Below are 72089 nucleotides of genomic sequence, written 5' to 3'. Positions count from 1 at the left end.
AAGGTATGGACTTTTAGCGACAATTATTTTGAATTTAGCGGCTATAAAAGCGGACGCTAAAAGCGCGTTATTAGCCGTTTTAGAGTGGGTTTAATAGCCATCATAATTGTCGCAAATATTTGCCGTTAAAGCAAATGAGTTTTAGCGGCAATACATCATACCTTTTACCAGCTTTTGTGCAAAACGCCGCTAAAAGCTTTACCGACCCCGGCATAAGCGGCTAAAGACTAATTGCCGGTAAATGATATAGCGGCTATTGGTACTGCCGCCAATGCTGTTTTTTTATTGCCCCTAAAGTCTCTTTTTGTTGTAGTGACATGTGATACAAGTTGCAAATAGGAGATAAGACAAGTAGACATGTGAAATTAGGTTAAACATGATGACTATAACGTGCTAAAGTAACTCAATTACGGCATGAAAAGGAAACTACGTAGCAAAAATCGAAATTTCAACATTTAGCCCGTGTACGCACTCGTCACCTTGCGTACACGGCCTTCACATATCACATATTATCACCAAAATATCAAATTCTAAAGGGAATTTCCCCTACACAAGGTTAAACAAGTCACTTACCTCAACCATGAATGCAACATCGCGAACCTTCCGATCCGCATAACTCTTCTGTCTGGATTGGGCTGTACGAAGTCGATCCTGAATCAATTTAACCTTTTCCAAAGCATCCTGAACCAAGTCTATATATACCTAATAGCCTAGCCTCATTCGGCTCAAACCAACCCACCGGAGACCGGCACCGCCTACCATACAAGCCTCATACGGGGCCATCTGAATGCTCGACTGATAACTGTTGTTGCAGGCAAACTCCGCAAGCGGCAAGAACTGATCCCAAGAACCGCCAAAATCCATCACACACGCACGAAACATATCCTCCAATATCTGAATAGTGCGCTCAGACTGTCCATCCGTCTGAAGGTGAAATGTTGTACTCAACTCCACCCGAGTACCTAACTCATGTTGTACGGCTCTCCAGAACCGCGATGTAAACTGCGTACCTCGGTCAGAGATGATAGATACCGGTATGCCATGAAGCCTAACAATCTCGCGAATGTAAATCTGAGCTAGCTGCTCCGAAGAGTAAGTAGTCACCACTAGGATTAAATGAGCTAACTTGGTCAACCGATCCACAATCACCCAAACTGCATCGAACTTCCTCTGAGTCCGTGGGAGCCCAACAACAAAATCCATAATAATCCGCTCGTATTTCCACTCCGGAATATCTAGCTTCTGAAGTAATCTACCTGGCCGATGATGCTCATACTTCACCTGCTGGCAATTTAGGCACTGAGATACATACTCCACTATGTCCTTCTTCATTCTCCTCCACCAATAATGCTGCCTCAGGTCCTGATACATTTTCGCGACACCTGGATGAATGGAGTACCGCGAATTGTGAGCCTCCTGGAGAATCAACTCACGCAAGCCATCTACATTGGGCACACATAGCCTGCCCTACATCCATAATACACTGTCATCTCCAGTAGTGACCTCATTGGCATCGCCGTGCTGAACTGTGTCCTTGAGGACAAGCAGATGGGGGTTGTCATACTGATGCTCTCTGATACGATCATAAAGAGAAGACCGAGAAACCACATAAGTTAAAACTCGACTCGACTCAGTAACATCCAATCTAACAAACTGGTTGGCCAAGGCCTGAACATCCAAGGCTGATGGCCTCTGCTACCGGTAGATATGCTAAGTTGCCCAAACGCTCTGCCTTGCGACTCAAGACATCGGCCACCACATTGGCCTTCCCGGGATGATATAGAAGGGTGATATCATAGTCCTTAAGCAACTATAACCACCTCCGTTGTCGCAAAATAAGATCCTTCTGTTTGAACAGATGTTATAGACTCCAGTGATCGGTGTAGACCTCACAAGGGACACCGTACAAATAGTGCCGGAAGATCTTCAAGGCATGAATAGTAGCTGCTAACTCGAGGTCATGGACATGATAGCTCTTCTCATGCACCTTCAGTTGTCTAGACGCGTAGGCAATCACCCTACCATCCTGCATCAACATCGCATCGAGACCAATGCGTGATGCATCATAATATACAGTATAAGACCCCGAACTTGTAGGCAATACCAACACTGGGCTGTAGTTAAAACATTCTTGAGCTTTTAAAAGCTCTCCTCACACTCATTGGTCCACCTGAACGGAGCACCCTTTTGGGTTAATCTGGTCATAGGTGCTGCAATAGATGAGAAACCCTCCACGAATCGACGGTAATACCCCGCCAAACCAAGAAAACTCCGAATCTTCGTAGCTGAGGACGGTCTGGGCCAACTCTGCACTGCTTCAATCTTCTTTGGATCTACCTTGATCCTCTCACTCGACACTACATGACCCAAAAATGCCACTGAATCTAGGTAGAATTCACACTTCGAAAATTTTGCATATAACTTCTTTTCTCTTAAGGTCTGAAGCACAGTCCTCAGGTGCTGCTCATGATCCTCCCGACACCGAGAGTACACCAGAATGTCATCAATAAACACAATGACGAATGAGTCAAGATAGGGTTGAAATACACTGTTCATCAAGTGCATGAATGTTGTTAGGGAGTTGTTAGGGAGTTGGTCAGCCCAAAAGACATCAAAAGGAACTCGTAATGTCCATACCGAGTCCTGAAGGCAGTCTTCAGGATATATGGCTCCCGAATCTTCAACTGATGATAGCCTGAATACAAGTCGATCTTAGAGAATAACCTGGCACCCTGTAGCTGATCAAATAGGTCATCAATACGTGGCAATGGATACTTGTTCTTCACTGTAACCTTGTTCAACTGGTGATAATCAATACAAATACGCATAGAATCATCTTTCTTCTTTACAAATAAGTCTGGAGCACCCCAAGGCGACACACTGGGCCAAATGAAGCCCTTATCAAGAAACTCTTGCAACTGTTCCTTTAACTCTTTCAACTATGTCGGGGCCATACGATAGGATGGAATAGAAATGGGCTGAGTGCCCGGTAAAATCAATACCAAAGTCGATATCTCTGTCGGGCGGCATGCCCAGAAGGTCCGTCGAGAATACATTTGGATAATCCCTCACTACCGGAACTGACCCGACGGTAGGAGTATCAACACTGACATCTCTCACATATGCCAGATATGCATCACACCCCTTTTCAACCATCCGTTAGCCTTTAGAAATGAAATAACCCTGCTAGGAACAGAATCTAAAGTACCTCTCCACTCTAACCGTGGTAGACCTAGCATGGCCAACGTCACCGTCTTGGCGTGACAATCAAGGATAGCATGATAGGGTGACAACCAATCCATGTCCAAAATAATATCAAAGTCTACCATACTGATCAATAATAAATCAGCTCTGGTCTCAAAACCACTGAGAACAACTAAACACGACCGATACACACGGTCAACAATAATAGAATCTCCCACAAGTGTAGACACATAGACAAGCTAACTCAAAGAATCACGGGATACGCCCAAATACAGAGCAAAATAAGATGACACATATGAATAAGTGGAGCCTGGATCAAATAAGACTGATGCATCTCTATGACAGACCGGAACAATACATGTGATGACAGAGTCAGATGCAACTGCCTTCGTCCTAGCAGGAAGAGCATAATATCTGGCCTCGCCTCCCCCTCTAGGGTGACCTCTACCTGCCCGACCTCCACCTCTAGCTGGTTGTGCAGGTAGGGTGGCAGCTGGTACAGTGACCATGGACTGAGAAACCTGAGGTCCCGGTGGAATATGCGGAGCCTGAGTAGTCTGTGGAGGTGCACCCCTCCTGAGTCTGGGGTAATCCCTTACCATATGACGAGTGTCACCACACTCAAAATAAGCTCTCGGAGGATGTGGCTACTAAGGCTGGCTTGGGCCTGATCGGCTAGACTGACCGCTAAAAGCACCTCGTGCAAGAGGTGCACTAGATAATGGCGGTGCATAATAGGGAGCCTGAGGCCTAGGAGTGACCAGAATACCGCTGGAAGCTGGAAGTGCGGAATGAACAGGGCGACTCACATAGCCCCTACCATGATGAGCTGCAACTGGGGCACGGGTACCACTATATGTGCCAGACTCTCGAGACCTCCGGGCCTCCCTCTCCTCTCTCCCCCGAGTCAACATACCCTCCAATCTCCTAGCTATCCCCACTACCTACTGGTATGCGATGTCCATCTCTAACTCTCGGGCCATACTAAATCTGATACTGGGGTTGAGCCCCTCAATAAATCGGCAGACCCGCTCTCTAACAGTAGCAACCAAGGTTGGCGTATGCCTAGCCAAATCAGTTAACCAGACCGCATACTCCGACACGATCATAGAACCCTGGCGCAACTACTCAAACTCTACGTGCCATGTATCTCTGAGACTCTAGGGAAGATACTCCCTCAAGAACATATCCGAGAACTGAGTCCAAGTGAGTGAAGTTGCCTCGGACGGACTACCCAACTCATATGCTCGCCTCCACTGATAAGCTGCTCCCCTAAGCTGGAACATAGTGAAAGTAACCCCACTAGACTCCGCAATACCCATAGTACGAAGGATATGGGGGGCACTCCTTAAGAAAACTCTGGGCGTCCTCTGACGCCAAGCCACTGAAAGTAGGAGAGTGGTGCTTTTTGTACCTCTCGAGTCTGAGCTCCTCCTCCTCAGAAGCTGCTACCCTAACCTTGGGATGAACTGGGCTACCAGCTGCGCTGGTATATCCTCTGGGACCTGGTCAACCTGGACCCACTGCTCTGGGGTATGGGCGGCAGGAGTTTGTGCTCCTCCCCCGGCCTGAGATGTAGCAGGAGCAAGTGGGATCAACCATGCCTGAGCTAAAGTGTCGAACATGCTCAAAAACTGGGCGAGAGTCTCCTTGAGAGTTGGTGCAGCAACAGGCGTCTCAGGTGCTTGGCCTCCAACTAAAGCTACCAGTGGCTCCTCTGTAGCAGCTCGTGCGGGTGCTTTGGATGCACCACATGGATGTTCTCGGCCTCTACCCCGGCCCCGACCCTGGCATCTCACGGCTCTAGCAAGGGGCATGGGTGCCTGGTCATCTGATCCAGTTGTACGTGTCCTCACCATCTGTGAGAGAATAGAAAGACAGAAATTTAGAATCTGAAGTCAAAGGTTTCGCACGATAAGGGAATAAAAGAAGTGAAGCTTTTCCTAACAGTTCCATAGCCTCCCGAAGATAAGTATAGACATTTTCATATCGATTCGCGAGACTCTACTAAACCTGCTTGTGACTCAAGAACCAAACAATACAGCAAATAAAGAATATCAATAGGGGCACTCTCGAGGTACCGCCTCGTAGTCCCAAATCGTAAAAACAAATCACAGCCTTTCTTTACATCACCGCATGAGCCTTTATATTTGGTTTTTGAAAATCAATTAGCATCTAGCCCACCTTATCACACCGCATGGTTTCTAGTAGTTCCCCTACTAGACACGCATATCAAGCCCACCTTATCTCACCGCATGCGTTTTAACACCCAGACCTTATACCATTGCATGCGTATCAATAATCACAATGGCACGACAGAAACCTCGTGCAACAATAACAACTGCACGGTAGAAACCTCGTGCAAACAATAACAACCGCACAGCAGAAATCTCATGCAACAATAACAACAGCACGACAGAAACCTCGTGCGAACAACCAAACATTCACCTCAACAATAACACGAAAGCCAAAACACAACAACTGAATAAATGATATTCTAATGATAGCAATTTCAAGTAAAGAATTCCCACAGTTAAGTAATGAATACGGAAATCAAGAAAAGCAAGTAATTCAACTAAACATATGATACAAGTTGCATATAGGAGATAAGACAAGTAGGCATGTGAAATTAGGCTAAATATGATGACTATAACTTGCTAAAATAACTCAATTAAGGCAGGAAAAGGAAACTACGCAGCAAAAACCGAAGATTTTAACATTTATCACGTGTACGCACTCGTCACCTTGCGTACACGGCCTTCACATATCACAAATTATTACCAAAATACCAAATCCTAAGGGGAATTTCCCACACACAAGGTTAGACAAGTCACTTACCTCAAACCACGCTCAATCAATCAATAAGAAGGCCTTTCCCTCGATTTTTCAACTCCGAACGGCTCGAATCTAGCCAAAACAATTTCATACTATAAATATAACTATAGGAAGCTAGTTTAAATAATGAAATAATGATTTTTGCACGAATTGAAAAAAAAATCGCTCCAAAAAGTCGACCCGGGCCCACGTCTCGGAACCAGACCAAAATTATAAAATCCGAACATCCATTCGATATCGAGTCCAACCATACAAGAATTATACAAATCTGATACCAAAATCTCACTCAAATTCCCAATATTCGGCCTAAGAAATTTCTTCCAATTTCCCCAATGTTTTAACTCAAATCCCTAATTAAATGATAAAATCAATGATAGATTAAGAGAATTTAATCAAAAACGAGTTAAGAACTCTTAGCCCAACAATCCCTCTGAAAATCCCTCAAACATTCGCCTTAAACTGAGCTCTCTAAGTCCAATTTGTGAAATATGAAGAAAACCCTCGATTTGGAATTTAAGTTCTGCTGCGAGTGATTTCTCCAAATTTTTAACTGAAATCCCTAATTAAATGATAAAATCAATGATAGATTAAGAGAATTTAATCAAAATGAGTTAAGAACTCTTACCCCAACAATCCCTCGAAAATTCGCCTTAAACCGAACTCTCTAAGTCCAAATTGTGAAATATGAAGAAAACCCTCGATTTGGAATTTAAGTTCTGTTGCCCAGTGATTTACACATCGCGATCGCGTAACACAAATTCTGCCCATCTCCAATTTATTTTTCGTGATCGCGTGAAACCAATCACGAACGCGATAAACAGACTGCCTCAACTTTGCGACCACATCCTAGGCCACGCGATTGCATAGCACAAACTGCCTCAGTCCCCAGCCTCGCCATTTCTTCAACGCGAACGCGATTTCCTTCATGCGCTCGCGATTCACTGAAAGCCAACCTTCCGCGATCGCATAGAGCAAATTTCCCCCAGTGCCAAACTACCCTTCGTGATTGCGTTAATCCACTCACGATCGCGTATAAGGAAACCAGAAGCACCAGATTCAGCAATCTTAAATGTTCTGAAATGCGCCGAACATGGTCCGAATCACCCCCGAGGCCCCTGGACCTCAACCAAATATATCAACAAGTCCTAAAAAATGATACGAACTTAGCCGAGGCCTCAAATCACATCAAACAATATTAAAAACATGAATCGCATCCCAGTTCAAGCCTAATGAACTTATATATTTTTAACTTCTACATCTGATGCCGAATCCTATCAAATCAAGTCCGATTGACCTCAAATTTTGCACGCAAGTCGTATATGACATTATGGACCTACTCCAACTTCCGAAATTGGAATTCGACCCCGATATCAAAAAGTCCAATCCCGGTCAAACTTTTCAACTTTTGCCAATTAATGCCGAAATGACCTACGGACCTCCAAATCAACATCTAGATACGCTCCTAAGACTCAAATCACCATACAGATCTATTGGTACCAACAAAACTCTAGTTCAGAGTCATCTTCACACAAGTCAAACTATGGTCAACTCTTACTACTTAAACTTCCAATTTAGGGACTATGCGTCTTATTCCACTCCGAAACTCTCCCGAACCAGACACCAAGTGCACCAAAAAGTCACATAACCACAAAATGAAATAGAGGTAAACTTAAATAGGGGATCGAGGATAATATTCTCAAAACAGCAGGCCGGATCGTTACAGGAACATAGCGAAGAACATGTGCTACTCTTTTACTTGAAGATGCGATATCCATTTGAGGTACCTTATTGGTTTTGGTGATCATTTGATCTTCCTTAATGACACCCTTCCCAAGTCCCACTTTGGCTCTCTTGGTAATGGGCTTAGCATTCTTGATCGTGGCAATGTCATCACTTTTGCCCTTCGTGACGTTGTCAACTTTGACTTCACTAAAGACATAGTTATTTAAGTAGAACTTTGCATCCACAAAGTATGACTCAGTTTTAGTGAATGGCTTGTTGTCGGCAACTATCTTTTTTTCTAATCCATCTTCATGATACTTCAAACTTTTATAGTAGGTGGATGGGACAACTTTGTTCCCATGTATCCACGGCCTACCAAGTAACATGTTGTATGAAGTTTTTGAGTCAATCACATGCATCCATGCACTTGAATCCATATCTCCGATGGTGACCTCTAATTTATACAACCTATGGCCCTTTTCCCCTTGATTAAATCCTTGAATCATTAATTGGCTTTCAGAAAGTTCTTCAGTTGAAATTCCAAGTTCCTTTATTGTGCGGATGGGAAGAATATTGACTCCGGATCCGTCATATATTAAGATTCAGTTTATCCTCTGCTCAAGCACATATCCCATCATGAACAAAGGACGATTGTACAGTGTTTCACTAAGTAGAAAATCGTCATCGATAAAAGTAATTTTAGCAATGCAAGCATATATGACTTCACGAGAGGACGTTGGAGGGTCCTCTAGTGGTGGCGGACATGATAAGGTTGCATTTCTTACTTCTTTCTCATCAATGTTACAACACAAAGCTTTGATGTTGTTATGAATCAACTTGGTGCGAAACCAACTTGGTAAAAATTCTTCCAACGTGGCAGGTCGACGTGCCTTCTGATAGTGGTGCCCCTCCATTTTCTCCTTCTTTGAGCATTTAATTGGATTTTTCATTTTGGATTTCCTCACCATTTTTTAACTAGTTTGTCGTTTGGACAACTCCTTTTGTGAACTTGCTTTACAATGTTTACGGAGTCATGAGAGTCCAACCCTCGTCATCAAGTTGATATACTTGGTCTTCATCTCTGTTTGTGGATCCTTCATCTACTAGCACTAAATCACTTGGCATGGGATGAGATAGTAATTCGTTTACATTTACAGGTTCAAAGTCCCCAAACCTGATCATTCTTGGCAGGAATTCATTCTTGATATGTCTTTCTCGTCATGCCCCTCAGCAACATTGCAGGTAATGCATGGATTGAGTGAGCCAAAACTGATACAAACTTGGTTTGTATTTGCTTTCTCATCTTCAAATGTGACTTTTCCTTCACGGGCTAGCTCCATAACTTTATCCTTGAAGACAAAGCACTTCTCAATAGTGTGGCCGACTAATCGATGGTACTTGCAATAATTTGGTTCATTGGTTCTCCCTGCTTCATTTGGTTCTTTCATCTCTGGCAACTCCAGAAGTTTTAGCTCAAGGAGTTCATTGAAGATTACAGGAACATCAGAATCAATGAATGGGTACTCTTTATCTTACATTTCCTTCAGGGCCAGTTTTCGGTTTGCCTTATCCTCCAGAGAAGTCGTCTTCACACTCTACTTCTTGCTTACCTTAGCTGTAAACTTCACAAGTGAAGCATTGACATTCATGGATTCTTTACTTTCATACTTGTGTACAAATTTTCCCACTTTCTTGACTTCTTGTTTGTCTCTGCCTTTGCGAGGTTCCTGGATAGGCGGCCCTTCATTCTCAAATACGGACATGCTTAACTCCATATCATGAGCGCAAGTGGCCAGTTACTCAAAATTCTTTGGCTTTATGCCTTGCAAGATACAACGAAGACCCCAATGCATACCTTGAATGCACATCTCTATTCCAGGCGGCTTCACTAAGCCTATCTTTACAATTGAGACTTGTATGCCTCCATTGATTAATGAAGTCAATAAACGACTCTCCCTTTTGTTGGCGCCTGTTTATAAGTTCCACCATGCTTATGGTACGCCTTGTGCTATAGAAGCGATGGAGAAACTCTTGCTCCAATTGCTCCTAGCTACTAATGGAACAAGATTCAAGGTTTGTGTACCAGTCAAAGCATTCCCTTTAAGGGAACGAACAAACTAATTGACGAGGTAATCATCATATGTTCCAGCATTGTTGCATGTTTCGACAAAGTGCACCACATATTGCTTCGGATTTCCTTTTCCGTCAAACTGCTAAAGTTTTGGGGGTTGATAACCAGCAAGAATCTTCAAGCTATCAATCCTTGCGGTGTATGGTTTTGCATATGTGAGAGAGGATTTAGAAGCCACCTCATATTTATCCTTGAGAGTCCCCATGATGAAATCCTTCATTTGATCAATTGGGATCATCCCTTTCGGAAGAGACTGGGATTTCCTCAGCAGATACCACTTGTGTTGCCGGAAAATCAATTCTCTCTTGTGCTTCTGGATTCTTCCCAAGTGTATGACTAGAATCTCCTTCCATTAGGCCATCCACCCTATCTGTCAACTTATCAATTCGAGCTTCTTGACCCTGCATACATTTGGTTAAGCCTTTGATCGCTTTTGTCAAGTTTGCAAGTTGGTCCTCTGTGGACGAAGCTGTCACGACCTGAAATTCCACTTTAAGGATCGTGATGGCACCGTATCTCTAAAATTAGGTAAGCCGATAACTTACAACAGTTAAACCAATAAAACATGATATTATGAAATAGAGTTTAATATAAATATGGAAATAAAGGTGATACATGTTACACCCCATATTTTCGTACGTGAGAGTATGTCGTAAGTCAAATGATGTAAGCTCAAAAATGAGATCATCTTTGAAAGTACATAAAGTAAGTTAATCATGTTACCTTGGAGGTTTCAAAAATTTAATATCATGAATAACAAGTTCCAATAGGTTTGGAAAGCTAAAGCTAAATGACAGTCGTGTGTTATGCTTTGAAGTCAAGCGAGTTGTGGAACAAAAGTTGGCAAAGGTCATCACAAGTTACATTCATAATATGCTGAAAATTTAGGTCAATTTTAGCTGATATTTTCTCCATATATAGTTTGAATTACGGGATTATCCACACAGAAAATTGAATATCTACGAGTCTAGTTTCCAACGCATTAAACCATTCATCGATACGATATCGGAGTAGAGAGATATTCGCGTTTTCGTGAGATTGCGCAAGCAGCTCCCTATGGGACCCACTTAGGCGGTTGAGAATATCTTGATATATGTGTGACACCTAAATCCCATTTTAACTCATTAGTTTTGACTCTCTTCAGACCCTAGACACCTAAAAACTTTTTCTCAAAGTTCTCTCATGATTGTGCAAACAACACAAATCAAGTGTCGGGAATCCCGTGGCGCTAGTAAGTTTCTTGTTCTTCTTGTGGTTGCAGATTTTGGTGTGGTTCCAGCTCGTGTGGGGGGGGGGGTGTTTAAAGTGATTTAAGTTATGTAAAATACTCTCCCAAGGTTTTCATATCAACCCTAGGTGATTTCAAGTCTTCCAAAGTGATTCTAGTGTCGAGAAACCCGAATTGATTGCTAGTTTTGCTTCCTTATTCTTGTGGCTGCATTGGAAGGATAGTTCGTGGTAAAGTAATCTCAAATTGGAGTTGTTATATCTGTTTAAAGGTAATGAACCTCTTACTCTACATGTATTTGAGTTTATCCAAGTTACGTCTAAGTCGTTGAAGCTAGAACTTGTGAGATATCGATCGAAAGGCTTGTTAGTAATGTTGTTGATTATTGGACTGTTTGGGAGGTGTTCTTGCAACATTTTATGGCTGGAAAATTTATGAAATAACCTGAGTATATTTTGTTGTTATTATCAACATTTTTCTGAATAAAAATAAGAGGGAAAGGGTTCAAAATATAGTGTTATTAGACATAAACCGAGCTTGCCGCTCTACGTGTTATTGTACTAGTTGTGTTCCATATAGCTATTGGCTGTTGTTTGGGCTATTTGGTTACTTTTAGTAAATTATGGGATATAGTTAAAATAGGGGAGGTGCTATCAATTTTCTTGTAGAATATTAGTTTCAAAATATTAGAGTTACAACGCTTATATGATAACGACGAAGTCGGTTTAGTCATTGTAGACGTAAGAAGATCATATTGAGCTTGGTCGGTGATTGGAGAGAATATTGCAAAGGTATATTAAGGCACTTCATTCTTTCTTTTGGCATGATCTAAAGTGAAATGAACGTAAACGATATGCTATTTCATAATGGATCTACTCCTAGCAACTAAGGTTGTCCATGTTGTTCTTTCCTTATAAAGTTATTCTAAGAAAGTATTTATGATCCTTGAATCCTATTGAGGTTCATATTGATGGTATGGATGTCCATAACATTAATCGAAGGAGCAACGACCTTACGTCACTCCGAAATGTTGAGAATGTAATTCCATGAGTCCAACATGCATTATATATATATATATATCTATTTTACTCTACCGAGCCACGCTATAATCGGCCGGGTACGACACCTATTATGCAACCACTGATCAGTTGGGTTTTACCGAGCTCCACGTGGTCGAGTACAATTCTACCGAGCCTTATGATGGCCGAGTATGTTTTTACCGAATCCTCTTTGAGGCCGGGTACGATATAATGATGATGATGCCCATAGAGGCTTATGTTTTTCGAAAGTATATGTATATATATGTATCATGCATTTCATGCCAGACGCTCTCAGAGGTACTCAGATGTTACAGGTTGTATTTTCTCTATCTCTCTTTATATTACTGTTCTTATTTATGCTTTCCTACCTTACATACTCGGTACTTTATTTGTACTGACGTCCATTTTGTCTGGGGATGCTGCGTTTCATGCCCGCAGGTCCCGATAGACAGGTTGACAGTCCTCCTAGTAGGCTATCAACTCAATGGAAGGTGTTGACGCACTCCACTTGCTCCGGAGTTGCCTATTTGGTCAGTATGCTTTGGACATGTATTCATTGGTATGGTGGGGCCCTGTCCCGACCTTTATGACGTTTATGTTAGAGGCTTGTAGACAGATGTCATGTATATGGATGATTGTATGGCCTTTTCGGTCTATGTTTTGACTGTACAAATGATCATTTTGTCTTATAGGCCCGTATGTCACATGTATAAATTTGTATATCATGTTGGGTCGTTCTATGTTGAGTATTCCCTTATGTTTTATTCTAGTTATCTCATGACGGCCCTTCTAGCCCATTTACCCATGATGGTATGATAAGAAAGATACGTTACGTTGGTACTCGGTTGAGTAAGGCACCGGGTGCCCATCGCGGCCCTCCGATTTGGGTCGTGACAATATAAGCCAACACGACGATAATCACAATACATCCCAAGACTAGTTAGTACACAGTCACGAACTCTAATTGAATACATAAAAATATCTCAAAGTACAGTACTGTTCAGATAGTGAATGACTGTATAAATATAAGAAAAGGACTCCAAGAGACTGTGACGAACAAGGCAGCTCTAACTTGAATCCTTGCGATCAAAGAATCTCTCACAACCTGGGTCCGCTACCTCCAACACCTGGATCTGCACAAAAATGTGCAGAAGCTTAGTATGAGTACACCACGGTCGATACCCAATGAGTATCAAGGCTAACCTCAGTGGAATAGTAACGAGGTTCAAGTCAAGACACTCACTAGTCAAATATAACCTGTGCAAAAATGTCGAAGACCGACAACAGGAAGAGTAACCTAAGGCATTAACTGAAATCTCATCAGAATAAGTAATAACAATTTAGAACAGATAACGGTCCAGTCTCGACGATAAGTCATCAAATTGAATCACACACATATGGCACCCCGTGCCCACATCATGGATCACCCTCGCATGACAAACACCTTGTGCCACAACATAAGTCACACCCGCACGGCAAAGACCTCGTACTACAATATAAGTAATACTCGCACGACAAAGGCCCTGTACCAACATGCATATCGTACCCGTGTCAGTTACCAACAATATGTTCAAGAGGGTTTTATCAAGAATCAAACAAAGTAAGCATGATAACGACTTCCTTTTTACTTCAGTCCATTATGTTACCAGCAACTTAACAGAAAATGAGATAACAACTCCACATAGGTAAATGCATCTTTGGCAACCAAATCATCAAGTAATAACAGAGACACATGTTGGCACAGAGGAAACACCGCAACAAAACACGTAGAATGCATGACACACACAAGAAGTCATAAACCATTCCAACACAAAAATAACAATAAGAGTCACTCTGATGTGCAACATATCAAAATCACAAATCATCCTTATGATGTCGCGTGAGCTTCACATTTTTAAAAATATTTTCCCGAAATAGCTTCATGCGCTTAAGCCCCCTTATCTCGCCGCGTGTGCATAACAATGAAGTATTTTCCCTTACTTGCACCACGCACATAAGCCCCCTTATCTCGTCGCATGTGCATCAATATACACACCACCCTTATGTCAACACATGCACATCTCAATCATAACACAACAATCAATTGCACACCATGTGCCCATATGCCAAAATATTGCTCGAACAACAATACCAATGCCACAACAATACATAGTCCACGGCTCAACAACAATAAGTACAAGAATAACAACAAGAACACAAGAGTACGGAAAGTAAATCATCAATGAATGTGCTTCATATAAAAACAACTTTAATTCAAGGCATATTAATAACCTAAGGGTCTAATATGGTCAATTACCACACATAAGCCCATGTTCACACTCATCTCCTCGTGCACACGTCTTTTCACATAGTACAAATAGTGCAAATAGACCAAATCTTGTGGGGTAATTTCCCTCACAAAGTTAGGAAAGATACTAACTTCAATTAGGCCAATTCAATACTCTAAAATGCTTTTCCTTAAAATTCATCTCCGCCCGACTCAAATCTAGACAAAAACGACTTAATAATATCAAACAATGCAAGAGAAACCAATTTCAATTAATAAAGTTAAGATCTTTACACAAATACCTAAAAGTCAATCCCGAGCCCGCCCGGTCAAAGCCCGAGTCAAGGGATAGTTCTTGACTACCCATAACTCCACGAGTCCATATATGTGTTTGGTTTTCAAATGCGAGTCCAAATCGACTCTCAAATCTCAAATTTTCATTCTTCAAAACATAGTTTAAAAACCCCCTGAAATTTCTCTTAAAATCTCACGATTTAGATGTTAAATCTCATAAATTATCATGTTATATAATCAAAAGTGGATCAAAATCACTTACCCAATAGTTTGGTATGAAAATCTCCTCCTAAAATCGCCTCTCATCGAGTCTAGGGCTCCAAAATGTGATAAAATTAGACTAAGTCCCAAAATCCCAACCTTATGTTCAGTTGCGGGTGTTGCAAATGCGGCCTGGGGTTCGCAAATGCGAACCCTCACCATTGCGCAAAAAAAATCACAAAAGTGGCGCATGCTGATCCCAGGAGATGACATAAATGCGACACTGACTTCGCATTTGAGACCTGCCCAGCCCAGGTCCTTTTTCGCATTTGCAATGCCGGCTTCGCAAATGCGAAGCCTCCCTTTCCCATCCCCCTTCGCAAATGAGATATGCATCTCGCAAATGCGAATTGGTGCACGCATTTGTGATAACTGCAACACCAGCACACCAGCTGCTGAGGATCAAGTCCAAACTAATCCGAAACGCATCTTAAACTCACCCGAGCCTCCGGGGCTACACACCAAACAACCACAAAGGTATAAAAATATCATACAAACTCGCTCGCAAGATCAAAACAAAAAAATAACTTCTAAACCACGAATCGGACACCAAAATACATAAAATTCACAATGAAACTCACGAATCGCTAAAAATCACAACCAAGCATCCAATTCCTACCAACCCATCTCATAATGAAACCAAATTTTGCGGACAAGTTCCAAATGACAAAACGAACCTATTCCAAGTCCCTAAACCAAAATCTGAACCCGATTGCCATAAAGTCAAACCATGGTCAAACTTAAAAATTTTTTAAACCTTCAGATTGTCAACTTTCAGACCTAAGTCCAAAATCACCATACAAACCTAAGGGAACTATCAAAACTCCGATATGAGGTTAAATACATAAAAGTCAAACTTGGTCAACCTTTTCAACTCAAAGCTACTAAATTGAGAACCATTCTTCCAAACCAATTACCGACCACTCAAAAACCAAAACCGGCCATACAAGCAATTCATAATACATCATATGAATCTACTAAAGACCTTAAACTACTGAATGAAATAAAAATTCTCAAAATGATCGGTTGGTCGTTATAAAAGCATTGGTCATAATTGCATGCATCACCATAGTAGACGATGGAGAACAACATGGATTCTCATGAAAATGATATTTTGACATATTGTGCAGAGTAGATCCAGTACTCAAGGTATCATCATCAATTTACGTGGGGGACTTCTTGGATTTAGAAAAGCTAAGTTGGGCAAGAACCTTCTCGATCCTTTCGACAATGTTATTCCCTTCTACGGCTATGCTTGTGGAGGATCTCACGCCTTTTGAAGTTGATGAACCGAAGACAACAAAAGATTCAGACTACATTTGAGATAAACGTTGTCCCAACAATTTGGCTTGGTTCCTTGTGATTAGTCCCACTGTAAGGCCCCCTAAAATTTTGCCAAGAATTTGAGGTTATATGGTGCCACGGTAGGCTAATGTGTTTGGAAGCTCGTCGTGGTACAAAATTTTTGGGTTGTGCAATATATTGTGCAGTTGATCGAAAATTTATAGTAATTGGCATTTCTGCGGTCCATTTCGCGACTGCGGATCAGTTTTGCTTGCTGCAGCACCATCACAAATTTGACTAGAAGAAGCTCAATTTTGAAGGCTATTTCGCGGTCCAATATGCGATTGCATAACCATTTCGCGGACCGCATATCCGTCGCATTTCAGTAAGGGAAAATTTTGGGAGGAGATTTTGTGGTCCAATGTGCGACCGCAGACATGATCAAGCCAGCCCAGTTTTGGAGAATCATTTTGCGGTCCACTTCGCGGAGCGCATAACCTGTTTTACGGTCCCATCTGCGATTGCAGACCCCACTCAAAGGGTTAATTTTTGGAAAATTTTACCCGACCCTATTTTAAGAAAAGGCATCATAGGTCATTTTGGAAGGCATATACGGTTATTTTAGAGATAGATGAGTATCTTAGAGAGAGAGGAAGAATCTCCAACCATTTTACTCCTTAATTCTTGCTCAATCTTGAAGATTCAAGGAAGCTACTCACTAGGTCTTCAACAAACTGGGTAATTTTGCGCCCCTAAGCTTTCATGCAATGTTTGTAATGGGTTTTAGTATGGATTGTACCATTTTGGGGGTTATGAGATAGTGATCGGAAGCCATAAGCCCTCTATTTCGAAATGTGGGGTGCATGAGAAGAATGTGAGGTGTGGTTCTTGATTTGGGGATGTGTCATTGGCATGCATGTAATTCATGTTTGAATTTAGTTGTAGGGCGAAGGAATTCCACTATGAACCTTGTAGTCGAACTTGCCCATTATGTGTTTGATAAAAAAATTCCTATTTCACTTAGACCATGAATACCTTCATAATAATGGTTCAATTTGATTATGTTTCTATAGATTGTAGTTGCTAAGAGCAGTGGGAAGTTGTAGTAATTCTAAGGAAAGCCCAATCAAGGTATGATGGCTAAACTCCTCCTATAGAATCGGAATCCATGAGTTCCTTATAAATTTCAAATGTGGCTTGTTCAAGCCCCTATTCTTATCGTTATGCATTGCCTCTAACAATTGATTTATCCAAATGCTTATGTACTCAAGTCATGTTCCAATTGCACTATCATATTACTCCCCATTCGGAAAATGTTTCAACTATGGTTATTGTATCTAATACTTATGACTTGAATTCATGTTTCGATTGCAAATTATTATGCTCTCTTTGGGAAAGAAATTCAATGTGTTTAAGACTCTTATTACTCATGTATTTAAAGTCGTGATTTCCAAATGTTCTTTAAGTTGATGACTTATGGTGATCCTTGAAAGTGAAAGAATGAAAGTATGAAATATGAAATGCGGCCATCGTGCCAAGAATGAGGATTTACATGTACATCCAAGAGTGACAATGGAATGAAAAGAATTATAAAAAGGCTATGAGATGCATAATTTGATTTTATATAGAAACTATTTTAGGAGTATCGTTAGGTCACCGAGGAAGGCTAAGTTATAAATGCTCAAGCCCGAAACTAGACGTGCCGGTGTAGGAGTGGATTAAGGGGTGAGTCCCCATTATATTATATTAAGATTATTCCCCTCGATTGGGATGCGTTGATAGCTAGCAAAGATGTGTCGAACCACACAACATTGTGGTAAGACGGCCTAGCCGATCGGGCGGAGATCGGATGTCAAGCTGCCCGCATAGTAGTATTGTGTTCCTATGTCAACCCGCATACTTTGGGGTGTGATGGCTTAGCCGATCTAGCGAAGATCGTACTCCATGCCATGGGCATGGTGGTGTGTCGGTACTAAAGATCTCCCAACCAAAAATGAAAATGTTTACTTGAAGCTCTATTTTGTTTTAACTTGGAATTTAAATATGATTGATATACTTACTATTTCCATGTTTCTCATCCTTTTATCTTGGTATTCCATTTCATGAGAGGGTATCTAGCTTTACATACTAGTACTATTCCATATGTACTAACGTCCCTTTTGCCTGGGGCGTTGTATTTTTAATGGATGTAGGTAGTTCCTCAGCAGGTGGCATTAATTGTTAATAGCATCATACCCTCTTCTCAGCTGACTTGCTGTGCCCTACTCTATATCGGGGCCTTGTGTCATTTTGATTCTTTTGTACATTACATTTGAGGTATAGCCAGAGCCTTGTCACCTACACTTTCATACTACTCTTCTGTTTCATTTAGAGGTTCCGTAAATGTGTTGTGGGTCGTATTTTGATTGGGAAAACAAACTAAAAATGTTGTAGATGTCGGACACGTTCCCACTTTTAAACTATGAACTTGTAATATTTTGGTAATTATTAATGAAGCTTATACAAGTAATGTGAATAGGTGTTGTGTCCTTTTATCCTCTCACTGTCTACCTCTTGTTATTGATTCTCAAGTTATTCATGGGTAAGGCTAGGTAGAAGGCATCAGGTAGGCTTGCTTGACTGGGATATCTCGGTTGAGTGCTAGTCGCGCTCCCCAGGGTTGGGCCGTGACACCCACGCTTCCCTTAGTAACATCGAGGATATTTTCCACAACAGCAAAAAATTTGGATTCCGCAGTCTTTGCGGAAGCAAACTTTGAGTTGATCTTCTTAGGAGACATTTAGTGTTCTTGGATTTTGATTGTTGGAGAGAAGAGATGGGAGACAAAGATAGTCCCACTGGGCATGCAAAGATTTGTAACAACTAAAATTTCGTTCCTGAAAATAATAATCAAGATATGAAATATAACGACAAATAAAAGTATTTGTATTTCAATAATTTACGTGGGTTATAATTTTTGAACAATCTTAAGTTAAAAGATTTAATCATCTGATTCTTCTTCTCACGACCGTTAATTCGAGGGCTTTGCTTGTTCTTGAATTAATGGATCACTTGTTGTTGGGATTTGACCACGAATGCAGAGTTAGGCTATGATCACAAACGTGGAGGATGGAAACTTGCGGCTCACACCTTGGAAACGACGACTTCTTACTATGCAGAAGACTTGCGAATCACTTTTATTTGACCATCCAAAGAAATACTTTCTCCGTTTTAATTTATGTGAAATTATTTTCTTTTTTTAGTTTGTGCAATAAAAAATACTCCCTTTTCATATTTTGAAATAATTTACTTTTATACAATAATTTATAGTCACGCAAAATATATATATCGTATTTATTTCTTAAATTTCATATCTAGTTAAATATGTTTACATAAATAGTTTTTTTAAAAACTTAAGATGTAGGTGTACAATGTTTAGACATTACTAGTATTGTATACTCGAAAACAGTAGAATGTCTATTTGGCTAGTGTTGGATTAGCAAGAGGCCCTGGACTTGGTTGTATTTCACATCTCCGCTGCTTAAACCCTAAAACTCAGCAGCAGCAGCGGCACAAAAACGGGTGTGTTGGGTAGCAATGAATGGAGTCAATTACTGAAGCTCTACTGTTGTATTTGTATGCTCACGCCATGTTAATTTTTGTTCGCGGCCTATTCAGAAAGTCTCAGCACCATTTGTTAGCTTCTCCTACTTCATCATCTGCTACTACTACTCCCGTTATTCCATTCCCGCAAAACTTGTTCTTCTTTGTCAACAGTTACCTTTTCTTATTCAGATACTCATTTTCCACAAATAATACTATTACTTTTAGTGATGCCGACTCTATAGAGAAATTCATACGGGAAGAGAAATGGGATGATTTTAGGATTGTGAGACTCTTTGACTCCGCTTTAGCTCCTATTTGGATCCCCAAAATCCTTTTGGCATTGAAACAAGAACCAAGGTTAGTTTTCAAGTTTTTCAAGTGGGCCAAAACGCAGACTGCTTTTGTTCATACTGCCGAGAGTTATTGTATTGTAGCTCACATTTTGTTCTGTTCTAGAATGTATAGTGATACACTTGATGTTCTAAAAGAGCTGGTCACTTTAAGTGATGCTAAAAAGGTGTTGCCTTGTTCCCATGTACTTGATGTTCTTTGGTCAACGAGGAACACTTGTGTGCCGGGGTATGGGGTGTTTGATGCATTATTTAGTGTTCTAATTGAGTTAGGGTTGCTTAAGGAGGCTAGTGAGTGCTTTTCAAGGATGACAAGTTTTAGAGTTCTTCCCAAAGCACGGTCTTGTAATTATCTTTTGCACAGACTCTCAATGTTAGGCCATAAAAGCTCATGCTTGAAGTTCTTTGAGGATATGATTGAGTCTGGAATTGTTCCAACAGTGTACACCTACAATATAATGATTGGCTATTTATGTAAGGATGGGGACCTGAATGCTGCAAAAAGGTTATTCACTCAGATGAAGGATATTGGCATTGATCCAGATATAATTACATACAATTCTCTCATTGATGGAATTGGTAAGCATGGGGAGCTAGACGATATGGTTTCTCTATACGAAGAAATGAAGAAAGTCGGATGTTTTCCTGATGTAGTAACATATAATACACTGATCAATTGTTTTTGTCGATCTGAAAGGATGGTATTAGCATTTAAGTATCTGCATGAGATGAAGAAAAGTGGCTTGAAGCCCAATGTGGTTACTTATAGCACATTTATCGATGTTTTTGCCAAAGAAGGGATGTTACAAGGAGCTATCAAGTTCTTTGTTGACATGAGGCGGGTTGGTCTTGCTCCTAATGAATTTACTTATACTTCGTTGATTGATGCACATTTTAAAGCTCGTAAAGTTGATGAAGCTTTGAAACTTGTTAAAGAGATGCTAGAGGTAGGAGTTAAGTTAAATGTTGTGACCTACACGACATTGGTTGATGGTCTTTCTAAAGAAGGGAAAATCAAGGAAGCTGAAGAAGTTTTTATGGTCATGCTGAAGGATGGGATTATCCCAAATTTAGAAGTCTATACTGCTCTCATCCATGGGTATATCAAATCAAAAAGGCTAGTGGATGCTATGAATATTTTGGAGCAAATGAAAGAAAATAATATCAGACCAGACACATTACTCTATGGAATAGTTTTATGGAGTTTCTGCTCTGATGAGAAGTTTGAAGAAGCCAAGGATTTATTTGATAAAATGAAGGGACTTGGAATAGAAGCAAACTATGTCATATACACAATACTTGCTGATGCTTACTTTAAGGCGGGAAAACCCGTAGAAGCACAAACTCTGCTAAATGAAATGAAGGAAAGAGATATTTCCCCTACTGTTGTGACGTATTCTGCATTAATTGATGGCTTGTGTCGGTTGGGATTTGTCCACGAAGCAATGGACCATTTCCATTCAATGCCAAAAATGGGTTTGCATCCTAATATTGTGGTCTATACAGCTCTTATTCATGGCCTCTGTAGAAATAAATGTCTAGAGGTGGCAGAAAAGCTGTTTGATGAAATGCTTGGCAAAGGTATACTTCCAGATAAAATAGTTTATACATCCTTGATAGATGGAAACCTAAAGCAGGGAAATATTCAAGATGCTTTAGGTTTGCGAAGGAGAATGACCGAAAGTGGTTTGGAGCTTGACCTTCATGCCTACACTGCTTTGATTTGTGGGCTTTCGAAAAATGGCCAGGTGCCTCAGGCAAGAATTTTTTTTGATGAGATGATTGACAAGGGCGTTAAACCTGATGAGGTTGTATATTCATGTCTTATAAGAAAATATCAAGAGATCGGTAATCTAGAAGAAGTTCTTGTGTTGCAAAGTGAAATGATGAAAAGAGGACTTACGTCGGTTACAAGTAGTCGACTATGCAGTTCATAATATGCAAACCTGAGAAATAGTATTTTTCTTCTCTGGTTCTATCATTGAAGAGGTCGGATTATACAGTGTCTTTTCTCATATCCGATTCAACCCCATCTCAATACTGAGGTAAGTTTCAGTTTACTCCTGTTTTCTTTTGTGCTCACATGTTGTTTAAATGTTCTGAAGTAGAAAAAAATGAGATAACAACTGACTGGTAAGTACATATTATGTTTTGTTGAAAACTAGAATTTGTATATAATGCTGAAACCTTGCTAGATTTCATTGCCTACATGAGCAGTTAGTAGGAACCTGTTGTGTATTTTCGGGAACTTTTTGGATGTAATTCACAGCACCAGCTTACTGCTGATACATCAATAAAATACCTTTTAAAAAAAAGAGAGGATATGGTGGTAAAGGATTCCCTTGTCTTGTTTCTTTAAACTACAAAAATGGTGTACTACTGAATGGAAGATTTAACTGTTCATGCACAATGTTATCCATGTTATCCATTTGTAGCCGAGACCCATTCTTCCAAACATAGATAAGATAATTTCTTGATGTCCAATTCACACAATACTCTTGGTTCTCCTTTCCTGAATCTCGAGTTGGCCGTTTCATTTGCTATAAGGGATGCATCTAGAATATGTCTTTCAATAAAAGCATTCTGGGATGTGGAGATGAGCTTACCAGTTTCGACCTTCCGTCTAGCTCTTCGGATATTATTTTATAACCGTTCCCCAGTATACTATTGAGTGTATATCCTTCGCACCATTCTTCTTTTGTATTTGAAAGTTTTTCCAAGAATCTTTTATGTGTCAGATTTATTGCTGTAAATGAGGGTTATCCACTCTACTGAAAGTATGTATTTCTAGGCGTAACAGTTTATAGGTTTAGTTATTAATGAAAGTTTAGTTTGTTAGGGGAAGTTAAATTAATGGTGATTCATAAGAAGTTAAAGATGAGTTGTCGGAGATTGAAATAGGGCCTTCCTTGTCATCCTCTCTTTTTTCATATTTGTTCTTGGAGGTTCCTAAACTAGATGTATAGCTTGTCCAGTGTCTCTACTAATTTATCAATATCATCCTTTTGTATTCTGCTTATTTGTGCTTGGTTCCATATAAAACAAAGCTTCTATAGTAGTTGTTTCATATGCTAGATATTAATAAGACTATTGTAAACCTAAGTTGCTCCGATATGGCAATTTAGGTGCCGCACCCGTGTCGACACGACACTAGTATGGGTGTGGGTATGGGATCCGTACCAGATCTGGTCAAATAATTTTGGGTACTTTGATCACAACAGACGGAAATATTCGACACGAGATACAATTTGATTCCCAAAATCAGAACCAAAACTAGGATAAATTTGAAGAAAATAGCATACCTTATCTAAGAAATCAATCCTTTACTTATCTATAATTTGAGAATAAAAAGAAATCGACACTTTACAAGCTATACTTAAATATTCCACAAAATTTATCATAATTTAAAGATATTTTTATATTTTCTTTTGAATTATTTTTAGTCGGATCCCTGCACCCGTATCCGTACTAGGATCCGTATCCCCGAATCTTAAAATTTACATCTCGAAGGATCCGACCTCTAGATCCGCACCCGTGTCGGACACCCGCACCCGTGTCCGAGCAACTTAGCTGTAAACTAGATACCCCTATTAAAAACAACTAGTGTAAGCATGATACTAGTCAATATATGTATCGACCCAACTGGTTCTTTTGTCTTTCTTAGGTGATACCATTCATTTTTGTGCTGTGATCCTGGTTGCAGAGAGAATTATCGGCTTGTCCCCTAGGTCTGATCCTCCCCGGAAACAGAGAAAGGCGGTAAGTTGTCTCATAATTGGTGCTTAACATTGGGTTGGAAATGTTGCATTTGGGTTTGATGTCTTCTTGTTGAAAAGAAAAGGGATACAAATCATGCTAAATATCAAAAGAAAAAGACTAAATTGATGCTTCTTTGTGGCTAGGAAATACTAAAAGCTAATCAACCAGTCTTGGTTTTAGAAATTGTGCTAGTCATCCCCTTGTCAGCTAATCATGTCTAACGCGGAAGTTCTCTTCTAAAGAAGTGATAAAAATGCATTTTATTTCCTTAAAGTTCTATGAACACATTAATATTAAGGCATAAGGTTGTAAATCATAGGATTAATACATACTTTACTCCCCAAACTTGGACAAAAATCCTTTATTTTTCTTCGTGTCTATTTTCTGTAGCAAAAGCCCCACGAAAATGCCACGTGGCATGTGCGTCACTGCATCACTTACCAGCCCAAGCAAAGCGTGCAAGGGTTAAAAATATGTCAAAATCCCATTTTTAAAATATTTTTCAGCTTGTTTCTTCTTTTTAGATGTTACCTCCTTTTTTACACTTCTTTTATCTTTTTTTTTTTTTTTTTGAAAAAGGTAACAATTATATTCTTCAACACCCATAAAACGGGGCTGGTATCTAATATTTACAAGTACAGCCCCTGAAAATCTTACAGAGAATCAAAAAGATCTAGTAGTGATTCTACATTACCTATCAACTGTTCTTTACACCAAAAATGAAAAAGAGAAATACAAGAACTCTTGATTTTTTGTGTTGAACTGCTCTTGCTTTCAAAACATCTTGCATTTCTCTCCTTCCAAACTGTCCACCATATGCAAGCTGGAACAATCTTCCACCATTCCTTGTGACAGGTTCTTCCCCTAATACCGTTCCAGCTGCATATCAGACCAATGGTGTCTTTGGGCATTACCCAAACAATACCAGCTAGTGCTATAAAGAGCTGCCAAAGTTGTCTAGTAATAACACAATGTAAGAAAAGATGCTCATTGGTTTCATCTTCCTGTTGACATAGAAAGCATGTAGAGCTGGTCTGAATACCTCTTCTTTGGAGAATTTCCAGAGTGAGGCAGGCTTTTCTTACCACTAACCATGAAAAGCAAATAACTTTGAATGGTGCTTTGATCTTCCAAATCTTTTTCCAAGGCCAAGGATAGTTGGGGTGTCCTCTGGATGATAGATAGTTGTATGCTGCCTTGATTGTAAATTTAGAGCCCTTGCCTCCTTTCCATGTAAGAGAATCCTCCGCCTCACTTAATCCTGCAAAACCTTCTAGCATTTTGAAAATCTCAGTAGCTCTAGTGACTTCCCAGTCATTGAGAAGCCTTCTGAAAATTAGGTTCCAGCCCTGAGAGCTCCAAGTTTCTTCTACTGTGGCATTAGGTGAAGTGGTGAGATTGAACAGATTAGGAAAAAGATCTTTCAATACTCCATGATCAATCCAATCATCATGCCAAAATGATATCATTCTCCCATTTCCTATCCTAAAACCTGTGTTTGTTGTAAACTCCTCCCATAGATTCCTGATGGCTTTCCAATTGCCAACTCCATAAGGAGTTCTCACTGGTTTGGTGCTCCAGTGTCCTGATTGCTCATACCTGCAGTTGACAACTTGTCTCCATAAGGCTTGCTTCTCGGTGTTGAATCTCCATAACCATTTCATTAAGAGACTCTTGTTATGCAAACTTAAGTTTCTAATGCCTAGACCGCCAACTCTCTTGCTGGAAACAATGTTGTCAAAGGCTCATTTAAGGCGCGCTTAAGCCCTGAAGCTCAGAAAAGCTCAAGGAGGGCGCTTCGCCTTGCTTTAGTTGCGCTTCAGTGTAAGACTGTAAGGCAAGGCACTAAAGCGTGCGCCTCATTGCCCATGAGTTCTCTCTTGAATCAAGCAGCACTAAAAAACAACTATAATCAGAAATAAGTGTATTAGCTGCTAAGGGAAACATTATAAATGAATTTGTTACTTTGTTCTTGAAATACATATAGATTTTTATTTATTTCCTTCGTTGCCTTTTTTAACTAAAGCTCACACTTTAAGTGCGCTTTGCGCTTAAAGCCCAAATAGACCTAGAGCGCTTTTTCGAGCTTTTCGCCTTTGACTACACTGGCTGGAAATGAGAGTGTTCCAGTTAACAAGATGGGAGCCTTTGGACTCCCTGTTCCCTTCCCAAATAAAGTTCTTTCTCAGTTGGTCAATTCTTCTCCTTACTTTGGCTGGGCTAGGAAATAAGGACATGATGTAGGTGGGTAGGGATTCCAGGATAGAGCTCACTAAAATGATCCTTCCCCATAGGGATAAGTATTGTGCTTTCCACCTTGTAAATCTCTTTTCACATTTATCAAGTACCCCTTCCCATATATCTGCAGCTTTGTTCTTGGAACTCAAAGATAATCCCAAATACTTAGTTAGTAAATTTCCTACTTCACAACCCAAAATGCCAGCTAGTATTGGACTGTTTGGAACTGCATTTATAGGCACCAACATGCTTTTTCTCCAGTTAATATGAAGACCTAAGATACCTTCAAAGACTGTGAGAAGCAGCCTCAAATGCATTAGCTGGGCAGGTTCAGCATCACAAAGAACCAGAGCATCGTCTGCATACAACAGATGCGAAATCTCCATGCTATTAATTCTGTTCTGTACTTCAAATCCCTTCGAGCAACTACTGATATTAGAGGCTCTCTTCATGCTACTCAACCCTTCCATGGCTAAAATAAAGAGGAAAGGAGATAGAGTGTCTCCTTGCCTTAAACCCCTCGTTGAAAAGAAGAAGCCTTCAGGAGATCCATTAATCAAGACAGAAAACTTCACTGTACTGATACAAAGATCCATTTAAGCCATTTATTCCCAAAACCATAACTTTCAGAATATTGATCAGGTACCTCCAATTAACATGATCAAATGCCTTTTCGATATCTAGTTTGCATAGGATCCCTAGTTTTTTCTCCTTCTGTCTACTATCAACACATTTATTAGCTACGAGGGCAGCATCCATAATCTGTCTTCCCTTGATAAAAGCCATCTGATGTTTGTTCACAATTTTATCTACCACCTTCTTAAGTCTTTTTGCTAGAGTCTTGGAAATAATCTTGTAGATGCCCCCAATCAGACCGATTGGTCTGAAGTTTCTTAATTCCTTGGCTCCACTTTTCTTGGGTATAAACGCCACGTAGGTGGCATTTAAACTCTTCTCAAAAATACCCAGAGAGTGAAAATTGGCCATAGTTTGTAGGATGTTGACCTTCAGAAAATCCCAGCATGTAATGAAAAACCCCCTCGAAAAACCATCAGGACCTGGCGCTTTGTCTATAGCACATAGCTTTAAACTATGGAGAACTTTTTGTTGCTCAAAAGGTCTCTCCAGCCAACTTTGCTCCTCATCTGTAATTGAAGCAAAATTCTGAGGAGTAAAATTAGGCCTCCATGCTTCTGTCTCAGAGTATAGTTGTTTATAAAAGGAGATGATTTCTCCTTTAATTTCTACTGGTTCAGTGACTTCAATCCCATTTATCTCCAACTTGTCTATGGTGTTGAATCTCCTATGTGCATTAGCCATCTTGTGATAGATTTTTGTGTTACTTATCACCCTGCTTTAACCATAGAATTCTAGATTTTTGCCTCCAGGAGGATTCTTCATATTTGGATATTTCCTCAAAATCCAAAGCAATGTTGGCTTTTTGTATCAATTCATCATCAGTGAGATTTCTTTGTTCCTGCAAAACATCAAGAATGGTTAGTTGGTTCAAAAGCTCTGTCTTCTTTTTTGCTAGATCCCCAAAGTTAGCAGCATTCCACTCTTTTAGTTTAGCTTTTAGGAGTTTCAGCTTTGTTGCTAAAATAAAGTCTGGGTGTCCCTGTACTGCAAAAGATAGCCACCAAGCTTTAACCAGATCTTTGAAGCCATCAACCTCCAACCACCAATTTGCAAATTTAAAGTATGATGGTTTCCTTTGTTCCCAATCACCACAAGTTAGCTTAATAGGACAATGATCGAAGTGATTCTTGGCAGAGTAGACTGTCTAATATTCCTAAAGTGTTCATCCCATTCAATGGAAAAAAGAAATCTATCAATTCTCGAAGCAATCCCCTGATTGTTCCCTTTGTTCCAAGTGAAGGAACCCCCAAAAAGTGGTGGATCTACTAACGGTAGATCATTGATTGCGTCAGAGAAATTTCTCATAGCTCTGGTGAGACGATGATTGTTGCTTCTTTCATTTGAGTGTCTGGTTGTGTTGAAATCCCTACAGACCACCCATGGCCCATTACAAAGTCCTCTTGAGGCTGCCAACTCCCACCATAAGTCTTGCCTCTCAATTCTGGAATTTGAGGCATATATCCCTGTGATGAACCATGAGAAATCTTGGCCTATTGCAGTCAATCTACAAGAGATACTCTGACTTCCAGAAATAATCAACTCCCCTTCTAATAGCCTTTTATCCCACATGATAAGAATTCCCCCACTAGTACCAATGACTTCAAGATTGACAAAATCCACCCATCTACTCCCCCATAAATGTCTGGCAACACGAGATATATCACCTTCTATCTTTGTTTCTTGAAGAACTACTACATCACATCTCCATTCATTAAGAACAGTTTTAATAAGTCTCCTTTTCTCCCCATCATTCAATCCCCACATGTTCCATGACAATATCTTGATCTTCATTAATCAACTTTGAGGGTGCCTCTCTCCCTGACCCTAGATTGCCCATATTTATATTTAATGCCTGATTTTAACCTCTCTAATTGGTTCTGACCTTTTGGTTTTATTGCATTGTTGCTTTGGGTAGTGATATCTTCCATCTTCTTATGCCTTCTACTGTCAATCTTCATGAATAAAGACATGGCATCCCCTTCACACCCTTCAAAATCAACCCCAAATTGCTTACTTGGTTATGCACCCACAGTGAAGCTTCTTCTTCCGCCCTTTGAATTTGCATGTCAATTGGAATAGCTTCTTCATCAATACATGCAGATGGATCCCCAAAAATAACCAATTGTTTGCTACCATCATCCGCACGCAATGAATCCCCTTCTTTGATGAGTTGACCTCCCTGGACCGAGTGCAAGATTAGAGGAACCTGAGCCAAGTCCTCTCCGATGCCCAGAGTAGAGACATTAGAAGGAGAAGACGAATTGAGTTCCAAAAGCATAGGATCATAATGGTCTTCCTTCATCTCTTTCGTCTGCTCCTTCGTAGACGGAAACATCGATGCTTCCAAAGATGGCAATTGAGATCCAGAAATTTGTCTGATGTCTAATAGGTTATTAATAATAGGCCCATTAGAGTCTTTAGAAGTTGGCCATTAGAATCCTCATCAGTTGGGCCTTTACAGATAGCCACATGTGGTTCCTCAAATTCTTGGATCTGCATCTGCAATAAAGGTCAAAAGAATTGGGACCCACACTAATTAATTCCTCAACTTGGGTTGTTAGGGTTGGGCCTTTGCACCTACAATCAGATGATGGATCTGTCAAAATTGGGCCCACACGAATTAATTGTTTGTGGCCCAAAACTTCTTTTTGTTTAAAGAATTCAGCATCCACCTCACGTGACTCAGACACGTGTAAGTTTTTTAAAATTCTCCCCTTCATTCGATGTGCCCACGTGACCTAGGTACTGCTGCACTGAATAAGTCCCATCTTCCAGGCTACCCCTATTAACCAGCAGATCTTCTCTCCTCCCATCTACACTGGCAATCAGAGCAGCCATCACCGTCGTCGGAACTTCACACCATACAGGAATTTTGTATAGATACCCATCGCTGTCCACCTATATATATCTCGGAACCTTACTTCCATCTCCCTTCACTTTGATTCTAGCCCAGTGTAAATGGTTTTTTAATGTTGTCTCCTCCTCCGTTTCAATCCAACCGCCACATTGATCACCTATTGCTTTGAAAACTTTCTGTGACCGGAGGTTAATGGGAAGACCCAGGAGCCTAATCCAAACCCAATTACGCTCCACCTCTTCAGGCCAACAACCAGTAGTAGGTTTCCACTATTCAAGGATCACTTTGGTCTTGTTCCAATGCCATTCACCCTTAAGAACATGTTCGGCATCCTTCGTTGAAGGTAGTTCAAACAAGAACTGGGAATCGTTCATCTCGTACACATTCACACCAAAGGTAGATTTCCATGTGTTACAGGCCCATCTCCTGATATCATTCAGAGTTGGAGTCTCCTTCGCAGGAGTCAGAACTTTTCTAACTATGCACCTTCTCAGCACATCTTTATCCTATAATTCTGAACCCCTTTCTTATTGTATTTTCTTTTCCTTTTCTTTATTTTCTCTTTCCTTCTTTCTTTTTCTTCTCCAATAGTTCTTATCCTCTGAACTCTTCGGTACGGCGTTGCTCCAGTAAGCAGCCACTATAGGGTGCACACTTTACTGTTAGCCACATGAGCTCAACCATATCGAACGCAACAACTAGAGGTGCATGCTCTACTGTTAGCCACATGAACTCAACCACGGTCCAGTTAAGCAGAAGCTCTCTTGGTCACTTGATTGCCAAGATTTCTCAGAGGGAAGTTAGGAAGAAGGAACGAGAAAGAAGGGAAAAGATAGAAAAGATAAGGATAATGGAAATAGATCCTTTGTTTCTCATGCATATTTTGCATTCTTTTTTGTTTTAAATCTGTTAATGGGAAAATGGGTTCGTTATAGGCAAAGTTTGTCGAGAAAAAGTGACGGTAGAAGGCCCACAGGGTTATGGGAATGAAAACAGAGAAAGATTTCTACAGAGACTGCCAAGATTTGGTCCAGCCAAAATTTCAACCAAGAAAAGGACAATGGGAAAAGGGGGTTTTCGCCGGTAAATTTGGCTTGGAAAAATGGTGGAAAGCTAGCAAGGATGGACCTTTTTTCATTTTTTTCCCATGACATGTGTCATGAGTGGTGCGTATCATGTACTTCCAAGAGGGAGTGGTCTTATGTTATCTAGGAGGGTCTTAGACATGGCTTTTGCAGAATTAAGGATGCCACGAAGAAAAGGTGTAAATGGGATTTCTGTGCAAGTTGGAGGACTAATGTATGTATTAAGCCTAACTCTGCGATTTTCTTGTGGGCAACTAGGACTTTACCTTACCAATAAAAGAAAATTTATCTTGAATTTTCATTTAGTAAGGCTTTAAAAGTTGGAATATTTTTCTCTTTAAATATTTAAGTGAGATAAGATGATGATTATTTTATTTTATTATTAAATGTTATATCATTCATACTTTTGAATCTGTATAAAAATGGTATGAAAGGAAATTTTTTTCCCTCCTTTTTCTGTGTGGTGAGCGGAGATTAGCATAAACCCAAAAGTAAGAAGATGTAGAAGCCCACACAGAAATGCTAGATATTTTGGAAATAAAAGTTAAATCATTTATTTTTTTTGTTTTTTGGATAACTGCAATATAGAGGGAGGATTATGACCAGTCGTTGTTTCATGTGTCAGAAAAAGACAATAAATATCTTTTCTACATTGTACAGTGGACAGAAGTGTTGGAGAACTACACCACACTCAATTTCGAGTTCAAATTGAAAAGCGCAATGGTAGATGCCCTGAGGATGAATCTGAAGCCATTCAGTGAGATGCATTGTCGGAGATGTCTCTCTTCCTTCTTTTTCCCTTCGTCTTTGGTGCATGAGAATCTATGTTGCTCAGATGCGGGTACTCGATACGAGTGCTGATAGAGGTCGGATTCTTCATCACATAAGTTTTAGGATTTGGGGTAATGGATCTGAGTACAGATACATGTGCTGGGATACTGCCAATAAATGTACATTGAAGCATATATAAGTATATAAATGATTAGTAAAACTTATTGAGCTAAAACTAATAAAATATAATTGTTAATAAATACCTAATATTTTATTCATAAGATTTCTCGTGTAATAGTAATGCGTTCTCATACTTTATATAACTATCTACGTATGATATATAACCCAAAACTCAAACCAAGTAGATGTAGTCAAAGCATCCAAGGTAAGTTGACCAAATCCAATGTGGACCCCCCTCCTCCACCCACACGCAAATCGTGTTGGATCGACATGGGTGCGGAAGGGATTTGAAGGGCCCGAGCAACATATGTGAGAATGGAGAGTAACAGGAATTTTTGAGGGCCCCTCCTAGGAGCCTACCCCTCTCTGTTTTCCCTTTTTCCTTTATATTTTTTCTCCATGCTATATATGAAACTTTTTTCTTTGATCAAGTAACAAGTGCTATATATATATATATATATATATATATATATTATACACACATATATATACATACGTATATGTACATATACACAATATACATATGTATATATATTATGCGTATTTATATTTACATATGAATGCACAACTAACCTGGCAAAAGCATATCTAGTTTAGCCTATGAGGTAGTCTGCTTTTTGGGCCAAGGGAAGTCCAAATAATACTCAAGTGAATATGTAATTCAAACTGGTAATAAATGTCTGTTTATTTTAGTTCATGAAACGTCAAAAACCATGCTAAAATGGTGGCTTATTTCGCACTTGGTGAATTTCTTTCTTGGTGGACTGACAGTGGGGCATTGACAGGAAAGACTTTAAAGATATAGACTTTATAAAAGTCTTATTATCCAAGTTGGTAAGTCACGGTTGAATGTGTCTGCAAGGTCCAATTTATCTCTCAATTATTTAATTGTATGGTTCTCTGTTTTGCATGTGTTAGTGGTACATTTAAAAGATTTGGCTTATACATCTCCAGAAATGCTTTCCATGGTGAGCTAAGATTTAATAGTTTTGTTGAATTGAATGTGACATTGTCTTCGGGTGGAAGATCCAAATAGTTGACCATTATATGCCGTATCATATTTATATGTATGTTTATGGTACTGACCAAAAAGAAGGGTTGCTTCTTATGGCAGTGCATTTGGGTCTATGTGGGAATAGGATATTTGGCTTCTTTAACAATAAAGAAAATGTTATTTGGTTTCTTTGGAGGGTTTATAGGCTTTTCTTAACGTTAGCTTTAACATAACTACAGTGGAATTAGACTAGAGAGCCTCTATGGTTCTATTTCCTTCTGAATTCTCTTATATGGTAATCTGGGAACGTATTTTTTTGATTGTTGGTAATGTGGGGATGTATTGTCTTACCTTATCACATCTCTCTTTTCCATATCTCTCAATAAAATCTTTCCTCTAAGAACTAGCACTGTAATCTGTTGTTAGTAAGGCTCCAAGTTAATAAACCGGCTAAGACCATAATATTATTATGGTTTTGATTTTTCAATTGGCTTTTCAATTTCTATGAACTCTACTGTTGTGTGGGCCTGACTTAGCTTATTCTCTTGTTTTTGGTGAACTATAATGTCAAGCGCTTATCCAGGAGCACACCCATGATTTTTTCTGGAGCTCAATACTTGCTTGATTGTGGAGACCTGGAGAAAGATCAAGTATCACTGTAAGTGGTGGATCTTGAGGAATTTCTACAACAATGTGAGTGTCAAGGTAGCAGCAAATTTCCTACCTTATTTTATTTTTAAGTGATGAATGGAGCTATATTGGCTGTTGATTCTACATTTTCTTATTCCAGTTTTCATGGACCAGATATATCATAATATCACCATGAGACGGCAGGGCCAAGATATTTTACATTGTCATGGTCCAAGCATGAAGTTGTTGAAGTCATTCATTCAGAGCCCTAGGTTTTAGCTCAATCTTCACAAGATGAACTGAGCAAGAGGGAGAACTGACCAAGAGGGAGGTTAAGGGAACTCTGTCCTGAAGACTAACATGAAGTAGTGGTCAGTGACATGAAAACAAGGCTCTCTTTTTTTGAATGGCAGTGGTGAAAAACTACTGGTTTGGTCCTTGAAGCAGCTAGAAGATTATCGAGGACCACAGTTCAAATTTCGGTGGATTCAAAAAGCACTAGGTGATTTCTTCCCAACTGTCTTAACCTTGTTGGATAGAGTTTTAACGAGTACGGCCAGAGATAGAAGGAACTCGGTGGTTAGTCGAGGACACCAGCTATAAAGAAAAGTTACAGTGAGATATTGTTGGAAAATTCCCTAGTATTATAATTACGATTTCAATTTGGATTTTTGGCCTATTTGTATAACGTCATTTTTTTCTAAACTTTAAGCTATTATGCTATGAGGATCTGATTCATCAATGTACTTTAAAAAAAAATTGTACTTTAAAAAAAAAAACGCGCGAATCTGATTTATCAATGTAATTGCTTTGGTATGGCTAATTTTTAGTTGGCCGAGTTTGTGAGCTTCTGATTTGAGGCTATGCCAACGTTTTCATTTGCTCTTCTAGACATCACTGTACGTTATCAAGGGGAACAAGGATGGATTGGGGTTCTGGGTAAACAGGTAGTAGATTCTGTTTTGCATCTACTCGTTTTATGTTTCCCAATTTCTGGTTTGTGAATTATTCGTCAGAACCCTCTATATTCTACTGTTCTTTCTGGATTAAGTATTAATATTGAAAACATTGCCTATTCAATTGGTGGGAATCAACCACCTCTTTTGTAACGAGAGCTATGATTACTGAAAGATTGACGCTGGAGGTGTTGTGTTAACTTGTCGGAGGTCAATGATTTGGCTATTTTTGGAATACCAACTTTATGTATATTAACAATTGTTGATCGAGCCCTATCTTGATGAAGAAGTGAGATCGGTCTGGAGTTGTCTTTTATCCCACTTAATCTTGCTATTTCTTAAAATATGTAGGGATTCCATTATTTTACTGTTTTGACACTAACCACAAGATGAGAAAAAACTGCAAGTGCGATAGAGTGGTGACCCATTGTGGTGGTCTCTCCAGCCGGTTAGCGATAGGGGTCAAGGGGCCAGCGCGTTTGGAGGCAGAGCCACCAAAACCCAAACCAAAATTCAAAAATAGACTTTGGGTGATAAAAGGGCACAATTGCCAAAATGGACGGGTGCCGTGATCATAGCAAGGGAGGCATGATCGCAGCATTAGTTATTTTGAGGGGATTGGCTCAGAACAAAGGAAGATGGGTCGCAACCCAAACAAGGAAGACATTATGTCCAAATCTCGAAACGTGTGATTGCAGCAAGGGTGTCGCAATCGCTGTTCTATGTGGCTGCTGCAGCAGGTGACTCAACTTCATATATCGCGTTTGTGGCCCCAGGGGCTGCGATTGCGACTTTCTTCCTGGAACCCCAAACTTTCATGTGATGCGATTGTATAACCTTAAACATTAAGCGACAAATTTGACCAAACAATCTATATATAATATAATAGAGGGACACAGACATGCTACATGGTACTCCCATTTAACAAGAAATGCATTTTCATGCCTCAACGTTTTTCCGCATTTTAATCCTGAAAATTCACCACTTAACAACACAAGTCTCCTCACGATGCAAACACAACGCTTCACATACACAACTGCCCATAATGATTTTTTACACTCTTTTCCCATACTTATCTTTTTATACTCTACCAATTACTCTGTACTTCATCTCTATTTCTCACCCCATTTTCTCACCTTATTTTAAAATATCTATATACTCCCATTCTTTTTTTTTTTGGGGGGGGGGGGGGGGGGGGGGGGAGGGGGAAGTAAAAACCCCGCTACTCACCTGCTAAACTCTAAATCCTTTCCTCACCAAATGATTACTTTGACGCCCATGAAATCTTCCAAAGAAAACAACCTCATGCCCACGGTTTCAGCAAATATTGTTATTCACTCCACATATGTTGGTAGGTACTCCTTTCAAAGTTAATCTTTAACATTTATGCTTTATTCTTATATATTTGCAACATATAATTTTTTTTATACCCTAATCTAATTGTATAGGTGTCGATATGGACAAACAAGGATTATGAGGCCAAAATGCCGTAAAAAGATTTAGGGTTCGAGCCTAAGATTCTTCACTACTATACTTTTTGGATAATTCATATTGCCAATATTTTGAAAAACTATAATTTTTTCCCTAATTAATATCTAAGGTTATAAAGATTCTAAAACACTTTAAAGCTTGCAAAATTCCAACCATTCTTCACTGCTGTGATTTTTGCCCAATTCATAACCAATGTTGTAAATATTCCTTCTCTACCTTCAAAACTCAAGCCTTGGACAATAATATCTATAAATGTTATTTACATATAGTTAAGTAATATGAAGTTTAATTAGATTATATTAGATTTTCATCCTAGCCTCATAAATTGGTCTTGGATAGTCATTCAACTTTCTCCTCCTTTAGTATTTTCTGTTAGGATTTTGTCCTGAATTTCCATTCTATTAGGACTCTCTTTCTTGAAAGAAGGGAAAAGAACCCCTAAAAGGAATAAATCTCCTTCATATGTCTTATCCTTTTCTTGGAGGAGAAGATTTGTACTTCTATAAATTGACATTTTTTCCTCATAACAAGAACATTAGCATCCACAATATAGTCATTAAAGAGTCTTGTTTAGGAAAAATTATTCTCTCAATAATTTTATTTTCTCTTTTTATATTAGTGATAGATCATATGTAGGTTGATTGTCCAAACCCTAATAAATTATTATGCCTAGTTTAGTATATACTCTAATTTATCGTCCATCAAGCTTTGCATTGTTAGCTTCCGCATGCAGCATGTTATTTTGATCCCAACATTTCCTTCTCTACACTTTTGTTTTTGTATACGGTCGAAATCAAGCTCGCCTACGACGTAGTAGGTCAAGTTCGGAATATGACAATAAGGGTGTCAAGCCCCAAAACCGAGGAGCGCGATCGGCGCTCAACCGAGTGAACCCGACTGAGCAAGCATGTTAAATTTTATTCTACCATAATTCATTCGTGAATAAAGAGGAGATATACTCCGTTAATCAAATACTGAAGAGATTTCATTAACCGCTTCCATTTCATTCCCATTAACAGCATCATTCAATATTTTCAAAATAGTACGAGTTTATAGATTTAATGAAAAATATGTTGCCAAATGCCAACAGTTCTAATCCAATTCCCAACATCAAATACCACCCACAACCTGTCTACGGAGCCTATAAGTACAACTGAAGAGTAATATGGAAATACCGGCAACAAGGCTCCGGCTATACCTCAACCACAAAGTACATGCGAAACAAAAGATACACGATCCCGAAATGAAGTGGGGTTCACCAAATCGGCTGAAAGGAGTGTACTGCTATCACTGATCAATGCCACCTGTTGTAGAACCACCTGCATCCATTAAAGATGCAGTTCCCCTGGCAAAATGGATGTTAGTACTGTCAAATAACACTAGTATGTATAGCTAGAAATACTCTTTCAAAATAGAATGCCCATATGATCTATACGTGGAACACATAATATAATGTAATTGAAACAACCTGTACAAACAAGGACAACAAAATGGGCACCTAATGTCTGCATTAATAATGTGTCTCATTAGACAGTCCTTAGTGTTCACATATCATATTATACACTTATGCGTTTCATAGATCGTCTATAGTGTTTATTCATACCGTACATCTATACCTCTTATACACAATGCACCTATGCGTTTTATAGACTGTCCACAGGATTTCATATCACAATGGATTTCATAACACAATGTACCTATGCGTTTCATAAATCGTCCACAGGATTTCATATCACAATGGATTTCATAACACAATGTACCTATGCGTTTCATAAACCGTCCACAGGATTTCATAACACAATGTACCTATGCGTTCATAGACCATCCACAGGATTTCATATCACAATATACCTATGTGTTCATAGACCGTCCACAAGATTTTATAACACAATATACCTATGCGTTTCATAGACCGTCCATAGGGTTTCATAACACAATATACCTATGCATTTCATAGACCGTCCATAGGGTTTCATAACACAATATACCTATGCGTTTCATAGACCGTCCATAGGGTTTCATAACACAATATACCTATGCATTTCATAGACCGTCTATAGGGTTTCATAACACAATATACCTATGCGTTTCAAAGACCGTCCATAGGGTTTCATAACAAAATATACCTATGCGTTTCAAAGGCCGTCCATAGGATTTCATAACACATTGGAAACAAAAGTACAAATACGTACATCTCATAACCTTTCACATCACATATCACCCAATCCGTACTTTCAACCACTTACAACATTATTATTTCATTGGCTCTCTTGGCCATACATATGATTTTTTATTCATGGCGCAATGGCCGTATTTTATATTTCACACTTTCATTTCTTCCATTTCATAGATCATCATCATAATTATCAACAAGTAGAATATTCCGGAAATCACAACTTTAAGTTCATTAGTAATGAAGGCTTTAAACATAATCGATTTCTTTCCAATAAATGGAGTAAAATGATTGGCAATCAAAGTATAAATTAAAATCATACACAATTCCACTCACGAATATGTAAGAATGCAAAGCACATTGAAAATTACTTACAAAGCATAACGTTAGCTAAAACAACCACATATGGGCATCACTTGAGTTCATAAACTTTTAGCCGATTATATTGTCGAAGTCAATTTTGGAATAGTTGAGTCAAAGCTCATTTCATAATCTTTCTCACATTATTTCATTACATCGGCACCATTGGCCACAAGTATACCTTTCACTATTAGCACGTTGGCCACACTTTATATTCCCAATTCACTGATTTCACTTCCAACCAACTTTATAGGTTATCAACAATAAGACATTCCCAGTCAAGACTTTAGGTACACATATGAGCAATTAAGAGTCTTAAGAATATTGAGATTTTCTCACACAATTTGGCATACTAGCTTTCATTTGAAATACGATTCAAAGCCACAACATTTTAATACGCAACCCATACTTTGAAACTCACGGTAACATTATGAAATTCAATTCCAAGAAAGAAAGTTTAGCCAACATACCTCAATTGAGCTTTCCTTAAATTACTACAACATTCCGAAAATTCTAGCAATCCCAATCTATTTTGAGACATAACAAAATTGAACCATAATTAGGAAGATATTCATGGTCTCAGCTCATTTGAGCATTTTATCAAACACTAGGTGTGCAAATTTAACCACAAGGTTCTTCTACAAGATTTCCTTCACTCCACAACCCAATCGTTACTTATTTAAGTTCAACAATCTTCCCACAATTCTTATTGGTACATGCATGTATAAATAATACTCTTATACCCATGAATCATACTCCTAATCAACCATTTTCTACCCAAATTCGAAATTGAAAACTAGGGTATGGAACATTACCTCTTAGATGAAGAACTTGTGGGTTTTCCTTGTTAATCTTCCAAGATTTGAGCAAGACTTGATGAATAATTAGCCTAGGGTTTTATCTCTCTCTCTCTACAACACTCTCCCTTATCTCTAAAACATCAGAATATTTGCTCAAAAATGACCCTTTGCATGTATTTAACGAAGTAGGATCGGACTTTAAAAACCCAAAAATGAAGCTCCAAAACAGGTTCTGCGGTCGCATATGCGACCCCATAATGGTTATGCGGACCGCATATTGGTCGCATAATTGGTGTCCAAAATGACCAAAAATCTGCCTAAGACTGCGGTCACTATGCGGTCCACATAACAGTTATGCGGTCGTATAGTACACCACATAATAGTTATGCGGTCGCATAGTCGACTGCATAATTGCTTCCAACTGAGCCAATTAACTGCCTCACTCTGCGGCCATTATGCGGTCTGCAGAGTGATTCTGTGGTCGCATAATGGACCGCAGAAATGCACTTTTCCGCCAAAAAATTTCCTTTACTTTCCCGTGCATTGTTCAACCCAAAAGGTCCGAGCCACGGTCCAATACCATGAAACATTATTTTCTTTGCAAATTTTACTGAGCTTTACACTTAAGTTCTTCAAAATTTTTTGGGGTGTTACAAAGGGACTGAAGATCGACCCCATGTCCCACCGGGCTAGAACCCGAGGTTGGAGCGCCTTCCTTCGAGATTATCGAGGCCGTGATCTCGGAATCGATCCAAGCCCCGAACGAGTTCGAAAAAACATTGTTAGCATAACAGAAGACCGAAATATCCGTGACTGGTCGGATATTACGGCGGGAATCTCGGCACGTATCAATGAGGAGCTGGCAATCGGCAAATCAAGAGATTTTTTACCTTTTATAGAATTGTATCTAAAGTAGGACTCCTCTACTATATAAAAGGGGGTTTGATAATTCATTTAACACATGGTAACACTCATTCCAAAGCAATACATTATTATTCTCTTTAAGCTCTTATCCTTCTGTGTCTTGATATCGATCGAAGTATATTCGGCTCGAGGGCGGCTAACCTTCCAAGGCTGAAATTATCCAATTCGTGGAGTTTGCATTTACTTTATCATGGACCGCAGAAATGCACTTTTCCGCCAAAAAATTTCCTTTACTTTCCCGTGCATTGTTCAACCCAAAAGGTCCGAGCCACGGTCCAATACCATGAAACATTATTTTCTTTGCAAATTTTACTGAGCTTTACACTTAAGTTCTTCAAAATTTTTTGGGGTGTTACAAAGGGACTGAAGATCGACCCCATGTCCCACCGGGCTAGAACCCGAGGTTGGAGCGCCTTCCTTCGAGATTATCGAGGCCGTGATCTCGGAATCGATCCAAGCCCCGAACGAGTTCGAAAAAACATTGTTAGCATAACAGAAGACCGAAATATCCGTGACTGGTCGGATATTACGGCGGGAATCTCGGCACGTATCAATGAGGAGCTGGCAATCGGCAAATCAAGAGATTTTTTACCTTTTATAGAATTGTATCTAAAGTAGGACTCCTCTACTATATAAAAGGGGGTCTGATAATTCATTTAACACATGGTAACACTCATTCCAAAGCAATACATTATTATTCTCTTTAAGCTCTTATCCTTCTGTGTCTTGATATCGATCGAAGTATATTCGGCTCGAGGGCGGCTAACCTTCCAAGGCTGAAATTATCCAATTCGTGGAGTTTGCATTTACTTTATCATTATTTATTTTAATTGTAATCTAATTTACCGTTTTGTATCAAGTTAATCCACGTATCGTTAAAACTACTTACAAATTCAATTGTTAACCGATTTTGAGGGTAAACAATTTGGCACCCACCGTGGGGCTAAGGATAATAGTGGTTATTTGATATAAATCTCCATAACACACTACTTTATACTTGTTCTTTGAAATGTCTCTAATTTCAGGTTAAAACACAAAATGTCAAACTCTCAATCAGCACCCCTACATGTTGACAATGAGTCCGGTTATCACGGTGAAAATAACAACGTAGCGCCCGGTGATGAGATACCGCTCATTGATCCGATCTGAATTTCGGCCGCGGACCCGATTGATGGTAATTCACATGTGGCTATCAACACAAACCTGCATACTGATCCCGAGAATAGCATCCGTAGTGGAGCCCGATCAGCGGCTCAAAATACACAAAACATTGGAGGAGACGAGATTAATTTACGGGTGATCTTCGAAATGTTGCAAGCTCAACAGACGGCAATAGCTCAGTTACAGAACCAAAGCCTCACACCAAGCAGAGTTGAACCCGATCCACCCCGGGAAGTCACCCGCAGGGATGAACCGGTCGCAGAGATATCAAATGAAAATGAATCGGGAACTAACCCCGAGATCATAAAGATGCTCAAGGAACTGACAAAACGGGTAGAATCAGAGGAGAAGAAAATCGAAGCTAATGACAAAAAGGTGGAAACCTACAATTCCAGGGTCGACCAAATCTCAGGAGCACCACCGATATTGAAAGACCTGGATTCCAAGAAGTTCATGCAAAAACCTTTTCCCCCGAGCGCGGCTCCAAAGTCGATCCCTAAGAAGTTCCGCATGTCCGAGATTCCTAAGTACAACGGAACGATCGACCCAAATGAGCATGTAACCTCCTACACATGTGACATCAAAGGAAAAGACTTGGAGGATGATGAGATCGAGTCTGTCTTGTTGAAGAAGTTCGGAGAGACCCTGTCAGAAGGAGCTATGATATGGTATCACAACTTACCTCCTAATTCTATTGACTCATTTGCTATGCTTGCATATTCTTTCGTGAAAGCACACGCCGGGGCTATCAAGGTCGAGACCAGGAAGTCAGACCTTTTCAAAGTAAAACAGAAGGATAATGAGATGCTCAGAGAGTTCGTGTCCCGGTTTCAAATGGAATGGATGGAATGCCACCGGTCACTGAAGATTGGGCCGTTCAGGCTTTCACCCAAAGACTCAACATTCAGAGCTCGTTGGCTTCACAGCAGTTGAAACAAAACCTGGTGGAATATCCGACCGTCAATTGGGCCGATGTCCATAACCGATATCAATCAAAAATCAGGGTCGAAGATGATCAGCTTGGGGCCCCTTCCAGGTCTGTGTATCGCGTCAGAACCATCGGTAGAGTTAAGAGAGACATGGACCGCGAACCGAGATCAAACAGGGATCGATATTAGCCATACAATGGAGACCGAAGAAGCAGTGGGCCTGGGCGAAACTCTATGAGAAATGAAAGGATAAGTGATCGAGGTTAGAGCAACAGGGAACTAATGAGCAAAAACAGCTTCGATAGGCCCGTCGGGCCTAAAGAAGCACCGAGATTATCGGAGTACAATTTCAACGTCAATGCCGCCACTATTGTATCTGCCATCAGATGCATCAAAGATACCATATGTCCTAGACCTTTACAGTCCGATCCGTCCCAAAGGGATCCCAACCTGATGTGCAAATATTACGATACTCATGGCCACAGAACGGAAGACTGCTGACAAATAAGAGAAAAGGTGGCCCGGCTGTTCAACAACGTGCATCTTTGAGTTCAGGAACATGGATTCTAATAAGAATACTGAGCAGGAAGAGCCTCAGCACATCATTAACATGATCATCGGTGGAGTCGACATTCCCCAAGGTCCGATGCTAAAACTCACCAAAGTATCCATCAGAAGGGAAAAATGGACTCGCGATTACGTACCAGAAGGAGCCTTGTCGTTCAAAGACGAAGACACTAAGGGGATCGTGCAACCCCACAATAACGCACTGATAATATCGGTACTCATAAATAAATCTCGAATTAAGAATGTATTAATTGATCCAGGTAGCTCAGCCAACATCATCAGATCGAGGGTCGTGGAACAACTTGGACTACAAGATCAGATCGTACCTGTGGTCCGAGTCCTGAACGGGTTCAACATGGCATGCAAGACCACTAAAGGGGAAATAACATTATCGGTGAACGTCGTCGGAACCGTGCAGGAAGCCAAGTTCTATGTAATTGAAGGGGATATGAGACGCAACGCTTTGTTCGGGAGGCAATGGATTCACAACATGAGAGCAGTACCCTCGACACTGCACCAGGTGCTGAAATTCCCAACACCCGGAGGAGTCCAAATAGTTTATGGGGAACAACTGGCCGCCAAGGAGATGTTCGCAGTCGATCAGGTGATCTCGGTATCCATGCTCTCGACATCGGAGGATCCGAATCGGATGGTCAAAGACGTGGCCAAATAGCAATCACCGATACCAACCTCGACGGAATTGGAGGAACGAAGAGTAGACGAGGACGATGACTACGGAGTCCCCAGATCTTTCATAGCCCCCGATGATTCCGACGCTACAAATTCAATGGTCGAGGAACTGGAACAAGTCGTACTAACCGAACATTTGCCCGATCGAAAGGTATACCTGGGCACAGGGTTAATCCCAGAGCTCAGGAAAAAATTCATTCAATTTCTTATAGCTAACGAAGATTGTTTCGCTTGGTCTCACCTTGATATGACATGGATACCACCGAAGATAACCACTCACAAGCTAAGCCTGGATCCAAAGTTCCATCGGTCATGCAGAAGAGGAGGCTCCAGTCCGAGGTCAAACATGCTTTCATTAAGGACGAGGTATCTAAACTCCTTAAAATAGGGTCTATTCGGGAGGTTAAATGCCCGGATTGGTTAGCAAACATAGTGGTAGTCCCCAAAAAAGGAAATAAATTAAGAATATGTGTAGACTATAAGGATATGAATAAGGCATGTCCCAAGGACTCCTTCCCTTTGCCCAACATTGATCGCATGATCGATGCCACGACCGGCCACGAGATCCTTAGTTTTCTCGATGCCTACTACGGGTACAACCAAATACGGATGAACCCGGGTGATCAGGAAAAAACCTCCTTCATCACTAAATACGGCACATACTGCTATAACGTGATGCCATTCGGATTAAAAAATGTCGGTGCCACTTACCAACGCCTAGTAAACCGGATGTTTGAGGAACAAATAGGAAAAACAATGGAGGTTTACATTGACGATATGTTGGTTAAGTCTCTGCAAGCAGAGGACCATTTAAAACATTTGTAGGAAACCTTCAGCCTATTGAAGAAATACAATATGAAGTTGAGCCCATAGAAATGTGCGTTTGGAGTTGTATCAGGTAAATTCCTCGAATTCATGGTATCCAACCGAGGAATCGAGATCAACCCCGACAAGATCAAAGCCATCGAAGATATCACAGTTGTGGATAACGAGAAGGCCGTACAAAGATTAACCGGACGCATAGCCGCCCTGGGGCGATTCATCTCGAGGTCCTCCGATAAGAGCCACCGATTATTCTCACTATTGAAGAAGAAGAATAACTTCTCCTGGACCCCGGAGTTCCAATGGGCCTTGGAGGAACTCAAACGGTATCTATCGAGCCCACCACTGCATCACACGCCAAAGACAGACGAACAACTATACTTATACTTGGCAGTATCGGAGATAGCGGTAAATGGAGTCCTGGTCCGGGAAAAAGTAAGGTACGCAATTTCCAATTTACTATGTTAATAGGACTCTAGGTGAGGCCGAAACTAGGTACCCTCACCTAGAAAAATTGGCGCTCACTTTGCTAAGCGCCTCTAGGAAGCTGAAACCATATTTTCAATGTCATCCTATATGTGTTGTGACTATTTACCCATTGCGAAATATAATGCATAAACCCTAGCTCTCGGGACGATTGGCCAAATGGGACATGGAGATCAGCGGGTACGATATTGAATATCGACCCCGGACCTCCATTAAATCTCAAATATCGGCAGACTTCGTGGCCGACTTTACGCATGCACTAATACCCGAGGTCGAAAGAGAGTTGTTGTTGAACTCGGGGACATCCTCGGGGATCTGGACCCTCTTTACGGATGGTGCCTCGAACGCAAAAGGGTCCGGACTTGGCATCGTATTGAAGCCACCAATAGGCAATGTAGTTAGACAATCTATTAGGACTATGAAATTGACTAACAACGAGGACGAATATGAGGCCATGATTGCAGGTCTCAACCTAGCCAAAAGCTTGGGAGCGGAGGTGATCGAAGCTAAATGCGACTCCCTCCTCGTGGTGAACCAAGTTAATGGGACGTTCGAGATCAGAGAAGAACGAATGCAAAGGTACCTGGATAAGTTGCAGGTAACATTACATCAGTTCAAGGAGTGGACTTTGCAACACGTACCTCGGGATCAAAACAGTGAGGCCGATGCCCTTGCTAACTTGGGATCATCGGTCGAGGATGACAAGTTCAACTCGGGGGCAGTCGTACAACTCATGAGATCGGTAGTGGAAGAAGGCCATGCCGAGATTAACTCAACGAGCCTAACTTGGGACTGGAAAAACAAATACTCCCTCTGTTTCAATTTATGTGAACCCATTTGACTGGGCACGGAGTTTAAGAAAAAAGAGAAGACTTTTGAACTTGTGGTGTAAAATGAGGCACATATATTTTGTGTGGCTATAAATCTTTGCATAAAAGTAAATTGTTTCCAAATAAGTAAATAGGCAATTCTTTTTGGCACTGACTAAAAAGGAAATAGGTTCACATAAATTGAAACAGAGGGAGTATATAGAATATATGAAGGCCGAAAAAATGCCTTCGGATCCAAAAGAATCGAGGGCCCTACGTATGAAGGCAACTCAGTTTAGTTTGTCCGAAGATGGAACCCTATTCAGAAGAACATTCGATGGCCCACTCGCGATATGTCTAGGACCAGGTGATACCGAGTACGTTCTGAGGGAAATATATGAAGGCACTTGTGGAAATTATTCGGGCGCCGAATCATTGTTTTGAAAAGTAATCAGAGCCGGTTACTACTGGATCGATATGGAAAAGTACGCGAAGGAGTTCGTACGAAAATGTGACGAATGTCAAAGACATGCTCCGCTGATTCACCAATCCGAGGAGCTGCTGCATTCGTTTTTGTCACCATGGCCTTTCATGAAGTGGGGAATGGACATCGTCGTCCCCCTTCCATGGGCGCTCGGTAAGGCTCAATTTATATTATTTATGACTGACTATTTTTCTAAGTGGGTGGAAGCCCAGGCATATGAGAAGGTCAGAGAAAAAGAAGTCATCGATTTCATTTGGGATCACATTATATGTCGGTTCGGAATGCTGGCCGAGATCATGTGCGGAAACGGGAAGTAATTTATCGGCAGCAAAGTGAGCAAGTTTCTCAAAGACCATAGGATCAAAAGGATCCTATCGACACCCTACCACCCTAGTGGGAACGGACAAGCAGAATCAACCAACAAAACCATACTGCAAAACCTCAAAAAGAGGTTAACTGATGCCAAAGGAAAATGGAAGGAAATCTTGCCCGAAGTCCTATGGGCATACCGTACGACCTCGAAGTCCAGTACCGGGGCCTCCCCGTTCTCGCTGGTTTACGGCGTCGAAGCTCTAATACCGGTTGAAGTTGGAGAACCAAGTCTCAGGTTCTGATATGCAACCAAGAAATCGAACGATGAGGCCATGAATACAAGCCTGGAGCTATTAGATATGAAGGCGCGAAGCCGCCCTTGTTCGGTTGGCCGCCCAAAAGCAGCGGATCGAGAGGTATTATAATCGAAGAGCTAACCTTCGACATTTTAATATCGGGGACTTGGTGTTAAGGAAGGTCACGCTAAGTACTCGGAACCCGAACGAAGGGAAGTTGGACCGAACTGGGAGGGTCCTTATCAAATTATCGAGATTACCGGTAAGGGATCGTACAAACTCGGAACAATGAATGGTGAGCAACTACCGAACAACTGGAACATAACTCACTTAAAGCGATATTACTGCTAAGGTACGACCCCATTCATTCCTTTTACTTAGTTGCATTTTGAACTAACACTTGCAGGCGACCGTCAAAGAACGACACAATTTTTATGCCTGAAAGCCCGCATTGCACTCTTTTTCCTTTGAACCGGTTTTGTCCCAAATGGGTTTTCCGACAAGGTTTTTAATGAGGCAACAGTAAATCGTGCTAACTTAGTATTGAAGGATGGTTGGGAACCGGTATCGGAGATCATGACAATAGTATTCGAGGCCTCTCTATGATCGACCCCGAACACCGGGGGGCATCACACTCGGATAACGACTTTAGCAAGGAAAGAAACTTTTTGATTGAATGGTCTCGGCTCGGTCGATAGGATTTACTGTAAGGGCCAAATGGTTGAATGAACCGTGCCCACATAGATTGCTCGAGCCCTGACATAAAGCTTGTACGCATGTGTAATCGTATATATTACGCATAGAAATAAAAGAAAGTCTCTACCTTGCGGATAAACATCTTGTCCTTTAAATATTTTTTCTTTTCTTTCTGAACTTCCTACATTTGATCCCCTAAGGGTATCGAGCCCAAGGGTCGCCTTTATCTGGGTTCAAACGATCACTCCCACTCGGGGACTACCGTCCAGAAATAAATCTGGATGGCCCAGGCTATCAGAGCCCGGGGGCACAAGACCTATTAGACCGCGCCCAAACTATAAGGCTACGGCCATCCCCATTCGGGGACTATTATCTTAGGCAAGTCCGGATAACTCAAGGTGACAAGCCCACTGGGAAAAACCCGAACTAAAAGGCTACGACCATATTAAAACAGCTTGGAGACGTCCGAGACCCATAACAAAAAACAAGGCCTTGAAAAATTTCTCATCGCTTCTAAAGGCTACCCTCGGGTAGTATAATCTAAAACATTATAAGTACTTTGGGGAAAAGTTCTGGTCATACCAAACCCCCACAATGCCTTTAACAAAATAATCTTAAAGGCAAGGCCTGTTCGAACCACCGAACATGACCTAACTAGTTCATGCTAAGGCATTTCGATCTTTGCGAACGTAAAGAATAAAGAAAAGGAAAAACAAAACTCAGAAATTGTCGAATGGAAAAGGAAGCCTTGTATTATATATACATGAAGTCTTTACAAAGGCCAAACGGCCTTGACCAAAAAGTACAAAAATACAAATATACAAAAAATAAAGAAAAATGTACAAGGCACTTAAACGGCCTGGTCTTTACCGGAGCCAGCCTCGTTGCCAAAGTCCTCGGAGTCTCCTCCATCCTCGGATCCACTCGAACTCTCGGAGCCTTCATCATCCTCGGGATAAGCCAACTTCTTGGCCTCAGCTTTGAGCCCCTTAGCAATCTTGATTTCGGTTGACAAGTCGAAACCACGAGCATGAATCTCTTTGAGGGCCTCCCTACGGTATTGCCGCTTTGCATGCTCGATGATACCCTTTGTCCGATCCTGGGCCGCCTCGGCATTGTCCTTATACCCGAGCCACCATCTCGTCAGCATCGACTTTAACCACAACGACTACTGACTTGGCCGTTTCAAGCTCCTTGGCAAGATTTTCTCAATCAGAGACGGCCACACTTAGCTGAGACTGGAGCTCCTCTACCTTTTTGGCCTGCACCTCGTCTTTTTCCTTTGCTGCTCGAAGTTGGGTCTCAACCGAAGTCAGCTGCTCCGGGCAGTCTCTTTTTTTGAGGCCAGATGGTCCATCCCGCCTCTCCATTCATCAGTCCGGGCCTTGACAACATCCATCTCAGTTTGAAGTTGGGCGATCTGGTCCATTTTCCATTGGACCTGCGAATTCCGACCATTAGTCACCGAGCCTAGCTCGTCGTCACTAACTTCAAATATTTTTACCTGCTCGACTAGATCGGCATGCTCCTCCGAACCACCTCCAGCTCAGCTCGGAGGCTCTTAGCCTCCCCTTCGCGCTGCTTGCTGATAAGTTTGCAAGTATTTCTCTTCTAAGTGAGCCCTCGGACCTCGGCCTCAAGCTGGTTCATCTTGTCTCGATATCGGAGAAAGGTCTCATGATAAAGCACCGAGGCCTGCAGACACAAAGAAAAATATTAGGATTATCTACAAATTAGTCTAAATATGAATTGAAGTCATCAAGAGATATTTAAAGTTACGCGGTTTAGCGCCTGTTGTGCTTCATTGAACAGGCAGGGTGCACCCATCTCAGTTATCTTAGCTTGGTCTTCCTCGATCACCAAACATCGAAGGTAGCTGGCCACCCCTACGGGGGCAGAAAGGACCCGGGCATCCTCCGGAACGGAGATGACGATTGACCGCTTCCGGTCAGGATCCACACTCGGAGTTGGGAACCGGTTGACCAGCTTCGGGCTTGATGAAGGCCCGCTTGTTCCCAAAGACGGACTCTTCTTTGTCACCTCCAAGTCACCCAACCTGGTGACATCCTCCGTGGCGGTAGATTCCATGACATCAAAAAAGTCGCGGAAGGGGTCGTCTGCTCTGTGGGCCCCCTCGTTGGGACGTTCTTTCACCGTCTGAGCCTCGTTGTACATGGACTTAGTGAACGAAGGCGACTTGGTGATGTCTATCACACCAAGTGCCTCCTTCGGGGCATTTCCCATATCCTGAGAAGCTTCGGCCACGGCCTCCTCGTCGGCCTCCCTAACTTGAGGCGGATCGGCCTTATCTTTCTCCGATTCGGAGGCCCCTTGCCCTTCAAGCCGTGACGGCACTCGGGCCTCCACCAATAGAGTGAATCCGAAGATGGTGCTCGAGCGCTCGTGCTATCTTTGGATTTGCGCACCAGCCTTCGCCTTAGTTTCTTTTTCTCCGAGATCGAAGAACTCGGGGCCCTCTTTCTTTTCTTCTCACCACCTTGTCTCGGAACAGGGGACTCGACGGGGAAGTTCTCGCCACCAGATGGAGGCCTCATTGTGATGTCCTTGGATAAAGCTGTAAAAGGAAATGAAATAAGTGAAAACTTAACGAGAGGAACTCAAATGTTACTTACACGGGAAAGGAATCTCACTATGGGAATGGGACTCCCACTGGCCCTTTGAAAGTTCGCGCCATGAATGCTCAGAATACGGTCTTTGTAACACAATGCCCTCGACCTACTCCTTGAGTCGAGGGACTGCATTCGGGACCGAGCAGCAGCTGCACCACCACAGAACACCGATGAGAAGGAAGGAAAAAAGCATAAAATAAAATTTTTTAAGAAAACTTTTACTTACGTGATATATTCCACTTCTCGAGGAACGACATACAATCAGCTAGGATCAAGTCCGAGGTCCTCACTCGGACAAAATGGCCTAGCCAACCTCGATCTCAATTTTCATCAATGCTCTAGAACAGGGCTTTACTAGCCCGGCATATGAGCTTGATCAGCCCCCCCTCCGAAAAATTCGGGGACTGTATAGGCGTATGAGATGGTCGACGGTGAACGGGAATCCATCGATCTTAGTCACGAAGAATCGAAAAAGGAACATGATTCTTTAGAACGAAGGGTGAATTTGACCGAGGCATACCTCGTATCTTTTGCAGAAGTCGATGATGACCGGATCCAATAGGCCAAGCATAAAAGGATAAGTGTAAACACTTAAATATCCCTCGACGTGGGTGGTGATGCCTTCATCGGGACCGGGAACCACCACGTGTTTGTCGACCCAGTTGCAATCCTTTTTGACCATAGGGAGGACCTCTTCAGTGATCAAGCATACGTATCTCGAGACCTCCTCACACCGGCCTTGCACGGGGGAAGGTTTTTCAACCTTGAAATCGACAGTTACCGAGCATCCTCCTAGGACGAACATTTTCAGTGGGGGTTCCGGTACTGGTTCTTCGACAGTAGTACGCGAAACGGTCTCCTCGGTAGCCGGCCGCGAGATGGAAGGAGTTTCTTTTTGGGGAACAGTTTTTGAAATCTTTGCCATTTCTTTGGAAATGTAGGAAAAATGAGGAAAAAGTAGAAGTTGAAGGAGTACACTTGATGGCTTGGGATGAAGACGAACAAAATTTCTTGTAAAGGATCTCAAATAACCAGGATATAAGTGCCAGAAAGTATTAAGATTTCTAAAGTACGAGGATAGAAGGTTTGAATATAAAGTTTGAATGAACAAATGAGGGGATATTTATAGTTCTTCAGTGGAGGTTCACATCCAGTAATGGCCGACCAGCGGCTGACATGCATTTAATGCCATTAAGACTTGACTGAGGAGACGTTTTGTTCATTTTGTCGTTTCTGTCACGGGATATCGAAGTAGGAATCGGAAGCTCACATCGTTTCTCATCGTCTACTCTTCGAAAAATGAGGGGACTATCTATTTACGGTCGAAATCGAGCTCGCCTACGACATGGTAGGTCTAGTTCGGAACATGGCATTAAAGGACTGAAGATCGACCCCAAGTCCCACCGGACTAGAACCCGGGGTTGTAGCGCCTACCTTCGAGAGTATCGAGGCCGTGATCCCGGAATCGATCCCAGCCCCGAACGAATTCGAATAAACATTGTTAGCATAACAAAAGACCAAAATATCCGTGATCGGTCGGATATTACGGCGGAAATCTCGGCACATATCAATGAGGAACTGGCAATCGGCAAATCAAGAGATTTTTACCTTTTATAGAATTGTACCTAAAGTAAGACTCCTCTACTATATAAAGGGGGTCTGATAATTCATTTAACACATGGTAACACGCTTTCCAAAGCAATACATTATTATTCTCTTTAAGCTCTTATCCTTATGCATCTTGATATTGATCGAAGTCTATTCGGCTCGAGGGTGGCTAACCTTCCAAGGCTGAAATTATCCAATTCGTGTGGTTTGCATTTACTTTATCATTATTTATTTCAATTGCAATCTAATTTACCATTTTCTATCAAGTTAATCCACGTATCCTTAAAAATACTTACAAATTCAATTGTTATCAGATTTTGAGGGTAAACAATTTTATGCTTGAAAATGCTTCTCGACCTTCTTTTACAAACCCTTACTTTTGTTTCATTTGTTGAATAGAGTACTTACTCCGGGACGCATGTCTGTGTCTGTTTTTATGTTCTTCGTTGTTACAACCTTTTGTCAAACAAAACTTATGCCATTAGAGTGAATTTTTGGTATTGTATCGTCGTTTGTAAATGAATAAGCTAATGATATTTGAGTAGCTTGTCTTTTGAGTCGTTTTATCGCATCTTTGTGTCATATCACGCTTGCTAGATGGATGTATAGATAAATGAAATGAAAGAAATTGCATGAATGATTATTTTACATGAAGAAAAGTAATCTACAAAATGAAAGTGATTCAATGCTATTTAATCAAATTGTAATGCTTTCTTATTTTCATTTGATTATTTATAGATCCTTGCTATATTAGTATTATTATATTTGTCCTGTTATACTCTTTTGTGTTATGCTTGAAGAGCGGCATATGCATTTAACACAGCAGCAAAAACCTAATTATAAGCAAAATACTTTTTTTCCAATAATATTGTAAATATCAGGAAATCAATTTTTTACTTTTCTCATATCTTGATTTTTCGCACTTATCTAAGTGCTCTTTCTCCTCCAAATGACAAGCTTCCTTTCAGTCCTTCAAAAATCATGCCTCTTACCCTTCCTCTTAATCTTAATCACACGTTGTTTTCTCTTCCTCTTATTCCTTCGCTCCACAACAAATCCCATCTTTCTTCCTCACTTTTTGTTTATGTCACGATCCAGAATTTTACCCTCGGGATCGTAATGATGCCTAATATTTTACTTGCTAGGCAAGCCAACGTTAGTTAAGTTGCTTATCCAATTTTTAACAATTCAATTTAAAATATTAATGAAAATAAACTATAATAACATGAGATGGAACAATAAAGTTTCAAATGACAAAATCTAAACATATCCTAGAATCTGGAGTTACAGATACATGAGCACCAAGAGTGTTGCAGTTAAAGTCTGAACAGAATACAACTGTTTGAAACTACATAAACAATAAAGATAGAATGGAAGGAGACTTCAATGCTGCGGACGCTATGCAGCTATACCTCAAGTCTCCTAAAGTAGCTAAATCTGAGCAGTCTCGCTGTGCGGCTGGGATCAACTCCGGTATCTGCACAAAAAGTGTAGAAGTATACTATGAGTACAACCGACCCCATGTACCCTGTTAGTGCCGAACCTAACCTTGACGAAATAGTGACGAGGCTATGGCAAGTCACTCATAATAACCTATATGAAATAATAATAACAAGAAAGCAGGAATAGTAATAAAGCAATAAACTCCTGAAAACGGATCGAAAATTTAACTACGAGAGAGCCCCAGAATAACAAAGCCTCAAGTCTCATATTACAATACCAAGAATAACTCTACCATCTCAAATAAATACAATACAACATATCAATTTTGTTGTGGCGCGTAACCCAATCCCACAATATCATTAATGATTGAATTTACCCACGAGTGAAAAAGATTCAATCTTTAATAATTTTGGAAAAAGTCAACAAAAGTCAACCCCGACCCGCTTGGTCAAAATCCAAGATTTGGACCAAAACCCAGCCATCCATTCACCCCCGAGCCCGGTTATGTGATTTGTTTCGAAATTCGACCTCAATTTGAGGTCTAAATCTCAATTTGTTAAACTTTCCAATTTCTACCTAAATCCCTAATTTCTACCATGAAAAATCATAGATTAAAGGTTAAATCAATAGGTGTTTATGGAAATACAATTAAACAAGTTAAAATTTACTAACCAATGAAGTTGGGATGAACAATTTCTTCAAAATCGCCTCTAGGCCGAGCTCTAACTTGAAAATGGTAAAAAATGGTTCACATCCTGACTTTGGAATGTTTTAATACCTGGGCGTCAGGTGCTCTTCGCGTTCGCAAAGCACCTGACGCATTCGCGAAGAACACTAGCCAAATGGCCATCGCGTTCGCAATGTACCCTTCGCATTCGCGAAGGCCTAGCTCCCCCCTTGCCTTCGCGTTGGCGAGCCACAGCCCGTGTTCGCGTGGAATAACAACCCAGCCTCCCTCAGGTCCCCACAACCCTCCGTGTTCGCGAGAGGACGGTCGCGTTCGCGAGGGGTAAATTCCCCCCTACTTTGCGTTTGCAACCCAGTCCCTGCGTTCGCAAAGAAGAAATTCCTCCTTAGCCCAACTTCTCCTTCGCGATCATGAAGCACAAAACACCAGACATCAGATACATCTGAAAACCAACAACTTCTTAAGTCCGAAATGGTTCGTAGCCTATCCGAAACTCACCCGAGCCCCTAGGGCTCCAAACCAAACATGCACACAAATGTGATAACATCATACTAACTCATTCGCATGATCAAAACATTGAAATAACACCTAGAACTACGAATCAAATGTCAAAATGCATGAACTTTCAAAGAAAACTCAAGAACTTCTAAAATCACAACCAAGAGTTCGAATTCTATTAAACCAACTTCGATTTGCACCAAATTTGCAAATAATTTTCAAATAGCAAAATGGACCTATGCCAAGTCCTAGAACCAAAATCCGGACCGGATAACCATAAAGTCAACCTATTGTCAAACCTAGGAAATTTTCAAACCTTCAAATTACTAGCTTTCGGCAAAACAACAACAAATAACAACAACAACCCAGTATAATCCCACTAGTGGGGTCTGGGGAGGGTAGTGTGTATGCAGACCTTACCCCTACCCTGGGGTAGAGAGGCTGCTTCCGATAGGCCCTCGGCTCCCCTCCCTCCAAGAACTCCCCACCTTGCTCTTGGGGTGACTCGAACTCACAACCTCTTGGTTGGAAGTGGAGGGTGCTTACCACTAGAGCAACCCATTCTAGTGGACCTCCGAATTCAATTCCAGGCATACGCCCAAGTCCAAAATCATGATACGGACCCAACGGGATCGTCAAAATACCGATCCGGGGTCGTTTACACAAAATACTGACCGTAGTCAACTCAATTTGTTTTTAAGCCAAAAATCATATTTTTTTCAAATTTTTACATAAAAACTTTATGGAAAAGGATACGGACTGCACATGCAAATCAAGAAAGATTAAATGGAGCTAATAGAGGTCTCGAAACACAAAACTAAAACTAGTACTCAAAACGACCTATCGAGTCATCACATTCTCCACCTTTAAAAGAAACGTTCATCCTCGAACGGACATAGAAAAGCACCTGCACTGGTGAAAAGGTGTGGGCATCTACTCCGCATATAGGACTCGGACTCCTACGTAGCTGCCTCGATCGGCTGACCTCTCCATTGCACTCTCACAGAAGAATAACTCTTAGACCTCAACTTCCGGACCTGCCGGGATAGAATAGCCACCGACTCCTCCTTATAAGTCAAATCCTTGTCCAATAGGACTGAACTGAAATCTAATACATAGGACGGATCACCATAATACTTTTAGAGCATGGAGATATGGAACACCGGGTGAATTGTCGATAAGCTGGGTGGCAATGCCAGTCTGTATGCTACCTCACCAACTCTCTCAAGGATCTCAAAAGGACCAATATACCTAGGGCTCAAATTGCCCCTCTTCCCAAACCTCATCACACCCTTCATGGGTGAAACCCGCAGCAAAACCCTCTCTTCCACCATGAATTCCATATCATGAGCTCTCTGATCATCGTAACTCTTCTGCTTAGACAGGGCTGTACGAAGCCGATCATGAATCAACTTGACTTTCTCCAAGGCATCCCGAACCAAATTAGTGCCCAACAACCTAGACTCTCCTCGCCCAAACCAACCAACTGGAGAACGACACCGCCTCCTATATATGTAAGGCATCATAAAGAGTCATATGAATACTCGATTGGTAGTTGTTGTTGTAAGCGAACTCGAAAAGCGATAGAAACTAATCCCATGAAACCCCGAAATCCATAACACATGCATGTAGCATATCTTCCAAGATCTGAATGGTGCGCTCGGACTGCTCGTCCATCTGGGGGTGAAATGCTGTACTCAACTCAACCCGCATGCCTAACTCATGCTACACAGCTCTTAAGAAATGCGATGTGAACTGCATGCCTCGGTCGGAGATAATAGACATCAGCACACCGTGAAGACGCATAATCTCCCTGATATAGATCCGAGCCAGCTGCTCTGAAGAATAGGTAGCCGCCTCCGGAATGAAATGCACCGACTTGGTCAACCTATCTACAATGACCCACACTGTGTCAAATTTCTTCAAAGTCCGTGGGAGCCCAATAGTGAAATCCTTAGTAATGCACTCCCACTTCCACTCGGGAATCTCAAGTATCTAAAGGAAATCGCCCGGCCTCAGATGCTCGTATTTCACATGTTGGCAATTCAAACACCGAGCCACATACTCAACTACATCTTTATTCATTCTTCTCCACCAATAATCCTATCTCAAATCCTGATACATTTTGGCGGTACCCGGATGAATGGAATACTGTGAATTGTGGGCCTCCTCAAGAATCAATTCACGAAGCCCATCCACATTGGGCACACCAATCTGACCCTGCATCCGTAATACCCCATCATATCCAATAGAAACCTCTTTGGCATCGCCGTGCTACACTGTGTCTTTAAGAACAAGAAAATTGGGGTCGCCATACTGACGTTCTCTAATGCGCTCATACAAAGAAGACTGAGAAACCCAGCAAGCAAGAACCCGGATGGGCTCCGAAACATCTAACCTCACGAGCTGATTGGTCAAGGCTTGGACATCTAATGATAGCAGTCTCTCACCTATTTGAATATATGCAAGGCTACCTATACTCTCAGCCTTTCTGCTCAAGGCATCGGCCACCACATTGGCCTTTCCGAGATGGTACAAAATGGTGATATCATAGTCTTTTAACAACTCTAACCACCTCCGTTGCCTCAAGTTTAGATCCTTTTGCTTAAACAAGTGATGTAGACTCCGATGATTTGTGAATACTGCACACAACACGTCATAGAGGTAATGCCTCAAAATCATCAATGCATGAACAATAACTACTAACTCTAAATCATGAATGGGGTAGTTCTTCTCATGAAACTTCATCTGCCGCGACACGTAGGCAATCATCCTACCATCCTGCATCAATACCGCGCCAAGCTCAATATGCGATGCATCGCAATACACGGTGTAAGACCCTGAACCCGTAAGCAACACCAATACTAGAGCTGTAGTCAAAGCAGTTTTGAACTTCTGAAAGCTGAACTCATATTCATCAGACCACCTGAATGGGGCACCCTTCTGGGTTAATCTAGTCAATAGGGTTGCGATAGATGAAAACCCCTCCACAAACTGGCGATAATAACCCGCCAAAACCAGGAAGCTCCGAATCTCTATAGCTGAAGTAAGTCTAGGCCAATTCTGAACTGCCTCAATCTTCTTAGGATTAAATTTAATTCCCTCGGAATATACAACATGGCCCAAAAAGGCAACCGAGTTCAAGAAAAACTCACACTTTGAAAATTCTGCATATAACTGACTATCCCTCAAGGTTAAAAGTACAATCCGAGGATGCTGCTCATGCTCCTCTCGACTGCGGGAGTGGACCAAAATATCATCAATGAAGATGATCACAAAAGAATCCAAATAGGGCTTGAATACCTGTTTCATTAAATCCAAAAATACTTCAGGGGCATTTGTCAAGCCAAATGACATGTCACGCCCCGACCTCGGGGAGCGCGACCGGCGCTCAACCGAGATAACCCGGCCAAGCAAGCCTGCTGGATTTCCTTCTACCCTACTCTCCCATAAATAAATAGAATATAATCTTCATTAATTAACACCACGAGGGTTCATGAACAACACTAGTTCCATCACCATTAGTTATTTCATTTATAAGTCTCCAAAACAATACATTTCACAACCATAGTTTTACAGTGGAAGCATGAGATACAATTACGACATCTTTAGTTTAACTTTCCCACACTAATACACACAATCCACACTATCTCTGTGGAGCCTATAATAGATATAAAAGAGTACAATGATAGTGCCGGCAATAAGGATCCGGCTATACCTCAAAACATAATGCACACGGAACAAAAGATGCACAACCTCGAAATGAAGTGGGGCTCACCAAGTCAGCTGGGAATAAATGTACCGCTATCACTATTCAATGCCTCCCGCTGTGGAACCACCTGTATCCATTAAAGATGCAGTGCCCCCGGCAAAAGGGACGTTAGTACATGTCAAATAGTACTAGTATGAAAACCAAAACATCTATTCAATGACTTGGAAATACAATATGAATACGATGAATCATGGTAACAATAATAGGTCATAGATAGACATACAAGTCAAAACAGATGTTATTAAGAAATTCCAATAACATTATAAATTTCAAGTCGGGGATCCTCTACAACAATCTTTACACAGAGCGGCCTTGCCGCCTCACCCCAAGGTATGCGGGTGGAGGTGCAATCACAATACTACACAAAGCGGCCCCGCCGCCTCACCCCAATGTATGCGGGTAGAGGTGTAATCATAATACCACAACTCTACACAAAGTGGCCGCATCGCCTCACCCCAATGTGTGCGGATGGTGGTGTAACAACAATACCAAAATCCTACACAAAGCGGCCGCCCTGCCGCCTCACCCCAATATATATGCGGGTGGAGATGTAATCCCAATCACAATCTTTACACAATTTGGTATAATAACTTTCATTTGAAACACGACTTGGAGTTATAACATGAAGACACACAATCCATACTTTGAACACATCCTCAATTAGTAGCACAACATAATAAGAGCATTTGAAACACGTATTAAACATATATCTTTGCCACAAAGCTTATTCGAAATAATCGATTTATGATGATAACTCGGAATTTATAAGGGTAATGTGGGGTTCAATTCTAAGAGAAGAGTTTAGCCACCTTACCTTGCTTTGAGCTTCCTTAAATTACTAAAATGTTCCGAAAACTCTAGCAACCTCAATCTATTTAGAAACATAGTAAAATTGAATCATAATTCGGAAGATATTCGTGGGTTCACCTCATTTAAGCATTTTATCAAACACTAGGTGTGCATCATGATTTCAAGGTTCTTCTATGGTGGATTCATTCATCCCACAACCCAATCGTTACCCATTTGAGCTCAACAACCTTCCCATACATCTCGTTGGTATATGCATGTATAATAATACTCTCTCATACAAGAATCACACTCCCTATTACCCAAAATCCGAAATTGAAGAATTGGGGAAGAAATTCTTACCTTTTAGAAGCCCTAACAAGTTCCTCTTGATGAGATTTCAAGGCTTGACTCAAGTTGAGTAGTGAAATACTTATCCCTCCCTTTTCTCTCTCTCTAGAATAGCTCTCTCTTCTCTCTAAAATATCAGGTAATCCCCCAAAAATGAACCCTTAGGCTAGATAAATGAAATGGGGGTCGGGGTTATAAAATTAGAAAAATGAAGCCCCGGCGCAGATCTGCGGTCGCATATGCGACCGCATAACACTTCTGTGATCCGCAAATCGACCACACAATTGGTGCTCCAAAATTGGGGCCTTCGGGTTGGGTTTGCGGCAGTTCTGCGGCCCGCATACTTGTTCTGCGATCACATAATGCACCGCAGACCTGTTCTGCGGTCGCATAATGTACCGCTGAACTTTTCTCCGGAAAATATCCATGCTGGTTCTACATTTGGTGTGCGTCCCGCGAAACTTATTTGCGGTCGCATAATTGACCAAAAAATGTCATCCAAAATTCGCCTAGTTTTCTACTTCACTCTGCGATCATTCTGCGGCTTGCAGAGTGATTCTGCGGCCGCAGAAATGCTCTATTCTGCCAAAAGTTTTCTTCAATTCCCCAACGCACTGCTCAACCCAAAACTTCCGTCACTCTGTTCAACTCCCCACGCCCCCAACGCACTGTTCAACGTACAATCATTAACACATAAGTCTACCTTGGCACCACGAAATCCCAAGTTTTAGGTAAAATTTTACGGGGCCTTACATCCTCCTCCACTTAAGATCATTCGTCCTCGAATGAGGGTCAAAGTTCACCACTAGCATCCAATGTGACTCAGCTGCTACACCATGCACCAGTAGTTCTAAATTTTTCTAACTCTCTAACTTTCCAAAACTTTTGCCAGAGTCTCCCATGTAATTGGGCCTATCCACCTGCCAGAGAACCCTAGAAACAGATCCTAACAACATATACATAATCCAATGACGTAACATAACACAAAACAATACCAACCGTAGCCTCATAAGAAACATATAACCAGGAAGGAACACCCTTTAACATCAACTATACAAGTGATATATAATTCACAGGAAACAATTTCATAAATACAATTACATATCTATTCAAACAAATGAGGGTAACTTCTTCTTCATTTCTCCCTCGCCCTCCCAAGTAGCTTTCGGACTTGCCTATCAAGAATGGCAACTGGAATCTCTTCATAGGTTAGTTCTTCATTAACCTCAATAGTCTCAACTGGCACCATAAGCGACGGATCACCAACTACCTTCTTCAACATAGACACATGGAATACTGGGTGCACTAATGACATCTCAGGTGGTAGCTCAAGCTTGTACGACACCTGACCAATTCTCTGAATGATCCTAAACGGTCCGACATACCTCGGACTCAATTTGCCTTCTTACCAAACTGCATTACACTCTTCATGAGGGAAACCTTTAAGAATACCCAAACCTTAATGAAACGTCTTCCAAAAATTAGCCGTGAGCTGTTCCCCCCGATCTAAGATAATTGAAACTGGAGTGCCATGCAACCTGACTATTTCCTTGATATACAACTGAGCATACTGTTCTGCTGTATCGGTAGCTTTAACAGGTAAGAAGTGTGCTGATTTTGTGAGTCGGTCCACAATTACCCAAATCGAATCAAACTTGCAAGGAGTGCGAGGTAGTCCTACCACAAAGTCCATATTGATCATCTCCCACTTCCACATTGGGATTTCTATGTTCTATGCCAATACTCCCCCCCCTTGGTGTTCGGCCTTCACTTGATGACAATTTGGACATCTTGCCACAAAGTTTGCTACAATCCTCCTCATATCATTCCACCAGTATACTTCCTTAAGATCATGATACATCTTTGTGGAGCCCGGGTGCACGAAATACTTAGAAGTGTGAGCCTCGATCATGATTCTTTCCCGAAGACCATCCATATTTGGAACACATAGTCGCCCTTGGTACCTTAGTGTACCATCATCCATGCCAAGAGAAAAGGCCATGGTCTTATGTTTATGAATTCCCTCCTTCAATGTACCAACAACAGGTTATTGTATTGCTTTTCCTTAACTTCCATAACAAGCGATGATTCAGCCCTATTTTGCACAATCACTCCTACTTCACTAGAATCCGCAAGATGAACTCCCGAACTAGCCAACTGATGAACCTCCTTGGCCAACAACCTTTGATATGCCTCCAAGTGAGCCAAACTACCCATAGATTTTCAACTAAGTGCATCCGCTACAACATTAGCCTTCCCGGGATGATACATAATATCGATGTCGTAATCCTTGAGTAATTCAATCCACCTTCTCTGCCCCAAATTCAACTCCTTCTGTTTGAAAATGTATTGAAGGCTCTTGTGGTCCGTGAATATATCCATACGGACTCCATACAAATAATGACGCCAAATCTTCAATGCAAAGATCACCGCTGCAAGCTCTAAATCATATGTTGTATAGTTCTTTTCATGATTCTCGAGTTGCCTAGAAGCATAAGCTATCACCTTTCCATGTTGCATTAATACACACCCAAGTCCGATTCTTGAAGCATCGCAATATACCACAAACCCATTTGTACCCTTTGGTAAAGTTAACACTGGTGCCGTAGTCAACCTCAATTTCAACTACTGGAAGCTCCTTTCACAAGCATCTGACCATTGGAACTTAACCGCCTTCTGCGTCAATTTAGTCAACGGAGAGGCAAGGGTAGAGAATCCCTCCGCAAACTTTCTGTAATACCCAGCTAAGCCTAAGAAACTGTGAATCTCTTTTGGGGTAGTAGGTCTAGGCCAATTTCTCACCGCTGAAATCTTCTGATGATCGACCTTAATTCCTTCTCTGGAGATGACATGACCCAAGAATGTAACATATTCAAGCCAAAATTTATATTTCGAAAACTTCGCATACAACTTGTGTTGATATAGAGTCTGTAGAACTATCCTGAGATGATCGGCATGGTCCTCTCGACTTCGTGAATATACCAGAATATCGTCAATGAAAACTATCACAAAGAAGTTAAGAAAAGGCTTGAAGACTCAATTCATCAGGTCCATGAAAGCTGCCGGGTATTTGTTAGCCCAAAAGACATTACTAAAAATTCAAAGTGCCCATACCGGGTCCTGAAAGCTGTTCTCGGAATATCCTGCCCCCTGATCTTCAATTGGTGATACTCAAAATTTAAATCAATCTTGGAGAAATACTTAGCACCTTGCAATTGGTCAAAAAAATCATCTATCCTTGGCAGTGGGTACTTATTTTTTACTGTAACCTTGTTGAGCTACCGATAGTCAATGCACATCCTTAGCGACCCATCCTTCCTTCTTAAAAATAGTACAGATGCGCCCCAAGGAGACATAATCGGCCGGATGAAACCCTTCTCTAACAAATCTTTCAATTATTCCTTTAGCTTTTTCAATTCTGCCGGTGCCATTTTGTAGGGTGGAATAGATATAGGCTGCGTGCTTGGCATCACATCAATCTCGAAATCAATCTCCCTATCTGGTGGGACCCAGGGAGCTCATCCGAAAAGACCTCCAGAAATTTATTCACAACAGGCACAGACTCAAGTGTAGGTGCCTCAGCATTGGTGTCTGTAACCCGGACCAAATGGTAGATACATCCCTTGTTAATCATCTTCATGGCCTTAAGGTAAGAAATAATCCTACCTTCGGCACCACATCCTCCCCCTTCCATTCAATCACTAACGCATTTGGAAATTCAAACCTAACGGTTCTGGTTCGACAATCAAGCTTATCGAAACATGAATAAAGCCAATCCATTCCCATTATTACATCAAAATCAACCATCCCCAATTCAGGGAGATCGTCCATGGTGTCCCGACCATGCACAATGACAACACAATCCCTATAAACCCGCACATCCACAATAAACTCGCCAACCAGAGTAGATACAGAGAACGACTCATGGAGCTGTTTCGGTTCTATCCCAAATTCCATAGCAACATAGGGAGTGACATATGACAATGTGGAACCAGGATCAATAAGAGCATACACATCAAGGGATTGGACAATCAATATACCTGTGACAACATCTGGAGAAGCCTCTAAATCCTGACGCCTCCGTATAGCATAAAATCTGCTGGGTCCTCCCGAATTTTGTGCACCACCCCTAGCTGCACCACGCCCTATGGGTGATGGGGTGCCTTGAGCTAGAGGAGGTGATGTGAATGTAGTAGCTGCAGAATATCTGGCTGGGCCGCACCTCTGCCCATGATCCGGCGGGACGTGCGGCAATTCCTCTGAATGTGACCCCTCACACCGCACCCGTAGCATATAGGTAGGTCCATGAAACAGACCCCAAAGTGCATCCTCCCACACTTAGGGCATGGGAGCCTCCGCTGCTGCTGGAATCTGCCTCCAAGCCGACCCTGCTGGTGGGGTCTCATATTGCCTTGACTGGGCCCGGATGATGGTGCACTCATCGAAGACTAAGCAAATGACTGAGATGGCCCTGATGATCCTCCCCTAAATGCCGACCTACCACTCTAGCCTCCATAGTTGGAAACATGTGAATAACATACTTTGATAGGCGCGCAAATTCCATATGGTACTCCCACACATTCATGCTACCCTGCTTCAGGCTCTCAAACTCAGCGGCATGTTGCGCCTTAGTCTTGGCAGGAAAGAAATGATCCATAAAGGCATCGGTGAACTCACTCCACCTCACCGGAGGGCTCCCCTCCTCACGGGACTCCTCCCACATCTCAAACCAAGAATAGGCCACCCCTTTCAGGCAGTAGGAGGCCAATTCCACTCCATCCGTCTCAGCAACACGCATAAATCGGAGATTCTTATGCATCTCATCAATGAAGTCCTGGGGGTCCTCCTCAGGATCAATACCTGTGAACACTGGAGGATCCAACTTAAGAAACCTGTTCACCCTGGAACTAGTGGAATCCCCTTCCTGACTAGAAGAAGTAGGTGCAACATTTGATCTCTGGTCCTGGGAGGCCATTATCTGAGCCAACATCTGTATGGCTCCCCTACGATCCCCATCAGAAACAACGGAACCTGAAGTTTGAGCTGGAGGTGGAATTGGAATATCAGTTGGAGGGAACGTTGCACCCTCAGTAGGTGTAGGAACTAGTGCAGTCTGAGCAGGAATAACAGATTCAGGTGGTGTAGTAGTTGGGGGAATATTCGCACCCCTCGGGTGCTCACCCGCATCATCAAATATCGAATCAACTGCCACTCCTGGGGTGACATTGGCTCCTTGGCCAGTTCTTGCCTTCTTATTAGGTGCCATGTACTGAAAGTTAGAGTAAAGCACGAGTTAAATGAGGAACAATCATACAATCAGCTTGATCGTACGATCGAGAACATCAAAGAAGGGTATTATTCCTAAGTGCCCAAGTAGCCTCCTAATTATAGATATGGTCAACAACACACCGATAAGAAGGACTCTACTAGACAAGGCTTCGAGACGTCCAAGGACACTTTTAAGACCTTAGACTCTGATACCAAGTTTGTCACGCCCCGATCTCGGGGAGCACAACCGACGGTCAACCGAGATAACCCGGCCGAGCATGCTTGCTGTATTTCCTTCTATCCAACTCGTCTATAAACAAATAGAATATAATCTTCATTAATTAACACCACGAGGGTTCGTGAACAACACTAGTTCCATCACCATTAGTTATTTCATTTATAAGTCTCCAAAACAATACATTTCATAACCATAGTTTTACAGTGGAAGCATGAGATAAAATTATGACATCTTTAGTTTAACTTTCCCACACTAATACACACAATCCACACTATCTCTACGGAGCCTCTAATAGATATAAAAGAGTACAATGATAGTCCCGGCAATAAGGATCCGGCTATACCTCAAAACATAATACACACGGAACAAAAGATGCACAACCCGGGAATGAAGTGGGGCTCACCAAGTCAGCTGGGAATAAATGTACCGCTATCACTGGTCAATGCCTCCCGCTATGGAACCACCTGTATCTATTAAAGATGCAGTGCCCCCGGCAAAAGGGACGTTAGTACATGTCGAATAGTACTAGTATGAAAACCAAAACATCTATTCAAGGACTTGGAAATGCAACATGAATATGATGAATCATGGTAACAATAATGGGGCTTAGATAGGCATACGAGTCAAAACAGATGTTATTAAGAACTTCCAATAACATTATAAATTTCAAGTCGGGGATCCTCTACAACTATCTTTACACAGAGCGGACCTGCCACCACATGCGAAGGTATGCAGTGGAGGTGCAATCACAATACTACACAAAGCGGCCCCACCGCCTCACCCGATGTATGTAGGTGGAGGTGTACTCACAATACCACAACTCTAGAAAAAGTGGCCCCGCCGCCTCACCCCAATGTGTGCGGGTGGTGGTGTAACAATAATATCAAAATCCTACACAAAGCGGCCGCCCTGCCGCCTCACCCTAATATATATGCAGGTAGAGGTATAATCCCAATCACAATCTTTACACAATTTGGCATAATAACTTTCATTTGAAACACGACTTGGGGTTATAACATGAAGACACGCATTCCATACTTTGAACACATCCTCAATTAGTAGCACAACATAATAAGAGCATTTGAAACACGTATTAAACATATATCTTTGCCACAAAGCTTATTCGGAATAATCGATTTATGATGATCAACTCGGAACTTACAAGGGTAATGTGGGGTTCAATTCTAAGAGAAGAGTTTAGCCAACATACCTTGCTTTGAGTTTCCTTAAATTACTAAAATGTTCTGAAAACTCTAGCAACCTCATTCTATTTAGAAACATAGCAAAATTGAACCATAATTAGGAAGATATTCATGGGTTCACCTCATTTAAGCATTTTATCAAACACTAGGTGTGCATCATGATTTCAAGGTTCTTCTATGGTGGATTCTTTCATCCCACAACCCAATCGTTACCCATTTGAGCTCAACAACCTTCCCATACATCTCGTTGGTATATGCATGTATAATAATACTCTCTCATACAAGAATCACACTCCCTATTACCCAAAATCCGAAATTGAAGAATTGGGGAAGAAATTCTTACCTTTTAGAAGCCCTAACAAGTTCCTCTTGATGAGATTTCAAGGCTTGACTCAAGTTGAGTAGTGAAATACTTATCCCTCCCTTTTCTCTCTCTCTCTCTAGAATAGCTCTCTCTTCTCTCTAAAATATCAGGTAATCCCCCAAAAATGAACCCTTAGGCTAGATAAATAAAATGGGGGTCGGGGTTATAAAATTAGAAAAATGAAGCACCGGCGCAGATCTGCGGTCGCATATGCGACCGCATAACACTTCTGTGATCCGCAAATCGACCACACAATTGGTGCTCCAAAATTGGGGCCTTCGGGTTGGGTTTGCGGCAGTTCTGCGGCCCGCAGACTTGTTCTGCGATCACATAATGCACCGCAGACCTGTTATGCGGTCGCATAATGTACCGCTGAACTTTTCTCCGAAAAATATCCATGCTGGTTCTGCAATTGGTGTGCGGCACGTGAAACTATTTTGCGGTTGCATAATTGACCGCAAAATGTCATCCAAAATTCGTCCAGTTTTTTGCTTCACTCTGCGACCATTCTGCGGCTCGCAGAGTGATTCTGCTGTCGCATAGTGGGCCGCAAAAATACTCTATTCTGCCAAAAGGTTTCTTCAACTTCCTAACACACTGTTCAACCCAAAAAGTTTGTCACTCTGTTTAACTCCCCACGTCCCCAACGCACTGTTCAACACACAATCATTAACACATAAGTCTACCTCGGCACCACAAAATTTCGGGGTTTAGGTAAAATTTTACGAGGCCTTACATGACATCACTAAGAATCGTAGTGGCCATACCGAGTCTGAAAAGCTGTCTTAGGGACATTCAATGCCCTAATATTTAGCTGATGGTAGCCAAATCTCAGATCAACCTTCGAAAACACTTTGGCACCCTTAAGCTGATCAAATAAGTCATCAATTCTCGGCAAAGGATACTTGTTCTTGCTAGTGACTTTGTTCAATTGTCGATAGTCAATACACATCCTCATCGTCCCATCCTTCTTCTTCACAAACAACACCGGTGCACCCCAAGGAGAGACACTAGGTCTAATGAATCCCTGTCAAGAAAATCCTGTCATTGCTCCTTCAATTCCTTCAACTCAAGTGGGGCCATATGATATGGTGGAATAGAAATGGGCCGAGTGCCAGGAGCCAAGTTAATACAGAAGTCGGTATTTCTGTAGGGTATCATCCCCGGCAAATCTACAGAAAACACCTCTAGAAACTCACGCACAACTGGTACGAAATCCATGGAAGGAACCTCCATACTAAGATCACGTATATAGGCCAATTATGATAGAAAACCCTTCTCGACCATATGCTGAGCCTTGACATAAGAAATAATCCTGCTAGTAGAATGGCCAAGAGTCTCTCTCCACTCTAATTGAAGCAACCTCGACATGGCTAATGTCACCGTCCTGGCGTGACAATCCAAAATAGGGTGATAAGGTGACAACCAATCCATACCCAAGATAACATCAAAGTCCACCATATCAAGAAGTAGAAGGTCTACCCTAGTCTCAAAGCCCCTGATAGAAACCACACACGAGCGATAAACATGATCTATAACAATAGAATCTCCCACAGGCGTGGACACATAGACAGGTGCACTTAAAGAATCACGAGGCATAACCAGATGTGAAGCAAAATAGGAGGACACGTATGGATAAGTAGAGCTTGGATCAAATAAAATTAAGGCATCCCTATGGCAAACCAGAATACCTTTGATGACTGCGTCAGATAACTCTACCTCAGGTATGGCTGGGAATGCATAACAACATGGTTGGGCCCCACCATTCTGACCTCTGCCCCTCGGGCGACCTCTAGCTGACTAGCCTTTACCTCTAATGGCCCGACCTCCACTTCTAGCTGCCTGACCCCCGCCTCTAGCTGGTTGTGCAGGCGGTGGAGCATCCAGTGCCGCATAATGGCACGAGCACCCTGCTGAGGTCTGCTGCTTATCAATCTAGGACAGTACCTCCTGATATGACCTGTCCCTCCACACTCGAAGCACTCTCTCGGCTTCTGTGGCTGCTAAAGCTGAGACTGACCCTGGCGGTCCTAATAACCACTAGAGTAACTCTGTAGTGGTAGTGCACGTATAGGAGCTGAAGGTGCGGTGTAGGCTGGCTGCTCCGGATGATACCCAGGTGAAACACAGCTGCCTGAACCACCATGGGATGCCTGGGGTGCTGACTGAATCAGCCTAAAAGGATGGCCTCTGCCAAATGAACCTCTGCCTCCAAATGAGGCACCACTAAAACCCCCAAAGTGACGAGGCCTCTTCTCAGATCCCGCCTCTCTATCCTGACTACGAATCATCTCGATCCGTCTAGTAATCTCTACAGCCCCTAGAAAGAAATATCATCCCTAGTCTCCTTGGCCATCTGTAGCCTGATACTGAAAGTAAGTCCATCAATGAATATCCTCACTCGCTCCCTCTCTGTAGGGATTAAGATAACTGTATGGTGAGCTAGATCCACAAATCGAGTCTCATACTGGTTAACAGTCATGCTACCCTACTGAAGACGCTCGAAATGCCTGTGGTACCCCTCTCTCAGAGTGAAAGGAATAAACTTCTCCAGAAATAGCTGCAAAAACTGATCCCAAGTGAGGGGCAGCAAACCTGCTGGTCTGCTCCGCTCATAATGTTATCACTACCTCTTGGCAGAATCGGTCATCTGGAACACTGCAAAGTTGACCCATTTGTCTCAACAACACCCATGTTCTGTAACACCACGTGGTAGCGGTCCAAATAATCATGTGGGTCCTCAAAAGGTGCGTCACTAAAATGAACAGGAAAGAGCTTGGTGAACTTATCCAACCTCATCAATCCCGGGTTGTGTAGCAACAATGGGCTGAACTGCCCCAACTACTGAAAATCCCAGAGTTTGATATATGGGAGAAATCTGCTCTGGAGTGCGAGTGGCAGGAGTTTGTGCTCCTTCCCTAGCCTGAGAGGCAGTTAGTACCATAGGAAATACTCCAACCTGAGCCACACTCTCCATGAGTCCAACTAAGCTGACTAGGGAGTCTTGAAGTACGAAAGTGGCTATAAATCCCTCAGGGACCTAAGCGGGTCCGACTAGTGCGGTCTGAACTGGGACCACCTCCTCATGATCAACCTGAGGCTCCACAATGGTTGCTGTTGCATGTGCTCTAGGCTGAGCTCTACTTGTGCCTCGGCCCCTACCTTTGTAGTGGATGCAATAGGGGGCTCTGGCTCCTGCCCGGCTGTAGATGTTGTGCGTGTTCTCACCATCTACGAGAGAACAATAATAGAATAGTTCAAACTTCAGTAATGGAATAAAGTCGCACAATAGAGAAAGAAAGAAATTAAATTTTCCGAAAGCCTTATAGCTTCTGGAAGATAAGTAAAGACGTCTCCGAACCAATCCTCCAGACTCTACTAAGCTTGCTCATGACTCGCGAGACCTAGGCAATCTAGTGCTCTGATACCAACTTGTCACGACTCGAAATCCCACTCTCGGGACCGTGATGGCACCTAACATTTCACTTGCTAGGCAAGCCAATGTTAGCTAAGTTGTTTATCCAATTTTTAACAATTCAATTTAAAACTTTAATGAAAATAAACTATAATAACCTGAAATGGAACAATAATATTTCAAATGATGAAATCTAAACATATCCCAGAATCTGGAGTCACACATGAGCATCTAGAGTGCTACAGATAAAGTCTAAACAAAATACAACTGTTTGAAACTACATAAACAGTAAAGATAGAATGGAAAGGGACTTTAGAGCTGCGGACGCCATGCAGCTATACCTCTAGTCTCCAAAGTAGCTAAGTCCGATCAATCTCGCTGCGCTGCTGGGTTCAACTCCGATATCTGCAAAAGAAGTGCAGAAGTGTAGTATGAGTACCGACCCTATGTTCCCTGTAAGTACCGAGCCTAACCTCGACTGATTAGTGACGAGGCTATGACAAGTCACTCACAATAACTTGTACGAAATAAGCAGAAATCGCATGGGAAATGAACAAATCAAGGCAAGTAACAATTAAATAACAAGTAACAAATATTGCATAGATGTCAAGTAAAAGCATGTAACAGTTAAAGCATATAACACTAAATAACATGGAATAAATAAAGACATGAAAGTAAATACTCCAACCCCGCATGCTAAATCGTGTGACGGCACAAATGCAATCGTCACCCTGCATATACGCTGCTTCCCCATATAATACACATAACAAATAGCTTAACAAGTCCTAATTCCCTCAAGTCAAGGTTAGACACAATACTTACCTCACTCCGCAACCAAATCAGGGCACAATCGCGACCTTTCCTTTAGAATAAGCCTTTAAACCAATCAAATCTAGCCAAATATAGTTCAAATAATTCAAATTAGGCTTTAGAAACTACCCACGAGTGAAAAAGATTCAATCTTTAATGATTTTGAAAAAGGTCAACAAAAGTCAACTCCGAGCTCGCTACGTCAAAACCTGAGATTTGGACCAAAACCCATTCACCCATTCACCCCCGAGCCCGGCTATGTGATTTGTTTCAAAATCCGACCTCAATTTGAGGTCTAAATCTTAATTTCTTAAACATTCCAATTTCTACCTAAATCCCTAATTTCTACCATGAAAAATCTTAGATTAAAGGTTAAATCAATGGGTGTTTATGGAAATACAATTAAACAAGTAAAAATTTACAAACCAATGAAGCTGGGATGAAAAACTTCTTCAAAATCGCCTCTAGGCCGAGCTCTAACTTGAAAATGGTAAAACATGGTCCACATCCTAACTTTGGAATGTTTTAATACTTGGGAGTCAGGTGCTCTTCGCGTCAGCGAAGCACCTGACGCATTCGTGAAGAACACTGGCCAAATGGCCATCGCGTTCGCAATGTACCCTTCGCGTTCGCGAAGGCCTAGCTCCCACCCTGCCTTCGCGTTCGCGAGCCACAACCTGCGTTCCCAGTGGAATAACAACCCAGCCTCCCTCAAGTCCCCACAACCCTTCGCGTTCGCGAGAGGATAGTCGCATTTGCGAAGAAGAAATTCCTCCCCAACCCAACTTCCCCTTCGCGATCGGGAAGCACAAAACATCAGACATCAGAAACAGCTAAAAACCAGCAACTTCTTAAGTCCGAAATGGTCCATAGCCTATTCGAAATTCACTCGATCCCCTCGGGCTCCAAACCAAACATGCACACAAGTGTAATAACATTATACAAACTCGCTCGTGCGATCAAAACACCAAATAACACCTAGAAGTACGAATCGAACACAAAAATACATGAAATTTCAAAGAAAACTCAAGAACTTCTAAAATCACAACCAAGCATCCGAATCCTATCAAACTAACTCCGATTTGCATCAAATTTTATAGACAAGTTTCAAATAGCAAAATGGACCTATACTATAAAGTCAACCTACGGTCAAACCTAGAAAATTTCCAAACCTTCAAATTACTAGCTTTCGGCAAAACAAGTCAAATTAACCTAGGGACCTTCAAATTTAATTTCGGGCATATGGCCAAGTACAAAATTATGATATGGACCCATTAGGATCGTCAAAATACCGATCCAGTATCGTTTATATAAAATATTGACCGTAATCAACTTAAGTTATTTTTAAAGCCAAAAATTATGTTTTCTTCAAATTTTTAAATAAAAACTTTCCGAAAAAGGACACGGATTGCGCACAAAAATCAAAAAATATTAAATGGAGCTAATAGAGATCCTGAAACATGGAATTAAAGGCTAGTACTCAAAACCACCAGTCAGGTCGTCATAGTTTAAGTTTATCAAAAGTATGCTTTTACAATTTGAAATTTGTTGCCATGTGTTTGCAGATTCGGTTTATTTTAGACTTCAGTTAGTTCAAATCTGTTGCTTATGATGACACGAAATATAGTGGAAGATTGGGCATAAAGTGTCTCCATAAATGGGGGCCCTATTTTTGGGGGATAATATAGAACAAAGCTGCTTGAAGAG

General features: G+C 41.4%; 3 protein-coding genes across 20 annotated transcripts; 2 read left to right on the top strand and 1 right to left on the bottom strand.

The window, feature by feature from the left end:
• Positions 1-19713: 19713 nt before the first annotated feature.
• On the top strand, positions 19714-34223 carry LOC104121162 (putative pentatricopeptide repeat-containing protein At2g02150). Of its 18 annotated transcripts, XM_070191583.1 has the most exons (5): positions 19714-22245; positions 23865-23959; positions 31439-31705; positions 33296-33428; positions 33514-34223. In XM_070191583.1, exon 1 carries the CDS (start codon positions 19846-19848, stop codon positions 22135-22137), a length of 2292 nt encoding a protein of 763 aa, XP_070047684.1. In that variant the 5' UTR covers positions 19714-19845; the 3' UTR covers positions 22138-22245; positions 23865-23959; positions 31439-31705; positions 33296-33428; positions 33514-34223. The 18 variants fall into 18 exon arrangements, with proteins under 18 accessions (XP_070047684.1, XP_070047694.1, XP_070047686.1 ...); XM_070191593.1 differs by lacking the exon at positions 23865-23959 and having other exon boundaries at positions 31439-31644; positions 33307-33416; XM_070191585.1 differs by lacking the exon at positions 23865-23959 and having other exon boundaries at positions 31439-31644; positions 33307-33428.
• Positions 27537-28627, bottom strand: LOC117273621 (uncharacterized). Its single transcript, XM_033652812.2, has 2 exons — positions 28107-28627; positions 27537-27909 (listed from the first exon to the last, which is right to left on the bottom strand). Exons 1-2 carry the CDS (start codon positions 28625-28627, stop codon positions 27537-27539), a joined length of 894 nt encoding a protein of 297 aa, XP_033508703.2.
• An 8483-nt stretch (positions 34224-42706) lies between the features above and the next one.
• Positions 42707-43387, top strand: LOC138902709 (uncharacterized). The gene has a single exon (XM_070190600.1). The coding sequence runs from the start codon at positions 42707-42709 to the stop codon at positions 43385-43387; it is 681 nt and encodes a 226-aa protein (XP_070046701.1).
• The last annotated feature ends 28702 nt before the right edge of the window (positions 43388-72089 follow it).

The sequence above is a fragment of the Nicotiana tomentosiformis genome, chromosome 12 (genome assembly GCF_000390325.3).
Source record: "Nicotiana tomentosiformis chromosome 12, ASM39032v3, whole genome shotgun sequence".
In the NCBI taxonomy this organism is placed as follows: Eukaryota; Viridiplantae; Streptophyta; class Magnoliopsida; order Solanales; family Solanaceae; genus Nicotiana; species Nicotiana tomentosiformis.
This window is presented reverse-complemented; position numbering and strand designations above follow the sequence as displayed.

Coding starts and splice junctions, on each gene's coding strand:
- LOC117273621 (XM_033652812.2), bottom strand. CDS start 28,627: ATGAAGATCAAGATATTGTCATGGAACATGTGGGGATTGAATGATGGG. Junction 27,910..28,106: donor GACGCAATCAATGATCTACC/GTTAGTAGATCC, acceptor TTGGGAACAAAG/GAAACCATCATACTTTAAAT.
- LOC138902709 (XM_070190600.1), top strand. CDS start 42,707: ATGGATTCTAATAAGAATACTGAGCAGGAAGAGCCTCAGCACATCATT.
- LOC104121162 (XM_070191597.1), top strand. CDS start 19,846: ATGGAGTCAATTACTGAAGCTCTACTGTTGTATTTGTATGCTCACGCC.